The sequence below is a fragment of the Astyanax mexicanus genome, chromosome 3, assembly GCF_023375975.1.
Source record: "Astyanax mexicanus isolate ESR-SI-001 chromosome 3, AstMex3_surface, whole genome shotgun sequence".
Taxonomy (NCBI): domain Eukaryota; kingdom Metazoa; phylum Chordata; class Actinopteri; order Characiformes; family Acestrorhamphidae; genus Astyanax; species Astyanax mexicanus.
The window spans coordinates 54,234,687-54,306,775 of NC_064410.1; the positions used below are offsets into that span (position 1 = coordinate 54,234,687).

Below are 72,089 nucleotides of genomic sequence, written 5' to 3' on the forward strand. Positions count from 1 at the left end.
TTAAGAGTTCTGAAATCAATATGTGGTGGAATAACCTTGGGTTTTATTCAGTTTTCATGAATCTTGGCATGTTCTCCCCTCCCCCAGTCTTACACACTGCTTTTGGAAAACGTTGTCACTCCTGGTGCAAAAATTCAAGCAGTTTGGTTTGATGGCTTGTGATCATCAATCTTTTTCCAGAGCTGTACATTGCAAGAATTGTTTTTTTCCCAATATCGGGCAGCCCTAACAGTGATTCATATTAGATTATCCAACCTTTTTTATTACAATACAGTTCAACCCCCACATTTAACCCCCTACAGCCACCTGTAGGTTGGTGGCTCAGCACTTAGAAAACTGGGTTATTGATGACAAGATTGTGGGTCCATTACTCCCACTGTTAGGCTCTTGCCCTTTATTGCTCCCCAGGCACCGCAGGAATGGCATTACACACCACTCCAGGCTCTTAGCCTCACTGTAGGTCACTGTGTGTGTGTTTACTGCAAGTACAGGTCAAAGACAAAGGCCAAATTCCATCCATGTCCAGCACAAAGTATGGTCAGTTTGGAGTTGGGATTCCTGCTCAAGGGCATTTTAGGCCAGGGGGATGGACTAGTGGAAGACAAAGACAAGCATATTTACAATTTGTGCTTGGCCTCCACTTTTAAACAGAGTACAAGTGCTCTAGTAAAAAAAAGTGACTTAAGTAGAAGTTGAACTGTTCTTTAAGCTTCACACTTAACTGGAAGTACTTAAGTATTTAACATTTTTTGTACTCAAGTGTTGCAATAAATAATTCACTCAAATGTACTACTGAAGTGCTAAAAGTAAAAGTACAGGAGTGTGATACGAATTTATTACAAAATGCAGTGGAAAGTTCCCAGAGTAAAAGACGGGAGAGCGGGAGCAGCGAGGTCTTAAGAGTTTAGCTTGATCTCTCGAAGATGATGAGCGTTATCAAACACAGTGTAAGTGCAGAGCATCTACCACTCTGATTTTATTGATACAATTTTTTAATGAGAAACGATGCAGCACATAAAAATGTATTGGAGTAATAGTATGAAACTCATGGAAAATGTGTAGTGAACTGAAGTTAAAAAAAAAAGGAGAAATTATAATAAAACTTCAGTAGGTACAGCATTTTAGTGCCTAAATACAGTAGTGAAGTAGTTCTACTTTGTTACAATACATCTCTGGCTTTAACCCATACATGCAGTGAAACCACATGTACACTATATATGTACACACTTATATAAAAAAAAGAAAGGACAAAAGATATACTTAATAATCTTAGTTTAATTCTTGGTCACAACAAATTACTTTATACAGGTATCACAGAAAGCATAAAGGTGTGCTGGTCACACTGCAGCGGACAGTTCCGGTGGTCCATTGTGTCCAAGAAGCCTTAGTGGTACTTCCTCCACCTGTCGTGCTCTATTGTGTAGGGGGAAAAAAAAAACACACTAATCATCAGTAATCAACTATACTTTGCTAATTCAGGAATTAAATTGCTTCTTTCTGAAAAACAGAAAATTACAGATTATATATTTAAATATTTACTTACTAATATGATCGTATTCCCACGCGTAACTCAGAGCGATATAGCCAACCAGGAGCATTGCAATACCACCAATACCTCCTTTCTTCACATTGATGTACTTGTTAAAGTAACGGTCATAGCCTGAGGGGTGGGGATGAACAACAGTTAATATAGGCAATTAGAAAGACAGATATACTTGTCTTTTGAAAATGTTCATAGGTTCCTAAAAGTGAAGCATGTTACCTCCACGAACTGAGCGAATGACCCCATTTGGGGTGAAGTCCCTTTTACCGAGCCAGTTTGGAAGCTCGGCCAGCTTGACATCCATCAACCTCCTCTCAGCCAAGGGCACTGGGGTCAGAAAAGAAGCTCAATGAAGTATACAGTTTTTATTCATTAAAACAATGTCAGGAAGATTAGTTATAGTAGGGCTGGAAGCATTAATTGACTTTATTTGATTAATCAAATATACTGTTTTAAGGTGATTTTCTAAATGGGATGATAGATTGTACATCTAAAAAGGTCATAAAGGAGCCTAACAAACTTTAGGTCCCATTCTAAAATATTTCGACTTGGTAGTTTGTTTTTAAAATGTTTTTTTTTTTTTTAATTAAGTCACAACAATTCAACTTACAAGCACAAGTGACTAGGTAAGGTAGGGGAACAGATTGCAATTATTTTTTTCATATATATTTTTAATGAGGAGTCTCTTGCAAAAGAAAAACAAAAATAGATTGCTAAATTAATTCAGTACCCTGTTTTGAATATCAGGGCCCTCAAATCTACCAATGAAGTGTGGAGGTACTCTGAGCTTGTTAATGGTGTAAATATAGTAATTTTTTTGCAAGGTGAATGCTTTATCACTATCTCTAGCATTGTAAGCCTGTTGGGAGAATCAGCTAAAAGCACTGAAATTCAGAACGCTGAGGGCAAGCAAATGTAAGCTATTCAACACAAGTTTTATACTAGTTATGTTTCACCACACCCTAAATGCATTTCACATCAGTGAATTTAGTTATGTTGCCTTATGTGTACAACTGAATTTTAATGTGAGCCTTTATTTTACTTCAATAAAGTGCAACTTTAATGTATAGATTAAGCTACTAGCTATATACACCTCTATTCAAAACACTCATGTCTTATAAATTTAATATATATAGATAAAAGAAAGAGATATAGACAGATATATACAGAGATACAAAGAGAGAAGGATATACGGAGGTACATGGAAAGAGAGAGACAGATAGATCGATAGATAGAGAAAGCAATACATAGAGAGACAGACAAATACATGGAGACAGAAAAAGATACAGATAAAATGGATATAAATAGAAAGATATAGATAGAAATTCATAGATAAGAGAAATATATATGAGAGAGGAGAGAGAGACAGATGGAAAGAGAGACAGATATACAGCTAAAAAGAGCTATAGATAGAGATACAGAGATAGATGTATCGCTATAGATAGATAGAGAGCCATTGATATAAAGCTAGAGATACATAGAGAGAGATACATATGTAGAAAAAGGAGACACTCATGTCTGTCATTGCTCAGTATAATTAAATGGCAATGAACTGCAGTGAGACTCTAGCAGCAGTGAGAACAGTAGCACTGTGCACATAATATAAATTGTAAAGTAAATATGCATTCATATTTCAGGAGCAGATTGTACTTAGGAAGCAGTTAGATCTACTTAAGTTAACTTAAGCTAAGTTAGCTGTCAGATGTGTCCCTGTCTCCTTCATTAGCTTAAGCAGCTAACGCTAGGCTAGGCTAGGTTAGGTTATATGGCTACTTTTGCTTGTTTTGAGGTCTAAAAACGGCAAATAATACCCAGAAGCCGAGTTCAGTACAGGGAAAGAAGCTGCAGCAGTTACACAGACACTTTTCTTTCCTAAAGCAGCAGCTCTAATTCCGCCGGTGAGCTCAGGACTTAACTAAAACACTGAAAGTCCTTGACTTGACTCGGGTGTGTTTCCCGAGGCCTCCTGAAAACAACCCCGCGTCCTTAAACCCCGAGCCCATCGACCCCAAACCCGACACAGTTTCTACATCTGTACAGCCTAAACTAATAAACCCCACTGAATTCAGCCCCATCACACAGCTCTAACAGCTTTAATCCACTGAAACTCCCCGGAATAAACCCTACCTGGTCTGTCCGCCATCTTGCTCAGAGCTCACAGGCTGCCGCTGTGGATGTTGGGAAGAAAATGGAGCGGCAGTGCAAGGGGCGGGGCGTGTGGGTCTGCAAATGACGTAAGGGGCTCTGATTGGTTGTCAATTATTTTATTACTTTTCCCTTTGTATCTGCTATTATTTACAATAGTCTTTCATTTTATTAGTTTAATTTATTATTATTTAAACAGTTTATAATTTTATCAGTTTTATTTATTATTACTCGCAAGTTTATAAATATACCAGTTTTATTAGATATTTTTTGCAATAGTTTATAATTTTATCAGTTTTATTTGTTATTATTTACATTAGTTAATAATTTCATACATTTCTCTCAGTATCTGATATTCATTCAGGTCATAATTGTATTAATTTCCTATTTTTATATGTTTATGATGTTATCAGTTTTATTTATCATTATTTACAACAATGTATTAATTATTTATCAGTTCATTTGTTGTTATTTACATTAGCTTATGATTTGATCCCCTTTTCCTTTATCTGTTATATTTTACACCAGTTCATGATTTGATGAAAGTTTTTTATGTTATAGTTTACATCATCCCATATTTTATAATCTTTTCATTTTTATATGTCATTTTTACTACAGTTTATGATTTTATAAAACAAAAAAATAATAATATTGAAGACTATATTAAAGCTATATAGGAAAACATGCAGAATTGTTTTGTAAACTGAAAATAAATCGCATCTAATCTTATTTTACCTTCTTTACAATTCTTCAAAAAATAGTTTATCCTGCTTTTAATGAAGTAAATGTCTTGGGAAGGGTTTTAACTAGATTTACTAGGATTCAAATTGATTCATACATACTTTTGTATACTTATGTACTAATATATGTAAATATATATATATTTATACAGATTTGTTTGTATTGTATTTGTGTTTGACAATATCCGCATGGATAGGACTTGTGGATGCATTAGAAACTGTGTGTAATGTCTTCCTCTGCTGGCCTCAGTGAGTATTGCACTTGCACCAGCCTGCAACTGTGTCTGAAACACAAGAAAATGCTGACACATGTTGATGCTTACTGCCCACTCCATCTCACAAAAACATGTGTCCTGACATTGTCAAGACATGAACAGTCCACTGTAAGATATGAGCATTTAGTGGTGTTGTCTTTACCTGTTAGCATTTTTGCCCAATTAAATAAAAGTAAGCATAAAAAGAGCATTTCTTTTATTTCAGACACTTGAAGTGGCTTGATGTGTTCCAGTGAGCTCTTACAATGACTGATGAATGGTTACACAGTAGATGTGTTCCAAAGTGTACATCCTAGGTGGACTGCATTTCTCGTCACTAAAGGCTGTTACAAATTGGAGGATTGTTCATATAAAGATGTGAAATGCGACCGACATTCAGAGAGATTTGACGGACATTAGGGATGTATACTTCACAGCCCTCAGATATATCAATATGATAAATAATAAAATGAATAAATAAATATCTTAAGTCTTGCCTCCGAGACTCCGATACTTTGAATCCAAGGTCATGCTGCTGACCATCAGTCTGAAAGTCTGAGAGATCACAATTGTCCATGCACTCTCTGTGTGGGTAGACGGTGCTCTGTCCCCTCATCACTCCTAATGTGATGTGGGTCAGCAGTCTGTTAACTGATGTATCAGAGCTGGGGTTCTGTCACTTTCCCTTAAGTGCACTGGCTACCCAGTGATGGTGGCTGGCTTCACATGAATAGGGGAGGCATATGTGCTAGTCCTCACCCTCCTAGTGTTGGGGACAATAATAATATATTATTATTTATTATTAATAATATATTATTACTAAATAAATTCAAAACACTCCTTGTGTTGTGGCATCATCTGTGGATGGGATATACAGTTGGGTAGTAGCTGAATGGGTGGGACAACTGGCCACATGCATTGGAGAGAAAAATAGGAAAAACATGTAAATAAAAATTATTCCCTTGTGAAAAAGGAAGTATACGTAAAAGCATTAAAAGTATTTTCGAATTAGGTGAAGCATTATAAACGTGCATTTTCAATTTAATATACTGTATGATAATACACATTAAATATACTTTCTCTATATATCCATAAAATGTATTTTTACACAATGTTTTAAATTATACATTGTGTTGATAGAAAAAATATATAGTGGCATTAAATACGGCTTAAAGTGCCCTTGTGTATTTAAAGTGTATATCACACAAAGTAAATACACAAAGTAGTACATTTACAATATACTTCAGATGTATTAAAAATGAAAGCACAACCTAATGTTTTTATGTTGTATTTAAATATAGCTTAATTACAACTGAAATATACTTAAGTTTACATAATTTGTTCCAAAATAGTACATTTAGTATGTATTTTAAGTGCATATTTAAAAAATATTTTAAAAGTGTGTTCATTTCCTTGTTAAGTATACTTTTAAAATATATACTTAATATTCTTTTCTTTTACAGTTATAGAAAATAAAGTTTATATTTTGCGTTATAAAACAGTTCACCACTGCAGTCTCTAATCTGTTTTGTTATCTTCGGAGAACTCTCCTTACTGCTGCAGGCTGGGAAAATTGTCCAATAATGGCACCAACAGGATACCAGAGTGTGCTCTGCTAGAACACAGTGGTTAAAAACAAATGATCCAATCTGAACTGAGCTTAAAATTCCCTTTTTCCAATCCACTGAAATATGCTTAGATAGGAACATTTTTCTTGCAAATGTAGGTACAGATTTTGAACTGTCATGAATGAGTTATACCCATTAATGGCTTTTCAGACACAATGAATGGTTTCCTTGTGCATATGTTCCCCTTTCCATCATCTACTGTGGCCTCCTTCAGTCGGTAAGTGTTGAAAGCCATTTAGATCCGCTCCTGTGTCAAACTGTCTTCTGCTGAGAGAGTGAGCTGTGAGCTCCGACATTAAGCAAATGATGCTCCATGCCTCATTTCCTTTTACACACATTTTCAAGGTCATTGGGACGTGAGTGGAGCAGACCTATAATTTGAGGCTCAGAGGTTGTAATCAGTTCCTTCCACTCAGCTGCATTAAGATGCAAACACACCCCTTCATATGGCTGCCTGCCAGAATACACTAATGGTACTTACAGTCCCAGAGCAGAGAGGAAAGAGAGAAATGCATGAGAAATTTATTTTAACATATACACTATGTATATAAAGATGCAATTCTTTAATTAGGAGAAATATGTATGTCCTAAGGATATAATTTTACATTAGAAATACTGTATTACAAAAATTAATAGTATAACTATTTAATACATGAATCTGTATGCCAGAAAACTGCATCAATTTCAGCATCATTTCCATAAACAAATTTTAGCATTTTTTCCAGCACTCCACCCCCCATGAGTTCTGACACCTGCTCACAATAAGACTGTGATTATCATGTATAAATACTTCCCAATTATGTGTTATCTAGCCAAGACATGCATCTTAGAGTCAGCAATTTTTAGACCCAATTTTCTTCTTTTCAAGATCCAGTCCTTTGCTTGTTTTTTGGGTATAATTTGTCCAAATTTGCTGTGGTAGTTAATCTTGTTTTGTGACAGCTCACTGTATGCATATATACTGTATACTATATATATACTGTATATATACTATTCTTCATTTCTTTGTTTTACCGATGTGTAAATGAACAGATGAAGACGGAATATGCTCTTTTGTGTTCTGATGTCTCCATGTTTGCAGAAGCTCACGTTTCAGCATAATTAGAAGCAGCACTGTTGCTCAGGTAACTAGGAAAAGTTTATTATATCCAGAAAAAGGTCCCAGGATCTCACAGACAGCCTGTTTTTAGAATGAATACATGTGGCTTGGGTATGGTAAACAAGAATGATAGCAGAAACACACTGATATTATTAATTATATTAATATATAATATTTTGCCCTTTCCGCACTCAGGAAGACTAAACTTTCAATTTAATGACTGTTGATTTAAATATATTATTCACTTCCCTTTTTCAGAAATGAAACATCAGTTTATTTGCTGTCTTGGCCATCAGCACAGACTTTAAACTTCTCCACTTAAAAGGAAATTATGAAAAGTGAAAGTAAAAATTAAATACACAATGTATGTTTTTAATAAATAAACAATTCATGGATATGTGAAAAACTGAACAATTTAGACAATTTAGTTATTTTGTTTCACCGTAAATCTGATTTTCTCACTTCATGTTACACAGATCTATTTTTTGCAAGGCTGTGTGGACAGATCAAATACATCTTTTCTAATCAGCTTTGAGTCACTTTCATATATTGTTTATTTAAATTTAAAATTTTCTCCCAACCTGCATAAATGTCAGTGTCAGCGTGTCATGTGTGCTATTTTAAGTATAGAAATCTAAACACATTATAGACAGATACAGATCATTTATATTTAGAAATTATAACCATTTTCACATATTTTTAAATGTTAAATGTTTTAAAATACAAATTGATAATGAGGCTTGCAATGTGAACACTGCCTCTGAGTCATTTTTTATTTAAGGATCTTGAAAAAAAGTGTATCCGATTTTTGGGCATGCAGCTTAAACCTGTACAGTAAGACATGATTTCATGCATCTTTTCTTTTTGCCTGTACACATGAGTTTAGTGCACACACGTCACACAGCAGGTGTACCATTGGAATTGGCAAAACACCAGCAGCGCAGCAAAACAACAGCTGTGCATAAACATATCAATGATCTTTTTCAGGAACAAACACAGATTCGTTCACAATACAGACAGACAGATTCCATATTTTCTATTCTCCATGAATCAAGTTAAACCTTATTGTTGTTGGACCCTTAGAATATCCTGTCCCCTGTCCGGCCAGACTGATGGAAGTTTCTGGAAGTCTGCCTTTCCTGTCACCCACCACAGATCAGCTGCTCATAATCCAGGTTTTTCACCTGCTACTACTGATTACATGCAGGTTTATATGAACTCTAACTGCTTCCAATACTGGTGTTGCTATACACCTAAATATATTAGACCTGTGTGGATGTATTATTGCACGTAACATTCATTTCCCTCTTATATGTGAGTCTTGGTTCCTCCCAAGTTTTCTTCCTCCTCCAGCTCTGAGGGAGTTTTTCAATGAAGGTTCTGTATTCTGCTTTGCCTGATTCTCTGTTCTTTGATCACAGTTCTGTAAAGCTGCTTTGCGACAACACCAGTTATAAAAAGTGCTATACAAATTAATTTTATTTGATTTTATTTGGGTAAAAAGAACCCCTGAGATAACCAAATCTGAACAGTGCAAGATTTTATTTTAGCTACCTTTCATAAGATCCCGTTTTAAAGGGTACATTCCTGTATTTTGTGAATATTATTCTGACAACAGGCTGTGTTAGTTGTCTCTTAGCTCTTTCTTGATGATTTTTCACTGTATAATTAAGGTAAAAATGGCAAAATATGTTTCATTCAAGATATGTACTAATGCTGCATTACATTTGAACTGGGAAGTCGGAAATGTCTTAGTACAGAGTAGGGAATTTACACTTGTACAATCCTACAGGTCAGAATTCCTACTCAGAAAGTGGGAAGAGCCTTGTTTAGAAGTTCAGTATCCAAGATGGCCACCCCACATCAACAGTAGCAAAAGCATTAGTCACTTATATCTATTAGTGTATTATTAAAACACTTCCAAGCACAGTACTGTCCAACTTCTATCTGTGGACATGTTTCTATGATGTTTAGATGCACAAAACACTGCATAATACATTGTTATCAACTGGGGTCACTAGCAATGCTAACCAGGGGTAATGCTAATGCTGTTTGTCTTAGCAAAGACTTGCATCTTAGTGTGAGCAGCTTTTAGCTTACTGTGTGCAAAGAAGACCCAATCATGTTGTTTTCATTCTGTTCTTCTTATTTTTCTCTGACAAAAGACTTAAACGATTGTTTTTTTAATTTCACCTATTTTGTAACAAATCCTCACTGTGTATTCACAACAGACTAATGAGGATCCTTGTAAATATAAGGCTTTCCTTTGTCTCATATCGGAGATTAATTGTAGTCAGTCTCTCAGTGCCCCCACACGCTCACCAAAAACAGCTCATTAAAATGTATGAGAGAAAAAAGAAGAGCAGCTTGATTCAGCTGAGTGTGGTGGACGCATCAGACTGGAGGTCAAAGATTAAGTGCTATCAATTATTTGGTTTTGCGATTAAAATCGCAGACAGAACTATAATATGGAAGATTGCAATTAAGATGGAACGACTTCCTTCATATTTATCCACCGTCCACATCGTCTCAGCAGGTTCTAATCTTTCAGGGCTTTATTTTACAACAAGGGCTTTACTTGCTGACCTTTTTTTAGTTACCTATTTATTTTGTTATTTATTTCAAATTATTCAGTTCTTGCAGTGTGAACAGCAAAAACACAATGATTTCAATATTTCTCATTCTGATTTGGCCGCTTCAGTATGCTATTAAAATATGATAAATATTAACAGCAATGCAACAACGGACATGAGGTGATGGGCGACAGAACGACAGCAATGAATGAGGATTTTAGGGGATTTTAGGGAGTCTGTGTCTGAAAATCATGCTCTTTTAACAGCAAGCTCGAGTGCAGTCAAGGTTGCCAGGTCCAAAAAAAAATATCCAGCCCAAATTCAGTCTAAAACTCGTCCTTCAGAAGCTTAAACATGCCCAAAATAAATGTCTGTCACACGTTTGAAGCAAATGGCAAAACAACAAGTGTACGACTTATTAATTTGTTTAAAAGGGATTTGTTATCAGTATTGCTATTTATATTATAATATTAGTGTCTTATTAGTTCTTTAATTTTTTTCTTTTATTAGTTTTTTTTCTTTAGCAGTTTTATATCCCAGTCAAAACATTTAATAGTTACATAATTAGCAAAAAAACCTGACTTTTACTTTTTATTTTCTGTTCTTGCCCTGTTCTTCATTGGATTTGGTGAGAAAATTTGATTTGGGGGAAATTTTAAGCACTGAGTGAATGCGGCCTTTTTAGTTTGGATTTATGTGAACCGAGCCACAGAATTGAACCCAAATCGGCCACAGGGAAGGCAGTGTTTTTATCCACTACATTGCATCAAACACAAAATACATCAAAGTAGATGTAACACAGTAAATGTCTGTAGTTACTACACACCTCTGGATAAGACATGATGAAATTTGTTGAAGTGAGTAAAGGCACTTGTACGTGACACTCGAGCCGGGTTTGATCTCATTCTCTGCCACATAAATTCACTCTCTTCAACTCATCTCTTCTCTGGCTCTACTCAGCTTCTCAGTTTTCAGGTTTTGGAGCTCTGCTGCCATGTATATTAAACAGCAAGCCTAATCCGATAAGAATAGAAATGGAGATTCAGCGGCTCCATTGATTTTATTGCTGAGGATAAGCACTTGAAGTCTCTCCAAGGAGCTGGTCCTCATTCCTAAAGCTAATAGCGTTTGACAAGAAATCAAAATCTGTCTTGCCGAGGAAGAGAGAGGCAATTATATTTCACATTAGGAATTCAACATGGCGGTAATAGTCCCTGTACATGTCAACACGTCACACAAGGTGAAATTTTACGTACATTTACATTTACTATCTTCATCTACGTTTGTTAGCTTTACATGCTATTGCGTTGGCTGGTGTTAAAAGCAGGCCTCACGCAGCCCCCCTGCTAGCTGTGTGCTCGGATTGTGGATCTAACTAGCAGTGTGCTAGAGATCACAGCGGCAGATACAATTAATGATTAAATAAGGGCAGTCCTGGAGTCCTGCCTCATTACTCTGCAGAAGGTCTGGCTCTCGTCTCTGTGCGACGCAGCTCGAGCTGATCAGCACTCCTCCCCTGCAGCACAGCGTGAAGGAACACCAGCTATGCCTCTCCTACTCAACCAGACAAGCAGGAGGTCCATAGAAACCCCACCCAGAGCGACTCTGACCTCTACACATACACAGGGTGTTCAGGTTATTGGGTACACCTCTCAAGAGCTTACACTACATGGCCGTTTTATCAGAAACACCTTGCTACATATACACAATAAACACACTATAAAACTAATAAACACACTACTAAATGTTCAGTAAAATTTGTCACAGAAGACCCACTTAAACTTGATTGCTTAAAGAACAATGTCTTTAAGCAATCAAGTCAATGTCAGTGTAAATTACCTAAAGTAAACTAGGGAATTTCAACCACTTCCAGATGTTACATCAGAGCATTAGCATCTCAGACCAAATAAATGCATAGTATGAGCCCAGATGTTCACAACATAGAACTTGGATCAGACCTGGCTGTTAGCATTGCAGCCAACCTGCTCCAACATTTCTTAGCCTGGCTGCCGTATCTGTTAGCATCATGGTACCAACCCTGCCAAAAAACCTTCAAAGCCCGGCTGTTGTATTTATATTACAGCTCGAACTTTGCTAAGCCTAGTTGTTAGAATCATGGTTAACCTGTTCCAGAAAAGTTGTTATACAAAGGTTGTAAGCAAAAAAAGAAGGTAATGAAGCTTATAGGCAGAGCACAAAATGTATTTTATTTTTAAAAATACCTAACAGTGTGGCAGAGTAATAAACTGCTGATGGGGACAAAAGTTGTGAGTCTCTGAGCAAAAGACTGTCAGTAAAATGTCTGTGACTTGTCTTTAGATGTGAGAGGGTATCAGACCTTTGCCAGTTAAAAGTCTTTTCAGAGTCTTTTCAAAGTCGTCTATTGAATGGATAGCATTAGCATCGTCGTACTAACTTTCCTGAAACCCGCTGCTAGCATTGTGGATAACCTGCTCCAAACTTACCAAGCTGTGTCTGTTAGCATTGTGGCTCCAACATAGACAAGGCCATCTGTTAGCATTGCAGTTAACCATTGCCAACACTGCTGAGGTAGCTGCTGTGTCTGTTAGCATCATGGCTCTAGACTTGTTGAGACCAGCTATTAGAATTGTGGCTGACCTGTTCCAAACTTCTGATACTGACTGCTGTCCCAGGTATCATTGACTGGATTTCTGTTATTTGTTGGCAGTGTGGATTACCCGCTCCAACCTTGCCAAGCTGTGTCTGTTAGCATTGAACGCTCAAACCCTGACAAGGCCATTTGTTAGTGTTGTGGCTAACCAGTCGCAACATTGCTGAGTCTGGCTGAATTGTGACTCCAACCCTACTAAGGCATGTAGATAGCATTGCAGCTAACCCACTTCAACTAAGTGCTAAGCTAGCTGCTCTGTCTGTTAGCATTGTGGCTCTAAACTTGCTTGCCAAGACCAAATGGTAGCATTGTAGCTAACCTGCTCCAACCTTCCAATTCTGACTGCTGTCCTTGGTAGCATTGAGTAGATTTCTGCTATTATTATGAACAACATGGTCTGATGTCTCTGGATCTGGTGGGCACTCTTTGAAATGACTGGATTTCTCTTACTAATAAAATGTGGTCTGATGGATTTTTTCACAATTCTGGAAACACTCTCTCTTATTCGTTCTCTCTGAGTAACCATTCACGGTACAGGCTCGAAAATGTATGTAAATGATTTAATTTAATGTCAAGCAGATGCCTGTAAGATTTATACAACATTGAGGAGGAATGTTGGACCATTTCTCCATATAAACATATGTTTTAGTTCAATATTTATGAAATGGCTTTTGTGCACAGCTCTCTACAAATCTTGCTACAGCTTGTTAAAAGTGTTAGGGTCAAGGATCTGACCTGGGCTTTCTAAACACAAATCTTTTCTCGACCATTCTTTAGCTGATTTACGTAGCACTGGTTAGAAACATGCACATAGCCATTGCACTGCTGTATAATGAAATGCAACTTCTGCATCTAACTACATGTGGCAGAGAACACACACACACACACACACACACACACACACACACACACACACACACACACACACACACACACACACACACACACACACACACACTCAAATTAGAGGCTATTGGCAGTAAGAACACACACCTGGAGCAGTAATCAGTCAATTCAGCCATCAGGCATCAACTCGTGATCAATGTTGAGGGTGGAGAAAGCCCTGTTCCTTCACCCCCCCCCCCCCCACCCTCACTTTAATACCCTGAATTAAACCCCTGGACTGTCAGGTCCCTGGTCCCCTTTGGGACAGGCTCCTGATCCTGAGACAGCTTCTTTAACCTTTAGACCATGTCTAACCCCTCAAGAGATTACCTCTTTGGTCATTGTCTGGTTACATCAGCCAATATCTTTTCAGTTTGAGGTCAAGGACTGCTGCCCTTACATTCTCCTGTAGATTGTTTTGATGCACATTTGAAATCTTTGTCCCCTTAATGATTGCAAAGTGTCCAGACCTTGAAGAAGCAAAGCAAACAAAATAATGCACATATGTGTCAACAATGGGTGCAACCATAAGTAGCTGAATACATTCATTAGAATAAGTGTACACAAACATTTTGACACATTAGTTTTATAGTACATTCTAAATAATGAGCGGTTCTGAAACATTTTGTAGATGCTAAATAATTAGTATGTACTGATTTTTAAATAGGCAATAATGTAACCCCAATCAAAAAATGCAATGCTGTGTAAAATTTAAATAAATGTCAATAAAAACAGAATCCAACAATTTGCGAATTCCACGCTGTATTCACATATCAGAAACTGGAGAACTGAAGGAATCCATGGGCACCCATTTGTAAATCAGTGCCACCTGAGAGCCTGAAGATCACCAGCATGCAATACTGACTCTTGGACTGTTGCTTCTGCACTGGGATTTCCTCAGATTCTCTGAATACTTTGATTCTATTATGTTACTGTAGATGGTGGAATTTCCAAAAACTTCACGATTTTACAGTGAAGAATATTTATTTGAAAATGCATTTTTATAGACTGGTAAACCCCTGCCCATCTTTGCTTCTAAAAAACTCTCTAAAATGCTGTTTCTATACCCATTTATGTGAGTTAGTTGCAAATTGCTCTAATTTAAGCTGTTGTTTCTTAGAACCACTTATTTTTCCAGCCTTTTATTGCTCCACCCCAACCTTTTTATAATGAATAAAATGTGGGTCTATGAGATTTGCAAATCATTGCATTGTATTTTTATACACATTTACTTACATTTTACACCGCTTCCTAACATTTTTGGAATTGCAGTTAGTACTATGTGTTAAAAATTAAAACTGTATGTAAGCCCACACTTCCAGTAGGCCACACTGATTTGTTTTATTGGTTCTACAATAAAACCCTGTGGGACCTCAAATGATATGCTAAATCAATTGGTTAACAAACAATTCACAATCATTTCGGCATTACGATTAATTGCTGATTAATGAACTCAGGGTTCCAGGGGTTAATGAACGAGACATTACACTTTTCTTTCCAGATGGTGCTGAAGTCACAGAGAGAATTATTTCAAAGGATTATTTTTATCTTGCATCTGTTTCCTTCTGCCATTAGTGGGTTATGGATGCTTGAGCCCTTATTAAAATTTATCCCAGCCAGAGAAATGAGAAATATGCACAGTTTTGTTTTGACGTCTTATTAGAGACTTCACAGATCCTGGATATACTGTTGATATACTGTGCTTTTATAAGGTAAATTATTTGGGTTTTGCTTAGTAAGGGTGAGTCACATTGCAGACCCTGTCTAAAACTCCTTTCACTTTTGCAGGAGATCCTGACAGATCTGTTGCACTTGACCAGCTTCGGTGTCCTCCAGCAAAGACAAACAAGCCTTTCTATCATTCATTGGTCTCTGCAGCTACACAGCAGTATACCACAAAATCTACAAAATTGGTGGCCAATTTGTTGCTGTAGAATGTGTTTGAGGATTCAGACATCTGTGACATCTGTGATCTGTCATCTGTGTAGAAGATAGGCCCCACTGGTGAGCGAGGAAAGGTTAATTAAGAACCCATCAATCTGCCTGAGCTGAACTGTGAGCGTCATATCTGAGGCATTTTGTGGACTCACAGCACAGAGCAGAACGGCGCTGCAGATAGAATGGCTAATGAAACATCCCAGGCAGCCATGTGTGCACACGGGTGCAGCAGCCCTCCGGGGACGAGCTATTGGATAGCAAATTAGATTCCCTCGGGGTAAATGGAACAACCAGCCTAAGAATAGAATTACTTCAGCTTTAGAAAGAAATGGGTTGTTTTGCCAGTCGTTTGTGCTTATTTGCCAAAACTAACCTGAGCAAAACAAAACAAATCTGGCAAAATCTAATATTTTGAATATTAATATAGCAAATATGGCAATAACAAATTCCTAAACAACAAATTTCTATGAGAAGATGTAATGTAGTATGGGTGTGGGTGACATCTGGCTCTTTGTTTTTATAGCCTGTCAAGCCATGTGTTCATGTAAGTCCCACCCTATAGAAACACCCTGTGTTCCTTTTTACATGGCACTGTGCATGCAAGATGGCAGAGTGCAGAATGTAATGTAAAGATAAAAAAAATTTCATCAAGTCATCTTCAAATATATTGATACAATATACCTTTTGAAAGGTTCAGAAGTTTAAAGCAGGGTAGCTGCAAGGCTACTGTGCTTGCGCAGATCTCCATAGCAAGGGGGCTTCCCCACTAGCACTAGCAGAGCTGACCCTCTACTGCTCTCGGCACAACCAGCAAGCTGATGGGTGGGATTTTATCCGTAAACAGAGAAATCCCATTTGTTTTGCTGTCAGTGGCTGGTCTCCTCATTAAGGACGTCTGGTTAAAGTTGCGATGCTAAAAGATCCAGCAGCCATGGCAGGGTTTGGGCAGACAAAACTAAGCCGTGGCTAAACACAGACCTTTTGTTTTGGTCTGAGTTGCTTTGGTCTGTTCTAGTGCAACATGTACTGTTAGAAAGCAAGCATACAGTAGTGCTCCTTTAAAGCCAGCTTCTGGGTAACTAAACAGAACAGGAGTGAGATTGATGGCCAAGACGCTGCAGGTTTGTAATTATTCACCCGTTCCTATGAGAAGACGGTGTTGTTTTGCTTCACAGTGTATAACTCTGATTAACACAGATCAATATTAGTTCAGGGTGTCATGCTGCTACTCAATATTATGACCACGAGGCCCTGTCCTGTATTGACTGAGAGCTTCTCCAGGTTTTGACCAGGCAAGTACACCATTGATAAATTGCTCGTCTGGCAGCCTGAAGCTGGGGTGAGAACAGGTAGCAATCAGTATGCAAAGTCACGCATTCTGACGCTGCTCTTGCCCGAGGGATAAATATAGACCTGAGTGCTTCTCAGCAGTTTTCTGCTCAAGTGGTGTCCATGCAGCACCTCCTCACTTTCTAAAATCTTGGCCTTTATCTTTGCCGTTTTCTCAGCTACCGCTCACTCTTGCTGGAAGGCATAGCTGTCTAACTGACATATTCAGAAGCATTTCACACCTCTGCACATTTTTTTCTGATATCTGCTCTGGAGCTGCCAAATAAAGATATGTAGCAATGTTATCATTGCTTTTGTAAGGAACATATACTTTTGCAGACTAGAGAGGGTTTTACACTGTGTCTATCCATATACAAATCCAGTATATAAGTGTAGTAAAAACAACAAAAAAGGTGAACCCAAATGGAAACATCAGAAGATCACAATCGCTGCGAAATCAAAGGCTATGCGCTCCTCATTTTTCCTCAGTTCCCAGCTTTGTATGCCAGGGATGAAATATAGCCGAACAGAATCCAGTCACGCCAAACCTGTAGTGTTTCTCTAGAAAAGGGTAGAGTAATGTACAGCAGTTGTGTGACCTTTTCTGTGTTCATAAGCTAAAAACATTGATTTACCACAGATTCTGTCACAGTTGTAGAATTACAGCTTTGGGAAAAAGCAAAACAAAAGAAAGCTACTCTCAAACAGTGGTTTCCTTCATCATAATGTGCATTGTTTTGATGAAATTAAGCTAAAACTGTTGTCAAATGAACGGCTATTTTATTCATGTTTCCAATTACTAATGATGAACAATAAGGAAAGGCTCATCAGGTTTAAAGTACAGACAGAATGTCCGAAACACTCAAAATGTCCAGTGTACTGTGGGTAGGTTCCTCTGAAATGCAAATAAGCCTATCTATTGTAAGCTTGCTTCTCATTCAGAGTCTCTGCTAGGCTTTGATCATTTCCAGCAGTGTCCTGCTGTTGGCTTGCCTCCTGCAGCACCTCCAACTCGCCAAAGCCTAGCTACCAAACACACACTAACCCAATACAGGGACATATAGTTTTCTATGTGTAAATTAACAGATGTTTGTGTTCAATATATTTTCTCGTTATTTGAAATTAATATCAATGACATATTAACTATAGGGATGCTATTTGAAAAGGTGCTGTGGCTTTAAAATATAACAACTATTGTATGTGTATGTATGTGGTATCTAGTATGCAATTCTCTCAGAGCCTTGTATAAGATATACTTATTAGATGTATAATTTACCACATATTAGTTTTAGATGTGATAATCATATAGTTTCTCAATCATTTTTATTTATTTTCACAGAAACAAGAAAAAGTATACTTTAGTATTGCATAGTCAATGGGACTTCAACAATAGGATTTATTTGGAGGAAGGGGCTACAGCATGAATTTGAAAGCTATTATGACATATTTATGTTTATTAAGACTCAAGCCTTGCTCTCAGCATATTTAACTAGTGTTTAGATTTGAAGGGTCCTGGGGTCAGTTGCACCAGCTGTGCATAAGTACAAACGTGAGCTAGTTATAACGCAGGTGTTTACTGAGTGCAGATTTACTTGATTTCTGAACTCTTAAAACTTTCTGAATATGAACTTGTTTTCTTTGCATTATTTGAGGTCTGAAAGCTCTGCATCTTTTTTGTTATTTTAGCCATTTCTCATTTTCTGCAAATAAAAACTCTAAATGACAATATTTTTATTTGGAATTTAGGTGAAATGTGGATTGTAGTTTACAGAATAAAACAACAATGTTCATTTTACTCAAACATATACCTATAAACAGCAAAACCAGAGAAACTGATTCAGAAACTGAAATAAACTCTTATTTTTTCCCAAAGCTATATATATATATATATATATATATATATATATATATATATATATATATATATATATATATAAATATATAAAGATATAAAAATATATATGAAACCCACATATTATCCAATAAGACATGCGGTTATGCTTGTGTTAATTCCTGTAATAATATTTTCATAAATTCTACATGAATTCTAACATCAGTACTGATGTACAACCTCATTTCCAAGGCATATGTTGACTGACATGTTATAGCTACTTGCTTCTTATTTGCGTAAAGTTGAAAATATCTCTACATTTGCCTCTTGCTTCGCCTTGCTAAAATATGTGATTTTTATATGTTTGTTATGTTTTGCCTTAAACTACAGTTTTATCTCATAAATAACTACAAAAACAGTCCAAACACAAGCTAAACCTCATTATAGTAGCATTAGCTTATCTTAGCTGTAGCGTTAGCTTAGCTTAATTTAGTGTAACCATGGCTACTACATTTAACCGAGCTACATTTTCTCTTAACGTTTTTTTTTAGTTATTAGTGGTAGAGAGCGATTCATTTTTCCCCACCTATATTCCAACAAGCCCCGCCTCCTTCGCTCGGATTGGCCAATAGTTCTTACTCACTCTCACTCTGCCGGTGAGCTCTGAGGAGTATCAGAGGCGCATGACCTACGAGCCAATCCCATCGCAGGACACGAAATACTACCAGCCAATCGAAGCGTGGAAGGCGGGACTGCCCGAATACGGGTGTGTAAAAAATAACCCTGTGCACATAACGTTACCGCTACAAGCCCACATCTGCCGGAGAGCCTCTCCGCTCAATGGATTCAGCCGAACCGCAGCAGCACTTGTTATAAAAATGAAACAGGAGGAGAATATGATTTTAAAGGAGTAAAAATGAGCTCAGGACGCGAGTAACTGGTTTCGGGGTGAGCTTTAACCTGTTGTTTCTCTGATCTGTAAACGGCACGGGGCTGAACAGGGGGATGAATTATGCACTGGGTGATTTGTATTGTTCTGTATTGTTGATGAATAATGAAAATGTGTTTGCTGTAGTCAGACTTTAGGCTGTCTCTAGCGTTTTAAACATTAACCAGGGTCTGTTTGTGTAGGAAAAAGCAGTATTACTGACATTTAAAAGAGTGTTTTTCTATGTGAGAGTTGTGTTTCTTATCCTTTTCACCTATTGTATTTCCAAATTTACTTTAAAGATACTGCAGCAAATTGTGGAAAAACACATTGTTGTCTATTTTCATAGATTTTCAAATGTATTAAAATACATTTTGCATATGATTTAGACCAGGGTCCACACAAACAATGACATCCATCCACAGTGCTGCTGCTTGGTTTGTGATGACTAATTAGAAAATTAGAAAAATAGTCCCAATGGGTAACAAACATTAGCTCAAACATTAGCTACCATTCCCTTTTTTTTCTTTAGCTCAACATAACTGTTACACTAATATACTACTACTTTTCATACCCCCCACCCCCCTTCTTCATTACTGAATCATCAGGTAATCAATCAATCAATCACTTCACTTAGCTAACCTAGCTCATGTTTTGAGAGCTGCCAACTGTCAAGCTCATCAGTAAGCAGCTCATATGCACTCACTGTAGCATAATGTTATTATTGCTGTTCCACAGTCCAGCATCCATCCAACACACAGTTACATGTTTGGGAACACAGCTGACATGTTTTCTTCATGTTTTCTGCAAGGTGTTTGGTCTCTATCATGTTGAAAATCTTTCAAAAATATTTTAATATTTTAGTTTCCTGGTTGAAAGCCTTTTCCTTAATGAAAAATCTTTTTTTTGCTGGTTGGTAGTCTCTTTCCCACATTTAATATGCATTTAAAGAGTGTTATTTGCTGGTTTAGAATCCAGATAATCCTGGAAATCATTAAAAAACATTTTGTTGCTCGTTTATAGCCTTTTCAAAGATTAAACATTATGTTTTGCTGTTTATGTGTTTTCCCCATATTTAATACCCCTTTTAAGATCACCCTCACCACTCTGATGCTTCATCATGATTAAAATCATTAAAGACATTTCTTTGCTGATTTAGAGGCTTTCCAATGATGAAAGATCATTTTTTTGCTGGTCAGTGGTGTTTCCACATTTAATATCCCTTTTAGGAATACTCTTCGCTGGTTTAGAATAATCTGTATAATGCTGGAAATCATTTAAAAAAGATTGTGTTGCTGGTTTAGAGTCTTTTCCACATTTAATACTCATTTTAAGCACCTTTAGCTGGTTCAGAATCTTTTTTTTGTGTTGGACATAATTTTAAAAGACCATGATTTGCAGATTTTCAACCTTTCTCGTAAAAGAAATGTTCTAAAAACAAACTAAATTCTAGTTAGGTGTCTTTCCCACATTACATATCCATTTAAGACAACATTTTTCTGGTTTAGAGCCTTTATAATCTTGTATTTTCTTTTTAAATGAGATTGTTTGCTGTTATAGAACAGTTATTGTGTTCATCATCCATTTAAGACCACTGTTTGCTGGTTAAGAGCCTTTAAATCTCTTAAAACCTTTTTTACTCAAGTTTAAAATGCATTTAGGATGAACTTTTGCTGGTTTAGAGCCCCTATTGTGGTGGAAATGCTGGTCTACCCATATAGAAATCTGATATATAGCCATATATGTTCGTATATTATATATGATTAGGCATATATTCTGAATTATGTGGACATATTTAAAGTGTACACATATATACTTGTATTATTCATGGAGCAGGAACTTGCATAGTATACCAATGTTTTGGCCACCATGTCTAATTGAAGCTAAAGAATTTTCCATTGACCTGCACAATATGTTTGTAGGGTCTCCTGTACTGAATGTTGATTTGATTTATTCCAGAGATGTATTTCTGTTTACATAGACAATTCTAGATACCGCCAGTCACAAAGTCAGTGTAAATTGAAAGAGTTTATTTCAGGTTATTTTAGAGAATTTCTATTGGTCCATTCATCATTAAATGTTGACACAGTTTAAGGGACAGTTTGTGTGTTCAAATTATGTCAGAAACTAAATATTGACAAAAATGGAGATACCTGTTTTTCATTGGACATTGACGATATGTGATATGTTTGTTATTTGTTATATTGCAATACTTCATTTGTGTATTGGTAGATGATTTTATTATTCAGGAAATCTCTCCCCTAAAGGGCATGTTTGGCTGGTTTAGAGCACAGAATGTACCTTCTGCTACAAACCTGCTCTTTCAGCTGACAGTTCAGGCAACAGCTGTTGTTCTGTGTCTTTTATCTTATTTGCAGTTCTTTCTGCTGTTGACATACAGTAACATAGTCAAACAACCACAGACACTGTGATGACAGATATGACATGCTGGTTAAGTTGAATGAGAGGTGGCTGTGTTAATGTACTGTAACTCTGTGTATACAGTGCTGGAGGTGATGCTTCTGCTTAGCTTGTAGACTCAGTTCGGTTCAGTTCAGCTGTATTGTTATGCTAATACAGGGTTGCACAGTACAACAAAGCACTGTTAGGCAAGATCTCCTGTGCAGTAATAAAGATGTGGGACTTTGGACATTAGTACAAAGGCAACTTACAAAACACAAGGTGCGTAGACAATAAGTACAATAGATAAGAGACAATAAATGCAGTAAAACTATATACATGTTGCCCTTTTGCAATAATTACATCATCAGCTTATCGTACATTATATGGACATTTTTGAGGACCCCAATGGTGCCTGTTTTGTTTATGTAGCAAAGAAAAGTCCATTGAAGTGAACAAGTAGTGTTTACATTGTTAGAAAACAGTGTTTTTATTTCAGATTTTTTTTATTTTTAAGGGCTATTTAAATTTATTATAAAGGGTTATACTTTAATGCCAATGTCTAAATATTCTTAACATTGTATTGTTCATTATACAACGAATATATGTACTATTCTTATTCTTATTCTTATTCTTATTATCAGGGGCATAAGAAAGATCTTGAAGATCTTAATTGCAAATATATTATCCAAAATAATCTGATTATCATGACAGACCTATTTGTGGTTATGATAATTTGTTTAAATTGAATTTAATTTAATTGTTATTAAAGGTATACTGGGTTGTACACTACAATGAAACACTATTAGTTAATATACTAGTAGTTAACTATAGGTAATATGTAGGTCCAGTGATTATAATTAGGTGAAAGTGTGTATAAATGAAAGGGTTAATATGGTGTGGTGTTGTAGGTAGAGGTAAAGCAGGTGTGGTGTTTTTAACCCCAGCATCACATTATGTAAACAAAGCATAACAAAGCAGAATAGCATGCTAGCATAGCAGCTAGGTTAATTGACTAATATTAAAAAGGTCTAGTATAAATAAAATTAAATCAAATGTATTTGTATAAATTGTTACAAAGCAGCTTTTTTACAGTAATAGGAAAGAGATACACAAGACATAAGACATTAGCATTGTGGAATGGTTTCCCAGACAGAGATTAAGCCTAGTCTTGGACTACACAGCATTCTGAATGGATTCTCAATTGAAAGGGAAATATAGTCCAAGACTAGGCTTAATCCCTGTCTAGGAGACTGTCTTTTGTTTGGTTTCCCCAGACATGGATTTAGCCTACTCCTGGACTACATTCTTTTTATTTCAGAAAAGAATCTCCATTCAGAATTCTGTGTAGTCTGAGACGAGGCCTAATCCCTGTCTGGGAAACCAGCCCAAAGGGATACTGTGTAAGTATAAATACAGTATATAGTTTAAGAATAGTAGAAGATGAAAAGATGCTTGTGATTCCAGGTGTATATCCGCTCTATGCTGTGTTTATACTGCTGTCCATGACTGTTCAGGGCTGTATATCTAAATACTGCATTATGAATCTGACATGGTCAAATATAAAATCTATTTTACACTTTTTTACACCTTGTCACTGCATGTTCCTGCTATCTGAAATGCATCCCTTATTTTAGCTACAAATGTGTCTCCGGTTACAAGAGACATAATAGACAAATTTGTTTGTTGTGCAACAATGTTACTGCCATTTTGGAAACAAACCAGGTACCAGGTACCAAACAGCAGGTAAAGTCAAGTAGTGTAGGTAACCTGCTGTGAAAAAGCTCCATTAATGTTTGTGGTTTAAATAAGTCAGCCTTCTCCAAAGGCCTCTCTGATCATATTCTAATCATCTGCAGCTAATGTGCTGCACTTCTTTCTAATTTAAGTAGTAATAAATGTGTTTGTGTGGAAGGGTGTCCTAACTTGTTTACTAGATTGCATTTCTATTAATTATACTTTGCAATCACTTTTTGAAGGACATTAGTTATATTTTCTCTCAGTCTAATGAAGATCCATTAAATGTCTGTATGTATGGTTTTATGGGCTGTCTTTCTTTTTTATTAGGGATTCATCGATGTGAGAATTTTGTGCTGAAGCAGATATACACATTTCTAACTTATAGAGAGACTAGACACAATAGTCACTTTGCAGTATGTGTGATGTCACTTGTTGCAATGGTTTAATTCTTGACACAAGAAGTAGATACACAGCGATACACAGCGCTGTCTCTGTGTCTGTGTAAGTGACAGGTTCCTGCTGCCTGAGAAGTGTGAGAAGGAGGGGGAGCGTGAGGGTAGGGGGGGCAGGAGTAAACAAGAGGTAAAACACGGCCTCCATCCACATGGCTGGGCATGTGCTTGTAAACGCACGTGTTAAAAGCTGTGCACCTCAGTACAGCACAGTTTTGCGCAGATATTTCCATTTACAACTAAATTCATGCTTTTAATCACAGAAAAAGCTTTTATTTACCTTTTAAAAAGCCATTTAAATGCCTGATTAAAGGGCCGATTGCTGTTAATTTGCTGTTTTTCTTCGGGTATTGAGTGCTCTGTGCTGACTCTGTGGGGGGGGTGGGGTTAGTGACGTCATGGGCCCTGCATTGTTTAATATAGCGATATATACAGACGAAAAAAGAACATTTGCAATGTAAAATTTTTCTAATATCGTACAGCTCTAGTTTGAAATATTGACCATATTGATAACAATATAATTCCAATATAATCATGTATCCCCATGCTGTTTACATCTGGCTGTTCTGTTCTTTTCAGAAAGAATACAAAACTGTATAAATGTAATTTTCTAAAACTGCTCTTTGATCTAACTCAAACCCACACTGTTCTCTAGCATGCAGGCTGGGGAAATTTCCATTAATAACAGAGATATAGCAACAGAGATTAGCATATACAATAATAATGACAACTCTCGTAGCTTAAATAGCCTGTGACTAACCCCACTTACTGTAATTGCCTGATTGTGCACATTGTGTGAGTTGATTGCTGGAGCTGCTGCGGTTGGTAGCAGTGCTTTATGTGACTGTGTGCAGCCCAGGCCTAGTAATAATTATGCTGAATAGGCTCTGTATTACTGAGCTTAGTTAAGTGATGTCAGTGGATGGCAGTTCTGGAGTAATGACATAGAGAAGATCATGGTAGAAGAAATAAAAGAAGGTCAGAAGGAAGCGTATATGGCCTCTCCTGCACTGTAGCAGGGCTATGAGACGTAAAATAACATGACAAACTAAGCAGAAAGTGGCTCGCGGCTTCACTTGCTCTTACCGGGCTGGTGTGCTCAGTCACTGAATTGCTCTCTGACAGCACTCACATCTCACATCACAGCCAGCTTTCATCTCGCCCGCCTCCAACAGTCATTAGACTCATCTGCAGTAATACTATCATCATGTGTCCACTGACTTTTACAGGTTTTTACCACAATATACTCTATATGGACAAATGTTATTTGGAACCCTTTTAATGAATGCATACAACTGCTTTAAGTTGGACCCATCGCTGACACAGATACAAATACACATACACAGCTTGTCTACTGCCTGTAGAGAAGTACTGCCAATAGAATAGAACACTATGGAGCAAATAATGCCCTACCAGCATTAAGCTTTGGAGCAGTGGAGCTGTGTTTTGTTGAATGCTGAATGAGTTGTGGGCAAGGTGAGGTTGTTGCTGAATATCTATTTAAAAATAAGGCCTGTCTTAAAATATCTTGGTTCCACTTTATTATAACGTGTCTCTAGTAATCTCTGACATACTGACATCTCCTTCCCAAAGTTACAACAGGTACAGCAAGATAGAAATATAAATATAAAAGAATTAAAAAGAGATCTGTCCTGCACATCCGTTTAGAATGGTTTAAGCTCAACTACTTATTTATTTCATAAATAGAATTAGTGCTTCTTTTCATATCCAAAGAAAACCTGCAAAACAGAAAGAAAAACTAGCTAAAACATCCCTTAATGAATCAATATATTCTCAAATCGAATAGTAAATTAAATCAAATTGAACATTGTGAATGGGAATCGAATCATTTCGGGAAATCAGTGGTGATACCCAGTCCTAGTTTAAGACTTACCTGCACAGTGGAGACAGTTACTTAAACAAGAGCAGCACAAACTCTTTTTAATTTCCCTAAATTAAGAAGAAACAATGAATGTTCATGTGTCCCAGTACTTTTGTCCATACAGTGCAGAGTAACCAGCATAACCATCATTAATAAACTAGTCAACTAGTTTGGCCAAGCTTTTTGACCAGATTCATAAACATCATAACTATGCTGGTACACAGAAACAACCAACTTATAACCAAACTAATCAACCAGTAAAACCAGGTTGCAACTACAAACTTACTGTATACTCATCAGGAGCTTAGCTGCTCAACCAGCTGACTTATGAGCTAATGGCTAATGGGTTACGTATCACCAAAAACAAGCTTAGTTTCCAGGACAAGCTGGTAAGGGATGGATTTTTTTAAACTATAAAGCTTTCTCTGGATATGTACCAGATAACATGAGTGTACCAGAGTAAAATGTTGCTGTATTACTCTACATTTCCAGAAACTCATTATAACCATTTGTCGTGTTGTATGTATGTGCTCTATTAGATTTCTGCATTAATCAATTTCTGAAAGCGAGCTGAATTCTGAGAAACTTAACATCTCAGGTATATTCACAGTGGTGGAGATAGGGTCAAGGCTTCAACCTACCAGAGATTCTACACTCATACTTGCGTAATTTAATATTTAAAATTGAAACAGTGATCATTTTATAGTAATAAATTGCCAGCAGTTATATAACCAGCATTATTCAGGTACCACATTCCTAATCATCCCCAGTAGACCTGTCTCAATAATTATGTTATCGACTTATTATGCTATATATGGACATAACCTCAATAATTGTTGCTGACCTCAATACTGTCCATTGTGTTTACTTAGCAAGGAGAGCCTATTAACCTGAATGAGCTGGTACTTCGCCTAGTGCTGTAGTCAAGACAACCAAAGCTGAGTCTGAGTCAAAACAGAGAACAGATTTAGATAATTAATACAAATCATTACACAAAAAAGTAATTATTTAGGATGATCCAAAATACATTAGTGAATAATAAAAACAATAAATTGTTAGCTAAGCAAATAAATAAAATAAAGACATATTGTCACCAAAGCCTGGACAATATGGCTAATATTTTTATAAAAATATATTTTCTAATTTTGATTGATACAATACTAATACTAACCAATAATAAAGCGAGACAAAAAATCTAAGAACATCTACAGCAGATGTCTGTACAAACATCTTAAAATTAATGTGCCAAATTATGTAATGTGTCCTGTAATAAATGTCGGTCAAAAGTGACAGATGCTGTAAATAATTTATTACTAAAATAATAAAAGTGCATTTAAAAATCACATGACCATTATTTAAAAAAATCTAATGTAATATATTGTGTACTGATATTGAATTATTGTCCAGCCTTATTGTTAAATTCTTATCCAAGCCCACTTCACCCAAAGACTAAGACAGAACCAACTGCAAATAAGGAAGAGGCTAGGACCGTTTAAAGTCTTCAGTTTTATTTTATGTATGCGTAGGCCTTTCATGTTAAATTGTTTGCAAAAATATATATTGTTCCAGAAATAAATGTGGTAATTTATATTATTGTCATAAAGACAAATTCTTCATTAAGCCACTAAAATACTTTTACTACTACTATTACTAATGCAACTAATAAAACTAGTAGTATTGATATGCAGTTAACAGAGCAGTATACTTTTAATAATTACACATATTTATGGAATGAAAAATAGACAATATTGAGGTCAACATAAATGTAGGACATGGCCATAAATGTATTGTACAATACGTTGATAACATAAGGCTTATTTAGGCTATTTTAGGATACTTAAGCAGGTCACTGCTCTTTAAAAGTAATGTGTAAATGCATTATTATTCTGGACATTATTTTTGGAACATAATATCCAAAAACACTGTTTTGCATGACAGGCCTAATCTCCAGTGATAATTCTTCATTGGTTTGCATTTGGTGGCAATAAATGCTTTATTGGTTTGGTTTCTCTCATCACCACTGTGAAATATTCTGACTGTGTGAATTTCTCATGAACGGCACATCTCACATTTCACAGATCATGCTGTCTGATTCTGTTTTATGATTAAATCATACAGAAATGTAGAATAACTGCTAAATTAATTAAAAAGACTGTGGATTAATACTTCATATGATGCATGGTTAAGAAATTAAATATTAAGCATTATTAAATGAATTATTCTGTATGAACTATGACATTAATATACGGATTGTATCTCTCTACGTTTACACAGAGCTGACCACACTTGCACTGCCAGCACTACCCAGGCCTAAGTAAGTGAGAGCGCTCAGCCAGCCTGAGGGCCAAACGATGGGCTCTAAAGGAGTGGAGAGGCGCAAGCAGGCCACCCCGGCCCAGACCCCAGAGGGCAACGTGGTGATGAGCTTCAGCTTTGAGAGCTATCAGCTCGAGGAAGAGGACTGCCAAGGCAAAGAAATCCCAGACAAAGGCGTGCTGGCTCTCTCTGAGCCTGGTGAGACTCTCCCTTACATAATTGCTGCACCGCCCGCAGATTCATACACAATCGGGACAAATTGGACAAATTGCGTTAGAGCTTCGGATACAAGCTGCATGTTTCACGCCTGAGGTTATACTGAAGAGAAGGTTATATCACCTGCCGTGTAGTAGCAGCAGCTAATCATGTTAGTTTAGATAGGACACTAATGCTGCCTGGAAGGCCTTGTTAATTCAATCTTTGGGATAAGAAAGCAGAGAATACTCTCTAATCTCAGAGACAGGATTGCCTTGATGTGTTTTGTTTTATCTCTGACTGCTATGCCTTTCATAATGTTTACATGGATCTTTACTTTTACATTTAAACAACTTAAGAACATGTGCTGAGCCTAAAGGCCTGTATCTGGATCCAGACTTCTGTTCCTCAGCCTCAGATATAGCAGTTAGTGAATCATTTATAGCAGTTACTGCATCATTTATAGTACTTACTAAATCTTTTATAGTGGATACTGGATTATTAGCAGGGGATACTGAATCAGTTATAGCAGTTACTGAATCAGTTATGGGTGTTATTAAATCTTTTGTAGCAGTTACTAAATCATTCTTAATCATTATTTAATGCTTTAAATTGTAACTTAAATTACTGAATTATTTATAGTCAATACTAATCATTTGTATTTACTACAAAATCATTTATTGTTTATTGAATCCTTTATAGCAGTTGCTGGATCGTGTTTAGCTGTTACTGAACCATGTAAACCTGTTACTAAATCATTTGTAGCAATTAAAGTATAATTTATAATTATATCATTATAACAGTGATTTAATCATTTTGTGTCATTATTTAATCTTTAATAGTAGCTACTGAATCATTTATAACTGTTACTGAATCATTCATACTGGATCTGCTACTAAATCATTTATAGCTGTTACTGAATGAGGTATAATAATGACTGGGTCTATTGTTCTTACTAAACCAGTTATAGCTTGATACTAAATACAGTAATTTATAGCCATTACTGAATCATTTATAACTGTTACTGAATCAGTCATACTGGATCTGCTACTAAATCATTTATAGCTGTTACTGAATCAGTTATACTGTAGTTGTTACTAAATCATGTATAGCTCTTACTGAATCAGTTATACTGTAGTTGTTACTAAATCATTTATAGCTGTTACTGAATAAGTTATAAGAATGACTGAGGCTATTGTTCTTACTGAACCAGTTATAGCTTGATACTAAATACAGTAATTTATAGCTATTACTGAATCATTTATAACTGTTACTGAATCAGTTATACTGTATCCGTTACTAAATCATTTATAGCTGTTACTGAATACGTTATACTGTATTTGTTACTAAATCATTTATAGCCATTACTGAATGAGTTATAACAATGATTGGGGCTATTGTTTTTACTGAACCAGTTATACCTTGATACTAAATAGCTATTACTGAAGCATTTATAACAACAACCAATTAACTCCTTTATAGGAGTTGCTGAATACTTGGTAACAAAACAAAAAAATAAACTCAGGCTTGGATGGGTTAATGCTGTAACACACACAGTAATATTATATTGCCTGTTTTAATATTATTGCTATTGTAAATAAAGCATTTTACAAAATAAATAAAAAATAAACATAACTGAGCTTTAAAGTACATTCATTTAACCTGACTATTTTTCATTTCAATTGTTTTATTGTCCTGCAATGCAAATTTTAGCAAGTACAAAATGTAAAAAGATAGGATATGCTTTTGACAGGCATAAGCTAGAAACAGCAGTGGGTTGCCGGTCTAACAATTCAGATCCTTCCTGCCCTCTTATGACTCTCACAACAGCATAAGAGAGAGACAGAGATAGAGCAGAATATCAACAATGCTCATACATATGCATGTGAAACTGCATGCCTTTAAAGTGACAAAGCGACAAGGCTCACACTGGGTGGCAGAGTATTAGTATACATCACATTTCAAAAGAACTGATTCATATAATTTGACAGAATAAAGCAGCTTATGCATGTTGATGGATATGTTGATGGATATTCCGCCGGTGCATAAATCAATCTGTGCTGTTTGTGTGCAGTTTTTGAGGAGCCTGTCCCGGACGATCGCTACCATGGAATCTATTTCGCTATGCTGCTGGCTGGAGTCGGCTTCCTGTTGCCTTACAATAGCTTCATCACAGATGTGGACTACTTGCATCATAAATTTGAAGGTGAGGCTTTTCTTTGAAGCAGACTTGAATTGCGCATACATTATATGGACTAAAGTGTTGCGATACCTGCTTATTTATTGTTTGTTCTTAAGTCAAGGTTATTAAAAACTTGTTTTGCTGCTTTTGTTGCATTACTTTTCTCTACGTTTCTCTACCTGGAAAGAAGGATTTTTACTAGATTTGGAGCATTGCTGTGAGGATTTGGCATTCAGCTATAAGTGCAAGTTAGATAGACTTAGTGAGATCAGAGATCAGCTTTAACTCCAACTCCCCAACTCATCCCAAAAGTATTAGACAGAGCTCCATCATTATAAAGAACATAGTTCCACTGCTCTACATCTCAGTTATGGGGGCTTTATACAAATCTAGCCTATGCCTAGCATTAGATTGAACATAATCCCAATAGGTTTTAGGAGTATAACTGTCATGGCTCGACAGGACTCATGCATTTTAAGAACTTTATTAAATAAAAGTTGAGGCACAGAGAGTAGACATAACGAGCAGGGTCAACACTGTTAAACATCACCAAGAGGAAGTAAACATACCATAAACGAGAATGGGTCTATTTGTCAAACACAGCCAGGCTATATCTATCTAATATCTAAAATCAGGCTTGATAATACAAATACAAGGTCGTAACATGAAAGTAAACACAGGCAGGGAGTAATGCTTTGTAAAGTGCTGAACCATTAATACTCAGAGAGGTGCAGGTGTATATATAGGGGGTGAACAGGTGTAATCAATATTCCATTGACAAGCTTTCTTGTAGTGCCTTGCAGTGTCATCATGTGAGGAAGTGATGTCAGTGTGTCATGCATTCTGGGTATCGTAGTCTGAAAGCTGGAGATCACAGGTTAAGCTGAGTTTGGAAGAGACAGGAGTGCCTTTAGCACCAGGTGTGATGATAACAGTACATAAAATTGTGTGTTTAGTTCACACAGTACAACAGTATAAACCCTACAGTTAGATACAATTTCAATATGTTGGGTAGAAAAAAAGAAGCAAGAATTTGGGTTTTCTTTGGTCAAGTTATTTTAAACAGACAGTTGTGCAACTTACAAAATGTACATTTATTTACAGTTTTAACATATTTTTATCTAGTCTGAAAAGCACACAAATACAAGCACCACAAAATAAAGGTTAATATTAATGTATTGGTAGTAGGTAGGGGTACCTGGCATTTTACATAGACTAATCTTTAGTAACTTCATTATAACAATGCAATTTATGTTATTTTAAAATCTCCAGTAGGCTTACGAAAGATAACAGTTTGCTCCAAACTGAAATACATCCCTTGTGTTCTGAAAATAGGGAAATTTATAACGTGTGAGTTATTAGTATGGGGTTTGCGTGGGTTGCAGATTTTTTTGGATTAGCTCTGGCCAGTAGCATGTCTATATGTTGCCATAAAATACACTTAAACACACACCACAGCCAGACTCTACTACTAGCTATTTAGTTGGACAGTCTATTCCAAATTAGGTGTGTATATACTGTATATGTATCTATATATTCTATTCCAATTTTTTAGCAGATAATCAGGCTCCATGTGAACATGGCTACTGTCACCTATGGGTACAATGTAAAGTAGCTGAATTCATACATTAGAAGGGGTGTTTGAAAAGTTTTGGTCATATAGTGTAAATGTCAACCTGAGTCCAAGCATGATGTGCCAGGCTTTCTTTAAATCTCATTAGATTGCTTTGTCAGTCTGCCTCTATTGTTCCTGGTAAAAACAGAGCTCTGATAAGAAAGATGATGGGAGATGGGATTTGAGGTCATGTCTTTGTGGCTTTTGTGTCTTGTCAGGAACGTCCATTGTGTTCGACATGAGCCTGACATACATTCTGGTGGCTCTGGTTGCGGTAGTGCTGAACAATGTGCTGGTGGAGATGCTCAGCCTGCACACCAGGATCACCGTGGGTGAGTCTGTTTACTCGGACACACACACACACAGACACACACACACACACATACACACACACACACAAAGGGATTGGAAGAGGAGGCAGTTGATTGACCTGAGAGAGTGCATGGCTAGCCCTCAGGCTGGAGGGAGGAGGGGCTTTCAGCTCGCTCAGCTCAGCCGCATCCGTCATCAGTACTGCAGGCCAGACATCCACACAGTGCTTCTGAAGCAGTGCTGGAAAGATTGCAAGTAGAAACAGAGATACAATCCATTTAAACAGACATAAAACAGAGTTGCATCCACCTATGGAGCTGAGTTCTGTTATCGCAAGAAGAGGCACCAGATTTTCAGCAGATTCCTCAAATATTCTATATATTTTGATGTCAGGTTGTAGCAGGGAGAGGATGTGGAGAGCGGACGCAAATGCGAGTTTATAAATGTATTCAACAGAAATATACCAAAATAAACACATAACAAGGCAAATAAACAGACATGTTATTTATGAGAACTACAGCATACACAATGACTGAAAACCAAAACAAACCTCAAACTTAACAGACGTAAAACAGACAAGAATCAAAAAAAGGAAACAGAAAACACAGGACTATAAAAACACACACAAGGCGGGAAAGGCAACAGGAACAGGAACACTTGAGCAAAGGTAACGAGGGGGCGGAGCTACAACTGAACACATATGAAATTAAGGCGGAGACACAGGAGGAACACTCAGGACCACGTGGGGAATGACACAGGCACAGAGGAGGAAAGATAAACAAACACAGAGCAATAAGAGTAAAGAAGGAAAACGACAGGGAACAGATCAAGGATATGATATTTAGGAATTAGTTCCTTTTACACATGCACAGAAACCTTGCATCTCTCCAGACATTTCCAGTATACAGTTGTGGTCAAAAGTTTACATACACTTGTAAAAAAACATAATGTTATGGCTGTCTTGAGTTTTCAATAAGTTCTACAACTCTTATTTTTCTGTGATAGAGTGATCGGAACACATACATGTTTGTCACAAAAAACAGTCATAAAATTTGGTTCTTTCAAAAATTTATTATGGGTCTGCTGAAAATGTCACCAAATCTGCTGGGTCAAAAATATACATACAGCAACAAAATTTGTCAATTTTGGTGATGTAGCGAGTTGTGTCAATCAAATTAGCTTCATGTCATGGCCTCTTCACTTCTTGTAAGTGATTCTGATTGACTACAGCTGTTGACTTCTCATGAGCCCATTTAAATAGGGCTCATTTGACCCAGTGATTAGACTCAGCTACAAAAGCTACAATGGGAAAGTCAAAGGAACTCAGTGTGGATCTGAAAAAGCGAATTATTGACTTGAACAAGTCAGGGAAGTCACTTGGAGCCATTTCAAAGCAGCTACAGGTCCCAAGAGCAACTGTGCAGACAATTATACGCAAGTATAAAGTGCATGGAACAGTTGTGTCACTGCCACGATCAGGAAGAAAACGCAAGCTATCACATGCTGCCGAGAGGAGATTGGTCAGGATGGTCAAGAGTCAACCAAGAATCACCAAGAAGCAGGTCTGCAAGGATTTGGAAGCTGATGGAACACAGGTGTCAGTCTCCACAGTCAAGCGTGTTTTACATCGCCATGGACTGAGAGGCTGCCGTGCAAGAAAGAAGCCCTTGCTCCAGAAAAGGCACCTTAAGACTCGGCTGAAGTTTGCTGCTGATCACATGGACAAAGATAAAACCTTCTGGAGGAAAGTTCTCTGGTCAGACGAAACAAAAATTGAGCTGTTTGGCCACAACACCCAGCAATATGTTTGGAGGAGAAAAGGTGAGGCCTTTAATCCCAGGAACACCATGCCTACTGTCAAGCATGGTGGTGGTAGTATTATGCTCTGGGGATGTTTTGCTGCCAGTGGAACTGGTTCTTTGCAGAAAGTAAATGGGATAATGAAGAAGGAGGATTACCTCCAAATTCTGCAGGAAAACTTAAAACCATCAGCCCGAAGGTTGGGTCTTGGGCGCAGTTGGGTGTTCCAACAAGACAATGACCCAAAACACACATCAAAAGTGGTAAAGGAATGGCTAAACCAGGCTAGAATTAAGGTTTTAGAATGGCCTTCCCAAAGTCCTGACTTAAATCCCATTGAGAACATGTGGACAGTGCTAAAGAAACGGGTTCATGCAAGAAAACCATCACATTTAGCTGAACTGCACCAATTCTGTCAAGAAGAGTGGTCAAACATTCGACCTGAAGCTTGCCAGGAGCTTGTGGATGGCTACCAAAAGCGCCTAGTTGCCGTGAAAATGGCCAAGGGACATGTAACCAAATACTAATGTTGCTGTATGTATATTTTTGACCCAGCAGATTTGGTGACATTTTCAGCAGACCCATAATAAATTTATGAAAGAACCAAATTTTATGACTGTTTTTTGTGACAAACATGTATGTGTTCCGATCACTCTATCACAGAAAAATAAGAGTTGTAGAACTTATTGAAAACTCAAGACAGCCATAACATTATGTTTTTTTACAAGTGTATGTAAACTTTTGACCACAACTGTATGTAAGAGCCGTATATGTAAATGCAAACAGTCATATCAGTTTTACTTAAAGTCCGGGTAGTGTAATGACATTATCTGGACTTTATATGTGAAAACAGAGTCATTTAAGACTCTTTCAGACATTACCCAGAGGAGCTGTATGTGGGAATGCTAATGTTTGTATCAGACATTGCCTGGACTTTACTCTGCCAGCCCCCCCAGTACAAAGTCTGGGTAATGTCCAAGTCCAGCCTATATGTGAATAGAGCTGATAATTTTCTAGAGAATTCATTAAAGGTTCTGCCTTGACTCCACATCTTCCACATTTTGTTGTAGGGGTAATGATTCTGACCTAGAAAATTGGTAATTATATGTTGCATTGATGAAAAGGCAGCTCTGGATAATGTCAGGACTTTTTATAAGTGAAATTGACATCGTAGAGCTTGAAATGAGATGGTTAATTGTAGAGAAACTTAACTAATTGACTAATGAAGCTTAAAACAGGTAATGGAAGCTAATACCATATTGCTATATACTTGTAGAGATATGTACTTTCTGACATAGTCACAGCACTATTATGAAAAAATATATAAAAGTACAGACCTACATTAGTTCATTTATAAACCACTATTCACACTATTCTCTGTGTATTTACTGAGAACGTGTATTTACACACACACACACACACACACACACACACACACACACACACACACACACACACATTAAATGCAGTTTCCGTATCAGCAGTGTTATTAAAACCATTTGTGTGAAGGACAAACATATAAGCACACCCAGTGCTGGCAGGAGTAAAAAGAGAGGGAGGACAAAGAGCAGCAAGCCTCCAAAAATAATCAGGCTGTGTTTTAATGACTTCTTTTGCATTCCCTGAAGCTGAAAACATAACTGCATCAAAAACCGTTCCCTCCAGAGACACAGGGCACATCTCCGATTCAGTCTGAGGCCAAAACACACGCCTCTGCAGCGCTGGATCACTTGCTGTGTGCGCCCCATTGATTTACACCTACTTGTTTGTTTTGATTGAGAACATTTTCAACGAGTTTAATTCAAAGCGTATTTTTCTGAGACAACAGGTTTTGATGTAGTTTGTGAACTATATTGAATACTAGCTTTTTTTTACGTAACTGCCAGACTCTCTGGGATTTATTTTTCTCTTCATCTTTCATCTATATCTGTGTCTGTCTCTTTCTCTCTCTTAAGGAAGATTCACTGGTGCACTGCAGTGTAATTCAGGTCAACTTTATTTTTGTGGGCAACTGATTACACAGTGTTTACCACAACTGAGTTTAGCCCAACATCTCAAAGACCGTAGATAAAAAAACATAGATGCCGTGGTTCTATTTCCCTTATGTTCTTCTGAAGTGAAGCAAGAATTGTCTGCCATGTTGACAAATTTGCAACCAGGCTCTGCGCAGTAGAGACCATGGATAAGTCAAGTCATTGGTAGACACGCCCACTTTTTTCCGACCAAGTATGTCTCAGACCTCCTTCACTGAGCTTACAGCGCAGGAGAAAAGTGTATATTTACCATTTTATGCTCAGTCAGCATGGCCATCGGCAGGCTCTACAGTGCATTGTTTTTCATATAATCACTGACTTTGCATTTTCAAAGCTGAATAGACAAAAGTAAAGAAGCACAAGTGCAGACATACAAGTGCCAAGTTTAAGTCATCTTGACCGCTGGGAGACTCTAAAAAAGGACAAAGACCAACTTTTTGCTTTTCAATAAACACACAGAAGTGAGAAAACCTCATAAAAATGTACAGATATATAATGACAGTTTAATGTTGATTGCCATGCTTCAGCCAGATTGGCCATTAGAAGGCTCTGTGGTATACAGTGTACTTATTGCATGTCTTCACAGGCCTGGCACCAGGAAGCTCATTACCTAATTTGTATACAATCAGAGGCTTCATGTTTTCAAATCTAAATGGACAGAAATTGAGAAACTTAGGTCATAGCAGCACAAACATCTTTTCACATTTTTTCACAAGTTTTAGGCAGATTAGCCATCAGGAGCCTCTGTGGTGCACAAATACCTACTTATTAAATATTGTTACAGAATAGACTGAATGAACAGAAGTCAGTTATCTTAGGTCATACACTCCAAAAAAAAAAAATAGTCTTCGCAAGTTAAATCCTCTTAAATCTAGTTTAAAATCTGACATTTCTCATTCTACATTGTTGTCAGAGTTTTATTAGAATACCTGACGTATTTCTAACCAGTTCCTCATTGTCTTAAGTAATCTAACCTACTGAAAGTACCTTATTCTATTGGCCGATATTTTTTGCATGTTTTAAGCTTGATCACTGCATTTTAATGTTCTTTTTTCTAAATTAAGTTCATTAAGACACTTTTAATTGACTAATTAGCTTAAAAAATTATTCTTAGAATGTTACTTTCTAACAATCTCAAAAAGAGAAAAATCAATATATAAGAAGCATTTAGGAGGATTTCACTATTCCAGTGTATAAACAGACATTAACAAACATAAATCGATTGATAGAATAAAGTTTTCTACCAATATTGACCCTCTACATTGCTAAAATATGTCATTTAGAAAATGTACGTCATATATAAACACAAACAGAAACTATAAGAATACATGTCATAACTGTATAGTGTGTCTGACAAGTTTTCAAATCTAAATGCAATGACACAGATTGCAATACAGGGGAAGCTACAGAATTATAACACATGCTGGTCTCTTTAGACCTCATTGGGTCTAATGTGCTTGGACCCTTAATTGCTGCTTGCAGCTTTATTAAATTATTTTTTCAATTATATCAGGTTTGATTTTTCACAGGGGAGAATAGAGTGCATGTCTTTTGTTGAATGTACCACATACCACTCTCACTCTGACTCTCTCTCTCTCTCTCTTGCTCCATCATTTTCTCTCTCTTTCTCTCACACTCCATCATTCTCTCTCTCTCTCTCTCTCTCTCCTCTACTGTGAGGGAATCCTGCCTGATTGAAGTAAATGTCACTTCTTGCAGGTTATCTCTTTGCTCTTGGCCCGCTGCTTTTTGTCAGCATCTTTGATGTGTGGCTGGAGAAATTCACCACAAACCAGGCGTACGCCCTCAACCTGATATCCGTGGGTGTTGTGGCATTTGGATGCACAGGTATTGATTCATGCTCTTCTTAAGCTTTAGATGGGGTGCAGCATGTGTCAACAGCCTTCCTCCATACCTGCAGCTTTAGCGTGAGGTGTATGTTTGATGTTCATGCAGTGCCATTATCCCTCCGGTGTGATGATTTACCTGATATTTCTTTGGTACTGTCTACAGTGCAGCAGTCCAGTTTTTATGGGTACATGGGGATGCTCCCGAAGCGGTACACGCAAGGAGTGATGACTGGAGAAAGTACAAGGATCCAGCTAAGACCATTTAAAGTCTACTGTATATCATATAGTATAAACGTTAAAGCCTTAAGTGTGTGTGTGTTGACAATGCTTATCTCCTCTGTAAGGCACGGCGGGCGTCATCATTTCTCTCAGCCGAATCTTCACCAAGCTGCTGATCAAAGATGAGAAGAAGAACACCATCATCTTCTTCCTCATCTCTATTGGAATGGAGATGATGTGCTTCATTCTGCACCTGCTGGTGCGCCGGACGCGATTTGTGCGCTATTACACCAGCCTGGCCCGTCAGGGGCTGTCCTACCCCAAAGACCACCCTCACCATGGCAACCAGTACCAGGTCCACCATGATGTCATTACAGAGGAAGTAAGATTTGTAAGTTTTTCTTTCTATTTTTAAATCTAAGATCATATACCGTATTTTTCGCACTATAAGGTGCACCTAAAGTCCTTTAATCTGCAGTCCAACGTGTAATTTGGTGCACCTTGTGTATAAGTTCTACCAGTCAGGTATTAAGGAGCAGTAAAGCCACTCCACTAAAGTACAGCGTTATAAAGAAATTTCAGTGAAGTTTTGTTTATTTAGGCGCCTCCAGCAGCGAGACCTGCTGAATTAGAAGGGAAACATGTTGACACCTGTGTTCCTTACTAGTGGCACATAAAATGCACCTTGTAATTCAGTGCGCCTTATGTATGAAAATAGACCAGAAGACAGACGTTCATTGAAAGCCTTACCTTGTTTAGAGACAGTTACTCCAACAAAAGCAGAATAATGAATGAATGAGCAGGAGTTCCAATACTTTTGTCTAAATAGTGTTGGTAAATAGACTAGAAAATACAGTAAATAGAACTTTTCTTAAGCGTTTTTAGCTAGACACTTTTTTAAAACTTTTAAATAAACAGTCACAAATCTCAGTATAAATTGATATATTTAACAGTTTCACACATAAAGCAACCCTTTGTTTAACCTTTTCTTCAGCTGTTTACTCATGGTTCAGAAATTACTTTGGGGTTGGGAATCAATAACAGGCCACTGTGTGATAGTATTATGTGGATACAATGTCTCAGATTATCTTCAGACAGACCCTGATGGGAACACACCTTCGGACTTGTGTCTTGTCCTTGAAAATGATCTGTCAGTGTTGGTGCAGCATCATTGGCCTGATCCAGCTGAATGTGCTCTGTAGCTCAGAGAGAAGCTGAAGGAGCCTCCTGATTTACTGCTGAAGGCTGTTGGTTTAATTTACGCTGGCACTTCTGCATTACGGTGTTTTTCCTCCGGGTGATGGATGGAATACTAAGCGCTGTTACCTCATTCCAAATACTTTCACCCTTTTTTTTGTGTTTACTGGAACGATTTGAATTGGTTAATATAACAGGCTCAGTGAGGAGAGGCTGGAGATCTAAATCAGCTCTGGGATAAATAGGGTGTCTAGTGAAATCTGCTCAGTCTGAGCAAATAAAAGATGCCATCCTTTCTGGAGGCAGTCAGCTTGGACAGACGCCAAGACTCTCATCATCTGCAGCGTGACTGGCTAAGAAGATGAGCAGCTGTAATAAGTGTATCAGAGATTATGGCTTCTCTACGTAGTCTTATTTTTGGTTCTCCAGTGGATCTTTTTCCTTTGTGAATACTCTGTCTCTCGCCACTCCTCCAGACTCTTGAATTATTATGCGGGGTGCTCCCGGTCTGCGCTGCTCTGGGACCTAAGGGCTCTTTTTTTAATCTCAACAAATTAAGGAGAGTGGTTTTACTGGCTCAGTCAGGCACTTAATCAAGTAATGGCCCCCTTTACGTAGCCCCCGCAGAACCGGCAGCACATCAGAGGAAGATTCATAAGGGCTGGATCCAGTACCGGCTCTAACAAGGTTACGCAGACCTGATTGGTGCTGCCACTGGTTTCCACATATTTTTCCATTCTCACTTCATACATTCTAATCATACCGTCTCTAACAAGCGCAGAATTAGTGTCTCCCTGAAGATAACCGCCCCGCCTCCACGTTTCTGCCTAGCTGTCTGATTTTTCCCTATCTCCATAAAGATTACGTAAGCATGTGTGTAAGTGATCTTTATTTGTATAGTACATTTCTAGAACAAAAATATAGATAAGTAAACATAACAAACACTTTACGGACAAAAAGGACCAAGGTATCAAATAATATATGTCAAATAATCATCAACAGGTCATCATCAGAATGCTGTGTCTTTTGGTATTGCATAACTCTCACAAAATTCAGTCAAGAGTCAAGTCAGGAGGCTTTTATTGTCGTTATATCTGAGTGCAGGTACACAGTGTAACCACATTACATTCCTCTGGAACCATGGTGAAACATCGAACAACAATACGATAAAACTATAACACTACAATAAATATATTAAATATAGGAGGCAAGATAATATAACAGACAGGACAGTGCAGTACCAGTACTGTACAAATAAAATGTGCATGGTTAGGATAGGGTGCAGGGATATGTAACATACTGTAATATATAGAACTACATGATCACAGCTGTAACTGAGGTAGAGAGTTTATAGTTTTTATGGAGTAAAGCAGCAAATATTGCTAATAGGGATATAGACATTTCGATCTGTATGTGTGTGTGTGTTTGTGTGTGATGGGTGTTTTTTTAGTGCAGTCTTTGTGTGTGTGTGGAGAGATTGAAAATTGAGGGTTATTAAAGAGAGTTTTATTTTTTTTACTATTTGTAATATTTATAAGATTTCAGACTACACAGAAATATTCGCCATATTTCCCAGCTTAATCATTTTATTTTCAGTTTCCATGCATCTATCCTGTTATGTACAGGTTGGGATATCACTGATGTAAAAAGTTACTTTCTTAAAGGGGCGGTGTTATCCCAGAACTACACAGTGGAGAATATTTGGACACATTTAAAACGCTTAACATTTTTATCAAAACTAAATAAGAAAATGTCTTGTTTAAAAAAGAACTATGTATCCAAACAAAGCATGTCAGACCCCCACATTAAAGAAAACTGCATAAAATGTACAAAAAAAATGTATTGTTCTTTAATATGTGTAATAATGTGTTCATTCAGAGTAAATGTTGAAAAATGTATTTGTACGCAGTGTTAGTACACAGTTCCAGGTTTGAGAGTGGACACTTAATGAAAGTCAGTAGTGTATGCTGGGGTCTTGTTTTTACAGGCTGATAAGTCAACACTAGAACTGTAAAATCTGTTCTGGTCTGATGTCATCTCTTTTATTTAAGGGAAATGGTGCAGTGGTTGCCTCTTCCACTGAAGACGTCAGCACAGAGACCGACTACACCGGAACCAACACGTATGTGAGATTCGATGTGCCGAAGCTAAAGATTAAAAAGAGCTGGCCGGGCATCAAGGGTAAGATCACACAGGCAATCAGCACACTGATTCAGTAGCTAAATATCTGTAACCTACACGCGCCTCTGCAAGAATGTCTGTGAAATGTGTGATATTAAAAAAGCAAAAATGAAGACTTTTCAACTTCAGAATATTCTGTAGATTAGAAACCCATTTCAGAATACACAAACAGAGAGGTACTACTCTACAGAAATGTTCATACTGGACTGGAGTCGGAACATTTACTCCATTGTTGTACTATATGTTATCATATTTTCTTTTGGTACAAGAGGCTGTATGATAGTACAAACCCCAGTATCTCACACTTAAATATCACTTAGGTTACTGGGTATCATGTTAAAATAAGGATACTTTGTACAGGGTTTATAAATAGTTTATTAATGGTAATTAATTAGGTTGTAAATACTTTAAAAACACCTAAATAAAAGGGCAACAATGGTCTGTCATTTGCCAAATAGTGATTCCGCAAAATATATACTGTTAAACCTCTTTATACTAATAATTCAGATCTTTCAGGATGCTTTTCTTATTTTTTTTTATCAGTCAGTATTAATATATTTGTTTATAATGTTATTCATTAGTCAAATGTTTGGACATCCTAAATTCAGTGTTTTTTCTTTTTTTTTTAAATGCAGTTTAGATAATTACTACAGTCATCCAAACTATGGACCCAGAATATTTTTTATACTTTAAGGAGCACCTCTTGTTTAGATGACATATTTGCACACCTTGGCTGGATTTTCTTCAAATTTATGAGTTAGAGTCACCTGGAATGGATTTCCGTTAACAGCTGTGATGAACTCATCAAGAGTTAATTACTTGAATTTCTTGCCTCGTAATGTGTTTGAGAGCATCAGTTGTAGAGTTGGTATTATAGTGAATAGCCCTATTTAAGTAATATTCTTAAATCCATATTATGGCAAGAACTAACTACTCAACTAAGTAAAGAAAAAAATACTTTAAGAAATAAGGGTCAGTAAATCCGAAAAATTTAAAGAACTTTGAAAGTATCCTCAAGTGCAGTCACAAAGCCCATCAAAAACATTATGATGAAACTGGCTCTCATCAGGATCGCCACAGGGAAGGTAGAGCAAGAGTTATCGTAGAGTTCATCAGATTAACCTGCCTCAAAAAGCACAAGTTAACAGCTCCCCAGATAAGAGCACCTTTATGCTTCACAGAGTATGTTTTGGTTTGTTTAACACTTTTTTAAATTACTACATGATTCCTAATGTGTTCCTTCATAGTCTGGTTGACTTTACTATTCATTTACATTGTAAGAAAAAAGAAACAATAAGAAGAAAATATAAAAAATAAGTCTAACTAGTGACTGTTTTTCTTTCAGATATGATCCTGCATCGTTATGTGGTGTCCCGCGTGATTTGGACCTACATGCTGTCCATCGCTGTCACCTACTTCATCACGCTGTGCCTGTTTCCAGGCCTGGAGTCGGAGATACGCAACGCCACACTGGGAGAGTGGCTACCCATCCTCATCATGGCCATCTTTAATATGTCAGACTTTGTGGGCAAAGTGAGTTTCTGAGGGGTACAGTAATTCTTGATCTTCCTTTTTCAGGTTGGTCCTAATGAGAGCCAGTTTCATCATTAAGTTTTTGATGGTCTTTGCAACTGCACTTGAGGATACTTTCAAAGTTCTTGACATTTTTTAGATTGACTGACCTTATTCCTTAAAGTACTTATTTTCTTTGCTTAGTTGAGTAGTTCTTGCCATAATATGGATTAGAACCTTAATTTCTTAAAGTATTGTTTTTCTTTACTTATTTCTTTAAATAATATGGGCTATTCACTGTATACCAACTCTATCTCTTCACAACTTTACAACTGATGCTCTCAAACCATTGTTCCACACTCATCTGTATGTATTTATTTTAAAAACACCTAAATAAAAGGGCAACAATAGTCTGTCATTTGCTAAATAGTGATTCTGCAAAATATATACTGTTAAACCTCTTTATACTATTAATTAAGATCTTTCAGAATGCTTCTCTTTATTTTTTTCATCAGTCAGTATTAATATATTTGTTAATCACGTTATTCATTAGTCAAATGTTTGGACATCTTAATTTCAGGGTTGTTTTAATGCAGTATAGATAAATTATAGATAAATTATAGACAAATTAAAGTCATTCAAACTATGAACCCAGAATATTTTTTTAATATTTTAAGTAGCTCCTCTTGTTTAGATGACAGCTTTGCACATCTTGGCTTGATTTTCTTTTGACTTTCTTTTCACACCTGTATTCATCTGCAGATCTTGGCTGCTTTGCCGTACGAGTGGAACGGCATGCGTCTGCTCTTTTTCTCCTGTGTGAGGGTGGTCTTCATTCCACTTTTTATCATGTGCGTGTTCCCGGTGCCAAAACCCACCCTCAGTCACCCGGCGTGGCCCTGCATCTTCTCCCTCCTCATGGGCGTCACCAACGGCTACTTCGGCAGTGTGCCCATGATCCAGGCGGCTGGAAAGTTGCCGCCAGAGCAGAGGGAGCTAGCAGGTAAATCTGCTGACTGTAAAAGGTTCAGATATGCTAATGCTGCTGGTAATGATTGTAGGGGCCAGTTAGCATTATTCAAATAAGGACATATAATCAGCAGGTGCCCACTAGCTCTCATGCATAGTTAGCTATATTAGCATTTTGGGTGAAGTGGGTGAGTTAAAACATGGCGAACATCACATTGGTTGACTATAAAGTGTGTTTAGTATTTTTGTCTCAAACAAAGTTGGTAATGTGATTTTTTACACTGTGTGATGAATTGTTAACTTTAAACAGATGCTACGTGCTTCAGTTAATTGTGAGCTACATTAGCCATGTAAAAGGAGCCAGTGTGGGATGCTAAACTGAACTAGCTTGCTAATTAATGATTAACTCAACATGATTAGCTCAAGAGCTTCTTTTGGTGGGTTTTGCCTGCAGTTCATCATCTGAAAGCCAGGGGACGCTATTTCTCAGGGGATGGATCCACAGAAAAACAAAATCTTAATAAACAAATTCATATGATCAAAAAATATAAAGTATAATATACACAAAATCTTATAAAATGTTAGTCAAACACACATATTAATAAATGACAATTTACAAGTAAATTGACAAGTGTTTGATTTTCAGAGTGTAATTAAGTTTCTTTAAGTCTATAGTAACACACTTTAACACTAAAGCATAACCGTGTGCAAAACTAATGGAAAAATAAATAGGTTTTCAGATCGGTTCAGAAAAAAATATGCATGTGTGATCATTACTTTTGCACATGACACATTATTATAATTATTATTCATTTGTTTTATTTTAAGAAGGTGATCAAAAATAATACATTAGAGTTTTCTTAATAATTTGTGGTATTAGTATAGACTTTACCTGATTTATGCCACTGTAGGAGCCGAGAACATTCCTCTCTCTGTCTGATTTCTGCTGTTTCAGGGTAGTCAACAAAGACATTCATTAAACTCATTTGTTAAGTGTCAGTTTATTAGGCTTTGTGGAAAGCTCTCACAGGATTGACTCATTCTTTCCCACATCCTTTGTTAATTGGTTTGTTATTTGCTAAGATTTATTGTAAATTCATCAGATTAATAGGAAACTTACACCTGGCCAAAACTCAAGCTAATTTACTTAGATTGCTTGTTAAATACAGTGGCATGCAAATGTTTGGGCACCCCTGGTCAAAATCTCTGTTTCTATGAATAGGTAAGTGAGTAAAAGACCTGCTGAGCAATTTATTAAACTCTGGAGTACTGGTACACTGTTTTACTGTGCATACTGCGCAAAATCTATTCAAAATATTTTAAGTGGAGTGATGAATTTTAAATATTATTTTTGGATGGAGCATTTATTTAGGAATATTTAGAGACAGGTGAGTACAGAATTTCATAAAAATTGATTTTTGTAGTTCAAAAGTCAAAAGTACTTTCAAGCTGTGCAAATTACTTACCAATGGAGAGTTGACCATGCAGTGGGATCAAGTATCATGCCTTTTCCATGTTTGTTTTAGGTGTACTTACACTAAGCTTACACGATTCTGCCCCCTCCACACTACATTTAAACAATACACGCCTTAGCACGTAGGTGTTGTGCTTAATTTAGCACCCCTGCCATGAAAAGCACCCTCTCTCGGGAGCAAGTAGGCACCCTCTCCGAGATAAAAGTGGACTACTCTACTTTAACTTACTTAGAAATATGTGCCAAAAGTCACAGTTATTTCAACCACGGTTACATACATAGTGACAGAGGGGGTGCTTTTACTGGTGGGGGTGCTGACTTTGGCACAACACTGCCATGTTTGTTTACAGGAATGTTGCATCATTGACATCATCTTGTTCTGTGCTCGGTAGCGCTCACACTGCATGTGTACCGTACTCGAGTACAAGTAATAAAACCAGTTCGGAGCTATAACACTAGTCAAATGAGCCGTGCTTTGGGAGGTAACCATGCACAGCATGGGTTGTGTAGGGAGAGTACACCCTTATTGATTCTCAAAACTTTATTTCTTTAGAAGACTGCCACTGTATAATAGACATGTATTAACATTTTTTTAAAAATCAGTGAAGCAAATGTTGGACTAATTATGTCTTGGCTGATTGACTATATTTTGATGAAGTATCGATTTACTGGATCACAAACACTAATATTGTCCAAAGTGACTCTAGGGGACGATTTGTATAACACAAATAAGAAAATGACATTGTCATATTCCCACTAGCTTTCATGCAGCACTTCCGAGTAAATGATGTTTTGCAGTGGGTGCATATTTGTGTATCCATTGTTTATTTGTTCTCATTTTTCTCATCTGAATCTCTGCTCTTTTCTACAGGAAACACTATGACTGTGTCCTACATGGCTGGACTGATGCTGGGCTCTGTGGTGGCCTATGCAGCGTACCGCTTCACTGCTCCAGGCTCAGGCCTGCACTCAGAGACTGGCTTAAACTTCACCCAGGGTTATTAATGCCTCCACACACTGAATTCATGCCTCACATCAATCTCATCAGGTGGCACTGTTTCTCATGTAGCAACTCAGCAGTCCCGACAAATCAAAGCTCCACAGCAGCAGCAGCCATATTTTGTGCCGGGTGCAAGGCTGTGCTTTTTTGAGTGGGGGAGAGAAGAGGGTCTCGCTGACACTGTAAAGAGCTGTATGTAGTCTGTGCTTCATTGTGTTGCTTATTCATGTTTTATGAAAGTGTTCTGATAAGCTTTAGAAGGGAGCTGTGTGCAGTCCGGTGATAAAGCTGGTTACACTGGGCTGTTCCTCTCTGACTTCCTTTGACTACCAGTCCTGTGGTGGTTTATGGCAGGAAACCATGAGCTTTTATGCTGATATGCTGTAGTGACAGATTTTACTGGAAAACTCAGTTTGCGTTTACTTTTACCGGAAATCCTGTCCCATTAGTGATGCTTGATACGGGTCAAAGCTCCCAGTCCCTGAGATGAGAAAACTGTGTCTTTATTTAATCGTGCATTATGAATGTTGAAACCTTTGCTAAAGCAAAACTGAATGTGGATCTTAATGAATAAACACTTTTTTGTATATTTTCTTTTGTTTTCCATGTTTCTCTATATTATTTAAGCCTTTCGGTGTTGTGAAAAATACACTATATAACTAGATTACAGCGTGCAAACAGACATTTATGGCATTTAGCTGATGCTCTTATCCAGAGCAACCCAGAGGGTTGTTACTATTACAGAGGTGGACCAATGTAGTGTAAGGATTCTTGCCCAAGAATAGTTAGTGGTGTGTCACTGTATTGTCACCCAGACCGGAAATTGAACCCCAGTGTTCCACGTGAGGTAGTAGCTCACAAGCAGGCAGTGGTGTTATCCACTGAGCCATACCAAGAACCAAGTACCTTCCCCAGGACCGACCAACAAAGATAACTTCAAGAGCATTTCCCACATTGGTTAATGTTAATGACCATAGGTCCCTATAGAGATGTACAGCCAATGGAATAGGACTCTCTGCCAGGTGTGGGCTGAAGGGGTATAAAGCCCCCAGCATTGGGCTGTGGACCAGTGGAACAGTGTTCTCTGGAATGATGGAGCTCTAGGATGAGTTGGGGTTGGGATCATCCACAATTGCGACCTCACTATTGTTCTTGGTGTTGAATGTTGAATACAATCAAATTCTCACAGCAATGCTTTAAGTCTAGAAGAATTGAGTATAAATAATTCCCTGGACAGTAGAGACACTATTTTTTTGTAATACCCTTGATTTTAGAAAGAAAAAAAGATATGACTAAGCAGGTATCCTGTTATTTATACCATTAAATAGTGAAGATTTAAAGGGGATGCAGAGATTCAATTTTTGCCAAAAAATTAGAAATGGCTAAAATAACAAAAAAGATGCAGAGCTTTCAGACCTCAAATAATGCGAAGAAAACAAGTTCATATTCATAAAGCTTTAAGAATTCAGAAATCATCAGAAATATTTGGTGGAATAACCCTGTTTTAATCACAGTTTTCATGCATCTTGGCATGTTGTCCTCCACCAGTCTTACACACTGCTTTTGGATAACTTTTATGTCACTCCTGGTGCAAAAATTCAAGCAGTTCAGCTTGGTGTGATGGTTGTGATCATCCATCTTCCTCTTGATTATATTCCAGAGGTTTTAAATTTGGTAAAATCAAAGAAACTCATCATTTTTAAGGTGTAATTATTGGACAGGCGCTTGTAGATAATCCCTTATTAGATCTGAGGGAACATAATGTGCTGTGTCCAGCAGATGACACTGTTGCACAATGTTTCTACTGTGCTGGACCTTCAGATTCAGAGTTCGTTGAGCACAAACAGCATTAGATTATATATTATATTAAATGCATTTCTGAGTTTATTACACATGCTTCAGTTCTTTTCACTCGGTCGATCTACAATTACCTCAGTAAACAGCAGCGTCACATTGCATCAAACTGTTCCCAGCCTCATAATAAGATACATGAATAATGGATGCAGCTGAGGCAGAGTGTGTGTGTGCGTGAGCGTGAGTGTATATGAAGTATGAAGATGGTCCTGCTGTATTTATTATTATCATACTCTGTATGTCTGGATGACATCAGAGAAGAAGGCCTCTGAAGCTCGGAAACATATTATAACATATTATTTAAACCAGACCTCACTGGAATCGGCGTACCAAACAATTTGTGCTGATATGAAGTCCATTATATACTAGTTTATACTGTATTCTTATCTTTTTTACTCCTTATTCTGGTTCAGCATGACTGGAAAAACAATCTGTGTTATGTCTGATTATGTCTACAGTGATGCTTGAAAGTTTTTAAAAATCTATCATGAACTGTTCATGTAAGTTTCTGCACAGATTTGACCAAAAACTTTTAGATTTTAGATTTTATCAGAAATTTTAGTCTTGCTTCATTTATTATTGAGGAAAATGATACAATATTACATACACTACCTTAGAAAAATATTCATACCCCTTGAGATTTTCCACATTATTTCACATTACATCCACAAACTTACTGTGAGTGAGCAAAATCCTATTTTATTCCGAGAACAGGGATCTTTACATGTTGAAGTGATTTACGGCATGAAGAAAAGAGATTTCAGACAATCTCAGAAGAAGAGTTTGAGAAAACAAAAATGGATATACGTATTTGGTTTAACCCTTAGACAAAATGTACAGAAATGCACTGAAAATGAAACTCTTATATTCTACTGTATAATCTTTATAGCAAATAAATTCAATTAACTCAAATATTTAATCGTTTTTTTTTATTTCCACTGCATTGGAAGTCTGTATGTAATATTTTATATTATATTTATATTGACCTTTTTATTTCATAAACCATCCCTAAACAGTAAAAAAAAAACATGATTGAAAAGTGTTCCAAATCATATTAAATTAGTAAAAATAGCTGTTACTTTCCTCAGTGGCTCAAGTATTACTGATTTTACAGTGCTTTTGTAGTGGGCGGGGCCAAGCTACTGTTTCATGGCTTTATAAACTTGTTCATTGGCTGATTCTGATGTTCATGGTCTATTCTGATGAACATCAGCTCTCAAACAGTGTTATGAGCAACAAAATGTTTTCAAATAAATAAAAAAATACTTGCTATCCTTTGTAATGGACGCAGAACGGGTTAAATAAGAAGCCTTATGTTAGAAGTAAAGACTACACTGAATTCCAGTATAAAAACCTTAAACTGTGAAACATGGTGGTAGTATCATGGTTTGGGCTCATTTTGCTACACATCTCCAGGATGGCTTGCCATTATTGATGGAACAATGAATTCTAAATTATACCAGCAAATTCTAAAGAAAAAAAAAATATCAGCACATGTGTCTGTGAGCTAAATATCAAAAAAAGGTGGGTCACACAGCAAAACAGTGACCCTAAACACACAAGTTGTTCTACCAAAGAATGGGTAAAGAAAAATAAAGTCTTGACCTTAATCCAATAAAAAAGTAATGGAAAAGGAATTAAAACAGCAGTTCACAGGAAAAAATCCACCAACAGAACAGATCTGAAGCTGTTTTGAAGTTTTGTACAAATAAACTGGCAAAATATGTGGATAAAAGAAGATGTGCAAGACTAATCAACCAGAAATGTTGTTGAAAAACAAATGTTGACACCACTTACATATAAATAATTTGTAATATTAGATAATCTTCCTCAATAAATAAGTGGCCAAGTCTAACAGTTTTGTCTTATTTGTTTAATTTGGTTCTTTTTTTCTACATGTGTGCAAATCTGATGAAGATTTAGGTCAAATTCATGCAAAAATATCAAAACTTCAGATTGATTTATAAATTCCAGTTCCAGCATCGAATCCTGTTGATGTAACTTGCCATCAGCTGTCGGAGACCTGAGAATGCACAATTGGTCTTGCTTTCTCTGGGTGGGTAGATGGCGCTCTTTCCCTTCATTATTCCAAAGGGTGATGTAGATTAGCACGACGCGTCTGTGAGCTGATGTATCGGAACCGAATGGCTGTGCTTTCCTCCGAGCGCATGAATTTACATGTATCGGAGGAGGCATGTGCTAGTCTTTACCAACTCCTGTTACTAGAGATAGGGGGAGTCCTAATATGAATTGGTTGGGTAATTGGCCTTGTAAATTGGGGAGAAAATGTGATAAAAAAACAAAAATAAATAAATAAATGTTCCAGCGTCAGTGTGGATGCCTCCTCTTTAACTGGAGTGGAAGTGTGTGAGAGTGAATGCAGTTTGAAGGGGCCTGTGGCAGCAGATGGCCTGCTGTGTTTGTGTAGTGTATATATAGTGTATGTATATAGGTGAGTATATTTGACAGCCCCAATGCGCCGCCTGCTTTCCTCACTGACGGATGTAATAAAGTGCAGCGCTGTTGCTGACAGCACTAACCACACAGCCGGTACATGGTTTTACTCACGGTACATCAGCTTGGAGCCACCATAGCTCTGCACGTCAACATGACCAAGCCCTCTGGACCTCATCCTGGCCTCTGAATGGTACTTTCCACTGCCCACCAGAGCCTGGCCCATCCACATCACAGGGTGATGCAAAATCTCTAACTGGAAGGCATTAAGACATAAAGCTTACAAATAGCTCTGGTGAAGTGAATATCAGTGGGATGCTTTGGCAGAGGCTGCAGAATCAATCATTGTGCCTTAGAGGTTTAAGGCAGATCTGCCTGTAATTTATCTAATCTATTCCGCGATAATTTATTCCTCTGAAGTCTGCAGGGCTGGAGATTGGCACCTGTCCCGACTGGTTATTCTTTTAATAGTCAAAGTGCCATGAAAGCATTACTGAGATACATTTTAGAGCACTTGGAGGACAGTACTCAACAATATTACCATTGCATAATGTCTAAATTCTGATTTTATAATAATAATAATAATAATAATAATAATAATGCGGATCAAGACTAATTTCTAAATCCGTTTCTATGATTTTGCTATTTATAGGTAAATGTTTGAGTGAAATGAACACTCTATTCTATAAACTACAGACAACATTTCTCCCAAATTCCAAATAAAAATATCGTCAGAGCATTTATTTGCAGAAAATGAGAAATGGCTGAAAATGGCTGAAAAAAGATGCAGAGCTTTCAGACCTCAAATAATGCAAAAAAAACAAGTTCATATTCATAAAGTTTTAAGAGTTCAGAAATCAATATTTGGTGCAATTACCCTGGTTTTTAATCACAGTTTTTATGCATCTTGGCATGTTGACCTCCACCAGTCTTACACACTGCTTTTAGATAACTTGATGCCACTCCTGGTGCAAAAATTCATGCAGTTCTGCTTGGTTTGATGGCTTGTGATCATCCATCTTCCTCTTGATTGCATTCCAGAGGTCTTCAATTTGGTAAAATCAAAGAAACTCATCAATTTATATATATATATATATATATATATATATATATATATATATATATATATATATTTCACAAGAAAAAAAAAACACGTGCCACAAAATGTTCTTTAAGTGATTCCACAGAATAATTACACAAAAAAATTGGGTTTGACCAATATCCTCCCGAGGTTTTTTTTAAACCACATAATTGTTCAAAGTTCTGCTCTTATAATTATGGAACCCACTGTCCTCATTATCTGAATAAAACATAGACGACCATTAGAATCTTCATAATTGGTTTTAAAGAAGATTTTTCTGCTTAGGAACCGCTAGCGAATAAAAGTTTGGAAAAAGAGTTTTGAGAAATAAAACTTCTGAGAGGAAATCTACTATAAAATCTTTCAGCAAACTTTTAAATTGGTTCTCCACAAAATGAAGGCTTCTTCCTACAGTGCTCACAGTGTGTGGAGATTCTTTATTTTTATTGATTCATTTTATGAACACCATCTTCAGATTCTGAGGATATAATCGAAACACACTAATTATTACAATACAAAAAAAAATTATTGGCAAGAGAAATAATCTCATTTCTATGCAATAAATCTAGTATAGTACATAAGTATACTTACTATAGAATACTTAATAAGTATACACTATTAAGTATAGTAAGTGTAAGATTATTTTGCTCATGTTAGATATAATGTTAATACTCTTAATTCCAATCTTATTTTAAACTTAAAATAAGCACAAAAAGTCACCATTTAAGTTATTTAGATTATTGTCTCCAAATTTCATCCATTGTAGTTTTTTGTTTGATTTAAGCCTTATTTCTCTCATTTTTAGAATTTGTGATGACTTATTTTAAGAAATATTACTAAAATTGGCAGATTATTTTGCTTAATATAAGCATATGGAATCGTTTGCAGTGTACTCACCGGTGACATCTTTTCAGCAGATAATAAGCTAATAAATCTATTGTGCACACAAATGTTTTTTTTTTCAGGTCAAGATTTTTACTGAAGGATTCCTCCCACAGTAGCAGGTGCATTCTACATTATCTGGTTTAATACTATAAATAATGTTGGCCTACAGCTAACAGAGAACTCTCCTTTGGCCTGATCATATTATCTATTATAAATAATTTACTGTTTAGCAAAAAAAAAACTGATTGAGTTTGTGATTATTTAGGGCATCTGGCATCAATTGTCCCACTATTGTTAAGATACAATTATTTTTTCATGCTATACAATACCAGTCAAAAGTTTGAACACACCTTTTCATTCAATGTTTTTCTTTTTTTCTTTATTTAATTTATTTTCTACATTAAAAGACAAAGACATTAAAATAATTAAAGGACATATATTGAATTATGTAGTAAACAGTAAAAAGAAAGTGTTTGGACTCCACATTAATCCCCTCATATAAACCTGATTTAGGGTGATTTGGGATGAGCTAGATCTTCACAGCACGAAGAAAAAGCAGCAGCTATTGTTCAGCACCTCCAGGAACTATTTTTAAGATGCTGAGAAAACTGTTCCAGGTGACTCTCCCTCATGAAGACACTGAGATAAAATACCAAGAGTCTGCAGATCTGTCCTTAAAGATAAATGTTTAAATCATATTATTTAAACAAAATAATTCAGCATGTGTTCCTGTAAAGCTTTAGTGTCTTCAATATTAAATGTACAATGTAAAAAATCATGAAAAGAAAGAAGAGTTGTGTTTAAACCTTTCACATGCTTTAAAAAATCTGCTGCTAACATTGGTCTTGGTGCCAGATACTACTCGACACCTTCAGAGGTCTTGTTGAGTCCATGTCTCGAATAGTCAGATTAGATGTGGAGACACAAGGGATATTAGGCAGGTGGTGTTAGTGTTATGGCTGATCAGTGAATGCCATGAGATCCTCTATGCAGAAAAAAAATTGTCCTAATTCTTTCAGGATTAACTAAACACACGTCTAAAACAGCAGCCTGTCCTCGTACCCCAATCAACCAGTGACCAAATCACAGGAACCGACTTTGAGAAACTTGGGACGAGTTCCTCTGGAACGTTCTATATGATACATATCGTACAGGCGCTCGACGCAGAGTTGGTCTAATTACAGCGAGTCCACTGGGAGCAGGATCGCTGGTAACTGGGTTCGGTCACAATGAAGGCGCTAATTCTGGCCTAGCCGCGGGAGGCTGCGCGCTGCCTGCTCGTCCTGCCGCTGATCATTTTTCACTCTGCTCTAGTTCCGAAGCGCCATGCTTCCAGCAGCTCGTACGGCTCAGGAGGAGACGGATCGTCCCAGTGGAAGTGAAGGAGGACAGGACACCCAATTCATCACCCAGAGTCATCTTCCATCCCAGTCCCTCGCTGTAACCGTACACAGTCTACCCTGCCGTCCCCTCCACCCCGTCACACGTAAACTGTAGAGCCGCGGGCGTCCGCGAGGCTTTACAGCCTCCACGACCTTGAGAGGGAAGTTTGGCTGAGAGGTGTGATAAAGCTGCTGGAGTCTCTGTGCTTCTCTCCTGAGATCTCAGGAGTTACCAGCTTAGTGTGTTTGGTGCCTCATCCATAGTCTTCTGGGTCATTAGCAGAATACTGAGCCTTTTAGTGCTCAGAACTTCCCAAAAGTTTGACTATTTATCATGTCTGAATTCGGACTGCACAGAAATCATATTTTACAGCTTAATCACTTCGTATTTTCACTTTTTATTATTATTTTTTTTTATAATTTTATTTCTAATTTTTTTCCCATTTTCTCCCCAATTTACACGGCCAATTACCCAACCCACTCATTAGGACTCCCCCTGTCACTAGTGATGCCCCAACACACCAGGAGGGTGAAGACTAGCACATGCTTCCTCTGATACATGTGAAGTTAGCCACCGCTTCTTTTTGAGCTCCGGTACATCAGCTCACAGACGCCCTGTGCTGCAGACATCACCATAGGAGTGATGTGGGGAGAGAGTGCCATCTACCCACACGGAGGGAGCAGGGCCAATTTTGCTCCCTCTGAATGCCGGCAGCTTGATGGTAAAGCTGCATGAGCAGGGGTTCGAACCTGCGACCTCCCGCTCATAGTGGCAGCGCTTTAGACTGCTGGACCACTCGGCGCCCATTTTATTTCTTGTTATGCATCTATTAGATGAAATTCGGTTTGATTTAGAGTTGCAGATGTGAATGAATAAATAAATGAATGAATGAATGAAGTTACACTTATATAGGGCCTTTCTGGGCTCTGAGAAAGCTGCCGCTATGATCAAGAGATCATCCGTTTGAATCCTGTTCATGTAGCTTGGCATCAGCTACTGGAGCCCTGAAAGCGCACAATTTGCCTTGCTCTCTCTGGGTGGGTAGATGATGCTCTCTCCCTTTATCCCTTTATCACTCCAAAGGGTGATGTCGATCAGCACAAGTCGTCTGTGAGCTGATGTATCAGAAGCGAGTCGCTGCTCTTTCCTCCGAGTGAGTTGTGATGCAATGCTGCACCAGCAGCAGTTCGAAAAGAAGCGGTTGCTGATTTCACATGTATCAAAGGAGGCATTTGCTAGTCTTTAGCCTGCTAATGTTGGGGTATCACTAGTAATAGGGGGAGTCCTAATGAGTGGGTTGGGTAAACGGTTGTGTAAACTAGGAGAAAATGGAAAAAAATTGAAATTAAATTATTAAAAAAGAATATATATATCACATTTCTAGAAACCAAAGGACAATTTACAATCATGCTTTACACACAGCCATTTATGCATATGCACATGCTATCACCAAAATGTGTTGAATTGCTTATGGCTACCTTGTTCTGTTCCACAAAAATAAAAATAAACTTTTTTTCATTTTACCGTGACAGGGTGATGAGCTTAAGCTTTACCTCAGCTCAAATATGGAGACAATGTGTAAAGAAATATATTAGATAAAATTATATTATTAATTGCTGAACATGCAGCAAGTGTCTTCAGTTCCTTTTGAAAATAAAAGAGTGTGAAGGTTATGATGTGACTGATAATGTCAAAGGTTACTTTCTTAATAAGGCAGGGTTATCCCAATATAACAGGGTAGACAAGTAATAGTGTAATATTTCTATGAAATTAGCTAAATGCTAAGTTAATAATTATAATCCCTATATTAAAAAAACATCAAAAATGATAAATTTGTTTTTAGCAAACGTAAAAAAGAACACTTTACAATAAAGGTATATTATTAACAGTACTTACGACAGCATGCCTCAACTAATTTTTCATTAATCAATGAAGAGATAATTTAAATATTTTTTAAACTAATGTCTCAATTTAATTTAGTAATGTTTAATAATGTCTTAGCTAGTGTCAACTATTATTCAACTCCATCATCAGTCCAGATCTCATTGCATCTAGATCCTTGCAGATCTTGACAGAAGTAGAGGTCAGGGACGCAGCCAGACTGTCACATTCTCGTCCTGTTCAGCGCCATTCCTGGACTATGTCTCTGTGTTTATATCTTTACCCATGCCTGTCTGTTTGGCCCTCTCTGTGTTCTCTTTGTCATCGCTCTTATCTTCTGTGCTCCCACATGTGTCATTTGTAGCTCTGCCACCTCGTTACCTATCCCCAGGTGTTTCCTGTTTCATGTTACATATGTTATATATAGTCTCTTTGTTTCAGTGTCTCTTTTGGTTCTTGTATATGTTTTATGACTGTCAGGGTTGCAGCAAGGGAGACGCACAGGCAGACGCAATTGCAAGTATTTATTAACAAACAATATATGTTACATATATAGTGAAGGTCAACATTTCTTTGTATGAGTAATAATGTTTCTATTTAGAGCAAATCATGGAAAAATACATAAAAAATATATTATTAGACAGTGTTTGTATGAAATTTAAACAGCTGTACTGTTTACACACTGAGGGCATGTTATATTGTTATATTGTTATATTGACCCAGGTCTCAGCCACCGTCTCTCTGCGTGTTCAGGCCTGTATTCTCCTGGAACTCCACTCCTGCACTTCCAGATAGTGATAGGGCGCTCTCACCTAAACCTGGATTCCTGCTCCGATTTCTCACACACTCCCGCGCAGACGGCAAGGACACAGCCAAGGACGGACACACACGTCCACGCGTACACACATACCGCTTTGATAGTGTCTCTCATAGCTTTCTATATCGAGCTAAAGTATCATTATTCTCCAGGCTGTGCAAGTGTTTGGTGCCTATCATGTTATGCTAGCATTCGTGTTCTGAAAAGACGGCTATCTGCTTCCTGCCGGGACATGTCCTATAGGATATCTCACTGTGACCACACAGCTCGCCCTTGTTCAGACCTACTGCAGATAGGAAACTAAACAAAGCTAAACATGCAGTGGCCAGCGGCGTGGAACTAGTGGCAGTGCAGGTGGGGTGATCACACCAAGGCCTGCAGCTTCCAGGAACACCTTTATTGATATATTTATAGCACTAAAACTCTTATAAATAAAGGTGCTTCAATGGGTTCTTTACACCATTACATAAAATAACCTCTTTGATTCCACAGGAACAGCAAGAAAAATCGGCAAGCATAAGGATCTTAAACACTATGATAAAACAAAAGGATCATCCACGCATTTAATAAAGGGCACACCTAGCTTCCAGGAACATGTTCAATACCAGTTTAGTGTAACTACCTGCAGTGCAACTGGGGCAATCACACCCGGGCTTGTAGCTTCCAGGAACATTGTTATTGGTGTCTTTATTTTATGGTGCTACACTCCTAAAATAAAGGCACTTAAAATGGTTTTTTGAGCTATTCCATAAAAGAACCTTTTGGTTTCACAAGAACAAGAAGTTTTACCAGGAGACTCCTCAAGAGTCTCTACCACAGACTTCAAATTTATAGTATATTTATCATTTATAGTAAATATTTTTGCTCTAAACCCAGTCATCAGCCCAGACCTTGATGCATCTAGACCCATCTAGATCTTGACGTAAGTAGAGGTCAGAGGTCTTTTCCTGTGCCTATCTGTTTTCGGCCTTCTCTGTGTTCTCCTTTCTGTGCTCCCGCACGTGTCATTTGTAGCTCCGCACCCTCGTTACCTGTCCCCAAGTGTTTCCTGTTACTTCAGTGTATATATAGTCCCTTTGTTTCAGTGCCCCTTGTCGGTTCTTGATTGTGTTTCACGTCTGTCAGGGTTGCAGCAAGGGACACAAATGCAGGTATTTATTAACAAACAATGCAAACAAACAATAAACCAAAAACATTAACAACAAAGAAAACACAGAAAACACTATAGACTGAGAAAACAAAAAAACATGCGACCTAACTGACATGTGGGAGCACAGAAGACAAGGTAGGAGAGAAGGAGAACACAGACAGGGCCACGGAAGACACGGAACAGGACGAGAAAATGACCCAGACTGAGCTGCTGGCATACCTTCGCAGTGTGTAAGTATGTGTAGGTCAGCAAAGCGCCGTGCTGCTAAGATATGAACATGCCAAAGTCAGAGCTCACCTGGCTCTTAAAGGCAATAACAACTAGCACACTGATTGTTTTTTTTTTTTTAGATTACGCCAAAAATTAACCACACCCATGATTATTTAAGAGAATTAGATCATGGGTTTTGTGCATTTCGAGCTGCATAAGGCCTATTTTGTGCTCCTCCATTATACCAAAGACGCACCGACACTCTCTAAATGCAGCTGCGTGTTCTGAAATGAACTGGTGGTGCGCTATAGATCACTAAAATAGGGCCCCAGGTGTTCAACATTCCCAGTTCTGTACATTACTGAGAATGCCCTACAACCACTGGCCTTTATTAGAACATCAATCTTATATAATTTTTGGATTCACTGACTTACTTTTTAATCATAACACTATATAAAGATAACTGAAGGCAACTGTTTTTCTCAATAAGATTACAGTTCAGATCACAGTTCAGGCGTAGCTCTCCGGGCCGAACCTGACGGAGGACGTCATTGGCTGTTGTGAGGAAGCATGGCTGGGTTTCTCAGCGGCTGATGAATGTGCCACTCTGTTCAGTCACTGCGAAGAGCAGCTACCTGAGACAGTCTTTACCCAGGAGCCGGGCTCTCTGACCTACATCCTCCTCATTCATCAGCCGCACTGATGCACACTCGCTGTCTGACATGGGAGAGAGAGCTTGTTCCACATGGGACTCACTCTTGGCAGGGAGGCTGGTAGTGAGGATCGGAGTGCTGGAGCAGATAAGGTGCAGTGAATCAGTCATCCCAGCGCTGAGAACCCTCATCCAGGCATTGTTAAATGTTTAATGATATGTCAGACACCAGGGCACCAATATTATGACTTATGCCTTTTCAGCTGGTGATAAGGGCACGGAGAAGCCCCATTTTTAGCCTTTCCGATGGATTCTTAACGACCACAGTAAATGTAGCCGCCGCTCTCAGCCTACAATATTAAAGCGCATTTTTGGAGGAATGACACACTGTAGTTCACACTGAGCTAGATAATGTTTCAGCTTCATTTCAACACTTGTAGAAGAATGGGAAACGGTGTTACTGGCTCTGCGTCCAAACATCATTACTCTGACAAAACTGTGTCAGAGCAGTTTGCCTAATTCGATAGTTCTTAATCTGTGGTAAATGTACTGCTGGCGGTATACAAAGCTTTACGAGGTGAAGCACCAGATGAAAATTACTGCATTAAGAAAATATCACTAACTGAAATTTCAAAATTTTTATTTGTCTGTATTTAGTGCTTGATCTGTTTAGACTATGTTAGTACACTCACCTTACAGTTATACACTCTGTAACTACACAGTAAATTCTCTTAAAGAGTTGAATATAACAGCAGAATTATTATTATATATATATATATATATATATATATATATATATATATATATTAAAGTGTTGAAAATAGCATTTTACTGTTAACTAAACACTATTTGGCGTCAAATATTAACAAAATATTTAATACTCATCTGTGTTAACAATTTTTCAAGAACAGACAGACAGAACAACTTTCCGAAGTGTATATTTTAAATAACAACTCTACACATTGTTCATCGTTCAGTGTTCATTTTAAACTTATCTTTGTATAATACAGGGTGAGTCAAAAATCTCAAGACTTTTAGTTTAATTAATTAGTGCTAAAGGTCTCAATAAATCAATAAACTTAAATTTACGCACGTCTGATTTTGTTCAAGTAATTATTGCACACTTTCTGTGCAGAAATCCTATAAACTTCATTTCACTTCTAAAATAACACTGTGTTCATCTGCTATATGATATATTTAACTGAAATTTCTGTAAATAACTTACGAATAACCTACAGTGTAGTGAAATACTGTAGTTCATTACATCGTAATGCACTCCTGATACAGTATTTGCCTCTGTTATTTCACTCAGTAGGCATACAGCATGAATCATAAATAATAATCAATAATTTGCCGATTGCAAAAGCAGGCAAGGCCCACCCAGCAGAGTCAGTGAGTTTGATAAGGGTGGTGTGTGGTCTGAAAGAGAACCACTGCCCTAAATCATTTTGTTTGGAGGGATAATCTATGTGATCGGTTTTGAACCCAGCCAGCAGATGGGGTGCTAAAGTTATTACACTGTTCTTTATGCTGAGGGAGGAATGAACAATATTAGTTTTAGGCCTGCTGAGTGAAAAGAGGCCTGACTGCTACCAAAAACATGAACTGAATTGTCTGTTTCAGACAGAATAACAGGATTGTTATTTTTTATGATTAGTAGTATTATGTTTCTTTATAATTCACAGTATTTTTTTAGAGCGGCTGGGGTGGAATAACATGATCAGAAACAGCTGCTCCCTTTATTTATATCTCTGCTCTGCTTTCATTCTGCTGGACTGAAGGCTGTGGGAGGTGTCTGGTGTCAATCATGTTGTGCCAGCTTTGATGTTTTATAAAACAATGGCTATCTGCTTCCTGCAGGACATGTCCTATAGGATATTTATGTGTGACCATGCTGCTCATCCCTGTTTAGACACCTACTGTAGATAGGAAACTGTTAAAAATGAAGTGCAGTGTAACTACAGTGGTGTGTAACTACACAGATAACCCAGCTAATGTTATAAGAATGTTAAAAAGCTTTCAGGAAGGTTAGCGAAAAGTTATAAAAAAAAAATGAATGTCCAGGAATGTTTTAAAAAATGTGTGAGATAATAATGGTTTGCATCACAGCATTTTTATAAAGCTTCTCACATAACATTCCCACCTAGATGAATACTAACATTATGGAAACTGTCATGTCTGGTGCTGAAAGCACACCTGGGGTTCCCACACTCAGCTCTACCTGCGTTAACCAAGCTTCCAACTACAATACCCAGAACGCACCACACCATGACATCACACTCAGTCCCGATCACATGACACCTACAGGAAGTCCCGAATACTGATTACCCCTCAGTATAAATAGACCACGCTAATGCTCACTCCTTGCCGAGTAATTGTTTGGTTCGTCCTGCATTACAAAGCGTTTCTATTGCCCTTGATGTTATTCCGTGTATGATCCTATTTCCGTGTATTACCGACCTTGATTTTTGCCTTGCCCGTGTATTGGATTATCTGTGTATGACCTGGACTGTTACTTCACTACTGGATTACTGCCTTCTCTGTGATATCCCCTGCTCAAGTATGAACTCTGGACTGTCTCCCATTTATGGTATGGTTTCCCTGCATATTGTTTCACTGGTATTGACCTGGCTTGTTTTGACTATCCATGCTAAATCTTTTAATAATTTTTTTTTACTGTATCCGCTCAAGTCTCCTCCTTGTCTGGCCCTGACAGAAACTTTAAAAGTAGCATTCCCAAAAATAAAGACATTAAAAAGTGAGACAAGTGATGTTGCAGTGATGTTGCCAGGACATTTAAAAACATAAAATATTAAATAAGGTACTGGGAACATCCAGAAAACAATTCTCAGTTGAATACAGGTGGAGCAGTTGCACTGAGGCCTGTAGAGCCCAGTGTTGTCTTTACTTGAACCCTAAATCACTACATTTAAGATAGATTTTGATATTTATTTAGTATCTCCATGTCTCAGTGAATGTCAGTTTATGTTCCAACGCATGATTTCCAATCTACAGACCATTGCTTTCTGCAAAATTTAGAATTTATATATTTTGCTTTTAATATCCAGAACTTAATTTTAGTCAAAACGAATTATTTTTAACTACCGGTATTAGTTTTGTTGTACTGCTATTGGCAGATCACAGGGTTGTTGGTGCAATATCTGGGCCCATCTGCAATCCCCTGGCCCTGGTTTGTTATGCGGGAATATACAGATAACTGTATTTTACTGTACAGAGCTGGACCAAGGCATACTTGAATTACATGGCTGCTTAGGTCCTCCACACCACCAGGGGGAACCCACTGGTTACACTAATAACACTAATGTCATATGTTACTTTATATGTGTATAAAGAACTGCTTAGTGCAGTTCAGCCACTGTAAAAGGCCTAATCCACTGGAGATCCAATATGAACTTAAAAAAACGTAAACCATAAAACACAAGGAAGTGGGTAGTCCAGGTCTAGAAAATAAAAATGGGATGGATTTTTACTTTTTAAACTATTGCAAACAGAACTGTTTTAAACATCCCTATCTGAATTGTACTTCGGTGGAGGTGTTCCATAGACAAATTCTATTTTTTTTTCTTTTTTGCTACTGCAGACAATAAAGGTCAAGGAAGAGTTTAATGTGCAGCATGCATATACAACTCAGAGAGACCTATAATATTTCACAAAGAACAAAAAAAGTGAATTTTAACGGAAGGACACCTTTAAGCAAGGTAATGAATTGTAATGGGTAATGAAATTTGTACTTTGTTACTTGATACCTCTGGTTAATTCACCCTGCTTTTAAAAATGTATTCCACTTACAGTATTACAGCGGAATAAGTGTGTGTGTAAACTGTCTCATTAATACAAATCTTTTTTCATTTGAATCAATATAACCCAGGATCACATTCAGCAGAAGGACCATGCTGACCATGAGTCAGAGCTGTAATAGTAATACGACACGTCTGGCTTTAGTAACTCACCCCGAGATCCAGGCGTGCCTGAGTCAGCGCCAGTGCCCATAATACTGCAGTGACCAGCAGTGTCCACCAAAATCACCTTCCACACCACCATACCACAACAGATCTGAGTCGCACTGCAGCACTAGTCAAAGTGAAAAAGTGCACTGCATGACCTGAGAACCGTTTCCACGACTGTTCCCGTAACACAGGATATAAATATCTATCTTTTAAACATGTTATTGTGATTGCGAAATCTCCCAGGAATTGAACCTCCCATTTAATTGGCTTCTGCTCTGAAGAATTCCAGAAAGTGACGGTACTTTTGTGCAGTTTTCCTCACAGTGACAGATGTAAATAGAGAAGTATTCCCTCTTTTTTTTCCCACAGACTGTCAAATCCTGCCTTTCTACTCGTGGATTAGAAGATAAGCGCATGCAAAAGTTAGACTTGAAGCGGCAAATATAATCAGGATTATGCTTTAGTTGTTTGGCTCTGAATACAAATCAGCTTCCCCGATCATAATTCAGGTGCGGTGCGTGCGTTTTCCAAAATAAAGCCTTTTATGAATAACAATGGCTCGACATTGATTTGGGATACGGTTTTATTGGAAGTGTTCCGTTTCACTACACATGGCATTAGGTGTAGTTTATAGGCTTTGGTGAAAACTCAGGCTTATATGGGATTATCTATATACTTTTGTAGCGCTTCAGAGGCTGGCTGCGGCCGGGATTATGATTTGGCGACGGGAGAAAAGGCTGGAGATTAGTATGACCTCAATTTTAACTCATGTGTGCGCAATATGGGATTGAATTTCTGATCAGGGACAGGGCGGATCCTGTTCCGGCGAGGAACCGAAGGGGCCTTTGCTTTATCTAGACTGGGGCCGAGTGTGCATACCCACTGTCAGGAGATTACATTAGAACATGCAAAGCCACACCACCAGTGCGACCACCAGGGAGTGAATGGAACAGATTAGAATTGCTTGCACAATATGAGTACAATATAAGAGAGCCAGTGAATGAGAAATGTAGGCCTACACCTGCTTCATTATCAGAATACTGTGCTTTTTGGTCCTCTATAACTACAGTAAGAATATTCTTTAGCAGGGCTGATTTTAGGTCACTGCAAAATAAAACAGTGTGAAGGTTGTGCTTGTTTTATTGATTGCAAAGTGTTTATACAGCCTGATATTTTTATGGAAAAAGCTAAACAAATAATTTAAAAACCTTAAGTATATAAAAATAGTATTTGCAAAATCCCACCATTCACATTAAAAAACTGTATAAATGTGTGAAGGTCATTTAAAACAAATCTAGATGAAAATCTATAATCTACACAGTGTTTGTATGGAATTTAAGCAACTATACAGCTCTGAAAAAACACTTAATGATGGTGTTTTTCCTTGATTGTAGCACATTGAAAAACTCCAGGAGTGGCATAAAGTTATCCAAAAGCAGTGTGTAAGACTGGTGGAGGAGAACATGCCAAGATACATGAAAACTGTGATTAAAAAACAGGGTTATTCCACCAAATATTGATTTCTAAACTCTTAAAACTTTATGAATATGAACTTGTTTTATTTGCATTTTTTTTTGTTATTTTAGCCATTTCTCATTTCCTGCAAATAAATACTCTGAATGACAATATTTTTATTTGGAATTTGAGAGAAATGTCTATAGTTTATAAAATAAATCAACAATGTTCATTTTACTCAAACATTTACCTATAAATAGCAAAATCAGAGAAACTGATTCAGAAACTTTTTTTCCAGAGCTGTAGTATAAATACAAAAGGCACATTATTTTAATATTAATACAAAGCACAGCAGAAAACTGTACAGGACGTTCCTGGTCAAGCTGGATGACCGGTCAGCTCATACAGTGCAGCAAAACAAAAACTCCTCTTTTTATTCTCCAGTTTAAATGATAGTGTATAAATAAAGGCTTTAATAAAATAAATAGGCTATAATTCATAGTTTTATACCTGGCAGAAACAGTTACAGACTGAGAGAACTGTAATTTACTTTTTCAGAAAATTGTTTCAAAGCCACTGATTTCCCAGAAAGCCAGTGTTCTGCTCATTTCCTGCTCTTGTGTTAAAGACACCCCTACTGTGCAGCAGCTGGAGGTGAAGTGTATGGTTGTGTAATGCAGCATTTTTTTTTCTTTTACTTCAGTTCTTCGCCAGGAGACTAATGAGCATTTCTGATTTCTTCTTACACTCTTTTTACTTTACTCCTACAGAAAAGGCCAGAGTATAGCCTTACAGTCTTATAGCCTTTTCTTATTTCACTGTCTCTTATCTATAATATTATATATTAAATATATTATACCTTTAATAGTATAAATTACAATTACCAATATGCACACTAATTATAATTAGTAAAATATAATTAGTTAGATATCAATAATAGTCTTTTTACTAAGTTCTCATTAACATTTAAAACTGAATTATAGGTATGAAACTATAGTATAATACATATTAAAATACAAATCAATAACCATTTCTAAACTTAATTCTAGATATTTTAAATTTCACCTTTTACTAGTTAAAATAATTAATGATATCTGTAATAGGACAAACCAGAATTATATTAAGGGTAAGTCTTTCTCACTTTAGAGATACGTAGATGTCATTATTACTGGTAAACTTATTTTGAAAGAGTTTAAATGATTTTTACTAGTAAACACTGAATCATGGCTTGTGTGCTGATTTCATTTTATGTTAAAACACTAGTCATATTGCCGCCAAAATCCAAAATTACAAATTTTTCACAACTTCACATATCTACACTATAATTCAGACTAATTCATCTTTTTTCTATATTAACAACATAATTATTATTAGTTCAAACCATACTGTAGAGCTCTTAAACTGTTGCACATTGTAGAGATCTGAGACTAAAGACATACTAAAATAACATTTTAATTAGTCAGAATTCATTTAAAGAAATGTGAATCTATGTCATTTCTATGTTCTTTGAAATGTGTCAACTCTGATTTTGTACTAGTAAAAATATAATTATATAAGAGAGAGAAGAGAGCGAAATTCCATGTAAGTCTATGGTAACATATGATGAGTCAAATTATATTAAGGATATTTAATCCAGACAGTATGACTAAAGTCACTGGTGGCATTTTAGACTAAACAGATCTATTGTACTATTGTATTTGTGTGTGGGTTTCATACTGACCTCATACAACCTCATGAAATCTACATTATTCAGCTCTAACTGTGCGCTGCTTCCTCCAGTAACTCAGCCTGAAGGACAGATTCACCAGGCAGCTCCTCTTTTACAGAGCAGCGGTGGTGTTTTGGGCACGGCTCAGCTGAGGGCTCTGAGCTGGGAGAGGCAGGACACTGCTCTTTTACTGAAACTGTAATCCTGCTGACGTCACTCTGCCCAGCCAGAGGAGGAGGAAAGAGTTCTTTATGAATTACTGTGGCTGTAACTCGTCTTCACACCTCAACTAATGTGCTTTTTATTATTCTATAAATCCTGTTTCCTCAACTTATTACTGGCAGTTTCCTCCTGTATACTGTTCCTTCAGCGTTCAGAGCTGCATGTCTGCTATACGTCTCACACTACTGTAATCTCAATAAACAGACTGTGATACAGCTCGAGAAACTTCTATACTGTCTCTGGGGAGCAGAGTGGGGCTGGACGGTGTGCTGTCTGTTCATCATTATTGTGATGTTAAAGCCTTTCCAATACTAACGTACAGAAGACTACAACAGCACAGTAGAGCTTAGATTGAGTCCAAAAAAATCCAACCCGACCCAGCCAGAGCCTGTAGCACGTTTTGCCCAAGCCGGACCCGACCCGACCCATCCCATAAACTGTCATAATGAGCCCGAGCCCGATTTAAACCCAACATTTTTTTAGTAAGTATAGCTTTAAAACTGAGATTTTTAAAAACAATTTTGGGCTGTTTAAATGAGTGAAATCGCTTCACAATGATGTTAATTAACACTGCAACACTGAAGAAGCATAGACCTACTATTTAAGAAAAATGTTAATTAAGAACAGATCTCTGAAAGATTAAAACACAAACAATGTGAAAAATGATCCACAGGCCTAAACATTGGTAAATTAGGCTTTTTTTTCTAATGTTATGTATGGCATGTTATTTCTTTATTGTGTGCATTATTTACTGGAAAGATTTTCAGTAAGAAAGAAAAAGTCACTCTTTACATATATATATATATATATATATATATATATATATATATATATGTATAGTATTTTAGCTACATATACATATATATGGAGGGTAGCTAAAAAAGTTAAAGTAAAGCTAAGCTAAACAAAACTGTAATTCTTAAAAAAAACATTTTCTTTTAAAGTCAAACGAGTGCTGGATATTTATCTACACAGATTTCTCTCCTGAAAACTGTTTATTTGGGTGAGTGAAGCACTTCTGTTTATTTACAGTAAGCTCAGATTTACAGATTTCCACTAAAGCTGGGGGCAGGAACCCTGAGTGTTTCGATAAGTCAGTGCAATATTAGCTAGCAGTTAGAGCGATTAGAGCGGGTAATGCTAATGCTGCTCCAGCAGTGCTAGCCGGGGTTAGCAGCAAGCTACAGGCCGATAATACTCACCTCTGATTGGCGAAAGAGTGGCTTTACTGCTCCTTAATACCCGACTGGTAGAATTCATACATAAGGCGCACTGGCTTTTAAGGCGCACTGACAATTTTTGGGAAAATTAAAGGATTTTAAGTGTGCAAAAGTTTTTGGATTTAATTATATCTTATCAGTTCATTGGTCGGGCCATCCTCAAAGTATATCACTGTTAAGATAGAAAATATGATAAGATAAAACAAGATAATCCTTTATTAACCCCATAGTAAGGAAATGTGCAATGTTACAGCAGTGCAGAGGACAGGACTAAAGAAGTGTCCGTAAATATACAAACAGTATATACAATCTATATGTGCAAGAATACAAAAATATGCATCTAGAAAAGTTAGATTAGAGGATTAAGAGGAAATATTGCACATAGTGATGGTAAACAGATTATGCTATACAGTGTAGCACAACAGCAGTAATTAGTAAAGAAAAGAAAGAGTTTTATTTCACATATTATAAAATAGTTAATTGTACGGTGTATGACAATGCGTGTGAGGAATAGAAAAACATTGACCCAGTTGGAAAGACAGGGTCAGAGCACAGGGTTAGGCATGCTATAGCCCCCCTAGAGCTGAGAGGATTAAGTGGCAGAGGCAGTGTTACGAACCTGGGTATCAAATCCACAACTCAAGTGATCAATAACCCCAGCACTCTAATAACCGAGCCACTACTGTAGAGCAATGATGTCATGTCACTGATTCACCAATGCATTTTTAATGCGGCCTAATAATACTGTATACAGCTACGTCTGACATGATATATAATATCAATATAATACCCTACATAATCACAACACATACATCAGATCCATACTGTGCATCCAAGCAGTGTTTTATTAGCGGTATAGAGCTCTCTTCCCCTGAAGACTGTGGGCGCTCTTACAGTGTGTGTTTTATCTACCCAGTAAAAATGTCATCACAGTTAATATTAGCTTTACCACACTATAATCTACATTAGTGAAATGTGCGGCTGCTTTACTGTTTATTTCTGGATTTTTCTAAAGGTCATGGTCCTGTGTATTATTTACATGCTGTGTATATTTGTGGTGGCATCTCCCACCTAAATTAGGTGTCTGCAGGTCAAACTAATTAGTCTATAGTATCCAGCTCATGCAGTGACCTGTAGAGCACTGCACTCAATAATGTTAAAATATGGGTGCTATGCCAAAATCATGATAATTAAAGATAAAAATATACTTGTTTATGTAATATACAATATTCATGCATTAAAATGTCTGTGGTGAAGCTCAGGTAACCTCGCTCCAGCATTAACCCTTTCAGACCCCTAGTGGTTAATTAAACATTCATTTTCTTTTTAAAATGTTTTTGTTTTACTCATAGCACTAATTGTGAACTGATGTCCATCAGAATAGACCACAATGCAGCCAATTAAAATGTTTATAAGCTAATTAAACATTAGTTTAGCCACACCCACTGCACTGGAGAAAAATAGCAATTCAAACATAAGGGCAAAAAAAGGTAAAAAAAAAAAAAAAAAAAAAAAAAAAAAAAAAACAGGATTTTACTGGCATGGCTATTAAAGATCAATCAAAACTTTTAGTTAATTCGATTTCTTTTGGTTTTATTAAAATGTGTTTTAAGGTTTTATTTTAGAATATTAGAGACACATAAATCAAGTCTGAAAGGGTTAAAGCACTAATGCACACTAAAACTACATCACATTGAGAGCATTCAAAACTGTGCCCACTATTTCCTACATGTGAAAATCTACTATATAGAGCACTATGATTCTAGGGTTTCAGTTATGGGATTTGTTTTGTTGTGCCTGCCATATACAGCCCCGGGAAAAAATAACAGACCACTTAAAAATGATGAGTTTCTTTGATTTTACCAAATTGAAAACCTCTGGAAAATAAATAAGAGGAGGACGTGCCAAGATGCATGAAAATTGTAATTAAAAACCAGGGTTATTCCACCAAATATTGATTTCTGAACTCTTAAAACTGCTACTATTTGGAATTTGGGGGAAATGTTGTTCGTAGTTTATAGAACAAAACAACAATGTTCATTTTACTCAAACACATACTTATAAATAGCAAAATCAGAGAAACTGATTCAGAAACTAAGCCAATGTTTGTGGATACCTTGTCTTTGTAGATCATTCTGACTAGTCAAAAAGCATCGGATTTATATATCACTAACCACATCTCAGCCAGCTTATCTTACTTTAGCTTAGTTGAGTTCTGTTGAGTGTTATCTGTCGAGTTCTACTAATCGGTATGGGCTACCTGGCTCTGTGCATGCACATTTTTTTAAATGTTTTTATGAGTTTTTTGTGATAATTCTGTTTTTCTTTAGTGCAATATATGATCAAAATGTTTTTTTCTGCCTAGCTACCTTACACATTTAAATGTAAACAATTTTACGTTACGTTTTACTGTATGTCTGTTTATTTGCATCTGTTCAAATCATATGTGGTGCTTTTTTCAGGCAAAAACACTGGTATTGCTAAGATAAATGGATTGTAATGTGTAATTTGCTTAGGTGCCTTATACTTTTGCACAGTACTGTATATCTTTATACTGAATAACAATGAAACTATATATATATATATATATATATATATATATATATATATATATATATATATATATATATATATATATATACTGTCAAACTGTCAAATTCATATGTCAAAAAGTGAACCACAACAAAAAGTGGACAAGATACTCAGATACTCAGTTTTTGCAGGACACAAAGTTGTCATGGTCTCCTTTAAGAGTGAAAGAGTAAACGAATCCAAGTATTTTTATGTATAAAAAGTCTCTGGAGACATTTCCAAAGCCACCATCTGAAAACAATCCAACCGGCTCTGAAGCCCAACACTGTCTCCCAGCTTGGAGCAGCCCGAATCCGTCCGTGATCCGCCCCGAGTAATCGTGTATTTTTGGAAGAAATCATTTCACAGTAAACAGCGCTGAGACTTGGCTACCTGTCTGCTGTACTTGAGGCTTGTTTCAATCTGGCTGCCATATTCACTGTCACTATAAAGCACCTTCAAGGATGTCTGGGATTCCTGTGGAAAATTGCATCTGGCGCTGCAACTGTTCAAACAAATACAAATCTGGAGAAACGATTCGACGACAAGGACAACAGCCGGGCTTTTTCCTCTTTCTCTCCTAATAAAACACTGTGATGATTCTGGCGTAGGGGATTTTGACGGGCTGTTGAGGGTGTGGCGTGTTTCTGTTTGCTATGTGCTGTAGCTGTTTTTGCTTTAGTGTTAAAGAGTGTAAACCCAGGGCAGGGCAGGGTCAGACCTGGGATTTGATTGCTGGACTGGGCCTGCACCGCACTCTTAACTAATCAGACTGTGTTCACACAGCAGGCCCAAATCCAATGTTTTACATCGATTGATACAGGTATGTCATTTGTGTGACTGTGTGCATATAAAAAAAACATAATTCTGATTTGGGCCACTTCAATATGTGATACTGAATGTGACATGTGATTATATGTTTCATCACACCTGCACACGCCACACCCACAGTCCAGCAAGAACTTAGCAGACTTATGTAGCCAAGTATGAAGATGATCCGTGCAGACACTCAAGAGAACCGGAGACCAACGTCCCACTAAGCTTTAATCTTTAATATATTTACATTCTACTAAAATACATTCATTTTTAGTGGGCATATATGCAGCTAAAACAGGGAACAGCCTAGTGCATCCCAAATTTATCAACATTATCATTTTAATATAACATTATTGTGGCCTAAGCTTTTGTTCTTATTGGATTTTTTTGTTATTTACTCTTACATTACTTTTACTTTTATACTTTTACTATAAGTAGTATTAAAACCAGTACGTTTACTCTTTTTTTTGGAGTAAAAAGCTTGAGTTGATACTTCAACTTCTACAGAAGTAATTTAAACTCTAGTATCTATACTAATACTTGCTACTCCAAGCTTAGCACACTGCTGACTGCACTATGAAACTCTGGTGAAGCAGACAGAACAACTCTTCCAATAAAAAGTCATAATATTAGTGTAAAATCCTGTAATATTAAACTCTTCTGATCAGTCTGCATGCTTATTGTACCTTCAGCAAAGTTTCTTTAGCTAGTCTCTTTAGTCTCTGTGCTCTTTGTTAAAAAGAGAGTATAAAGGCAAGGCCACCGTGACCCAGATTTCAGCCGGCCAGCTGTTCCAGCTGTTTCAGTGATCTGGACACAACACACAAACACACACACACACACACACACACACACACACACACACACACACACACACACACACACACACACACACACACACACACACA

The 72,089-nt window shown here is 37.2% G+C and overlaps 2 protein-coding genes across 3 annotated transcripts; one reads left to right on the forward strand and one right to left on the reverse strand.

The window, feature by feature from the left end:
* Window positions 1–1,257: 1,257 nt before the first annotated feature.
* atp5mf (ATP synthase membrane subunit f) lies at window positions 1,258–3,758 on the reverse strand. Its single transcript, XM_007247827.4, has 4 exons — window positions 3,671–3,758; window positions 1,763–1,870; window positions 1,544–1,660; window positions 1,258–1,413 (listed from the first exon to the last, which is right to left on the reverse strand). The coding sequence occupies exons 1-4, from the start codon at window positions 3,684–3,686 to the stop codon at window positions 1,385–1,387; spliced, it is 270 nt and encodes an 89-aa protein (XP_007247889.2). The 5' UTR covers window positions 3,687–3,758; the 3' UTR covers window positions 1,258–1,384.
* Window positions 3,759–19,382: 15,624 nt separating this feature from the next.
* Window positions 19,383–47,443, forward strand: slc29a4a (solute carrier family 29 member 4a). Of its 2 annotated transcripts, none has more exons than XM_007247825.4 (11): window positions 19,383–19,545; window positions 28,274–28,513; window positions 30,585–30,716; window positions 32,526–32,639; window positions 38,172–38,300; window positions 38,466–38,540; window positions 38,647–38,912; window positions 41,770–41,899; window positions 43,245–43,432; window positions 44,174–44,414; window positions 46,726–47,443. In XM_007247825.4, the coding sequence occupies exons 2-11, from the start codon at window positions 28,351–28,353 to the stop codon at window positions 46,857–46,859; spliced, it is 1,572 nt and encodes a 523-aa protein (XP_007247887.2). In that variant the 5' UTR covers window positions 19,383–19,545; window positions 28,274–28,350; the 3' UTR covers window positions 46,860–47,443. The 2 variants fall into 2 exon arrangements, with proteins under 2 accessions (XP_007247887.2, XP_007247888.2); XM_007247826.4 differs by having other exon boundaries at window positions 38,647–38,903.
* The last annotated feature ends 24,646 nt before the right edge of the window (window positions 47,444–72,089 follow it).

Coding starts and splice junctions, on each gene's coding strand:
- slc29a4a (XM_007247825.4), top strand. CDS start 28,351: ATGGGCTCTAAAGGAGTGGAGAGGCGCAAGCAGGCCACCCCGGCCCAG. Junction 28,514..30,584: donor GCTGGCTCTCTCTGAGCCTG/GTGAGACTCTCC, acceptor GTTTGTGTGCAG/TTTTTGAGGAGCCTGTCCCG. Junction 32,640..38,171: donor GCACACCAGGATCACCGTGG/GTGAGTCTGTTT, acceptor CACTTCTTGCAG/GTTATCTCTTTGCTCTTGGC.
- atp5mf (XM_007247827.4), bottom strand. Junction 1,661..1,762: donor CATTCGCTCAGTTCGTGGAG/GTAACATGCTTC, acceptor CCCACCCCTCAG/GCTATGACCGTTACTTTAAC. Junction 1,414..1,543: donor GTGGGAATACGATCATATTA/GTAAGTAAATAT, acceptor CCTACACAATAG/AGCACGACAGGTGGAGGAAG.